Here is a 72089-nt window from a genome sequence, read left to right on the forward strand (position 1 = left end):
AACAAAAGTCACATAAAAATATGTGTTCTTTTCTGCAGTATGAGAACACGCTTTATCGCTATTTAGAAAATTAATAGGCCAACAAATAAATAGGTGGATAAAACGGGACATAAAAAACTGTATCCCATTTTATCCAACTTATAAGTGTCCCGTTTTGTCCAACTCAGACATTTTTCAAAACAAAAATGGCTCCTGCCTAAACGTAAAAGTAAAATTAGATAGACTATACATGAGAATATTCGTTAATGAGTGCTTAATTAAATGTAATAGTCACCGGAATTATATGTTTAGATAAGTAGGCAATATAATGTAGAAAACAACGCACTTAAAAGTACAAAGTACCAAAAAAATAGAGTCAAAATTCTAAACACAACAACTTTTCATCAAATAGTGGCATCCAGGTAAAACGAACTGAGAATGTTAAAATGACGACAGAAAACAAGTTTTCGTGGTTGTCCGATTGATACTATTGATAGCAGCACTAGTTGGGTCTCTAGGCTAGGTATCCCGTTTTATCTGACTATCCCGTTTTATCCAACTCTCCCCTACCTATGGGAAGAAGTCCCAACTGGAAGAAGAGCACGTGGCCACGTGGACACCCTCAACTCCGGTGGCGAGATAATATAGCAGGAGACCTGAAAGCTATGGTCGTAGAGAACTGGATAGATATTGCTCAAAACAGAGAAGAGTGGAGGCATGTTGTCGAGTCGGCTAAAACCCATGCAAGGTTGTTACGCTACGGAGTAAGTAAGACTTTACTTGTTTTCTAATCTTGGAAGCCCTGGGAAATCGACACAAAAACACCTCATATTTTAAGAAAGAAAACATCGAGGAGAATTCAAAAATGTAAAAATATACAGGGTGTCCCATTAAAAAAGAAGAAGTTCCAAGCAACTTCTTGTATAACCGGAAGTAGCAAATAGATGAAAATATTTTCATGAAACAGTTCACTCTTCAAAACCCCTTCATTCCAATTTTCATGATTCAATTATACTCCAGGGTAATAAGCTAGAACATGTTTCCTGCCTAGTCGGTAGGTAAGAAAACCTACCTGTTTCCTGCTTAGAATTCGCGTCCGTTTTTTAATTATTAACAATTTAGTGCAAATATCGCGAATTTTTCGATTTTTTGCACCCCATTCAAAAGCTAAATAGTTGACATAAAATTACAAAATTTAATTTTTTAGAACTTTTAGAACCATAATGGATTTGTAGGTTCCCCCTAGTAATCGTTTGAACTACATTTTTGAAAAATCGTAGAGGGTGCTGTGAAGGTACAACGTTTGTGCAAATTTTTTAAGAAAAAATACAAATCCCATTCTTTAAAATGGCATTAATGAGATTCCTTAATTATTATAAACAAATTAGCTGTGAATTAAAGAAAACATATGGCTAACTTTGTCCCAAATGAACCAAAGCTAAATTTTTTTATTTAGTCCTGTCGCCAGTAGGGGTACAACGGCCTCCTTAATTCAGATGGACTTACCCAAGTTTTTTATGTATTTTGACCCGTAGAACACGAATTTTTTGGGTAACAGTCGATCCGGATGTCGATAAGATTGTTATAAACAAAGAACTTGAGGAATCACATAGGCAACAGCGATTTTTCGCAAAACAATACATTTTTTTGTATTTTTTGGGTCATTCTAAGCACAAAATGTTTTTACTGTTAGAATATATTCAACTATAAATTATGGTATTTTTATTAGGGTTAAAATGGACACATGCAGTCTAAAGGTCGCCTCATATTATAATGCACGTCGCGTTTTCGTCACGTAGCGTTTCGTTTGCGAAAAATATAATTTAATGGTTTTTAAATTGAACCATTCATATTGTGCGTATAAGACACGTAACGTAGCGTATAAGACACGTTACGTCTGCGTTCGGTTCATTCGAAAGCAATATTTTTCGGATGTTGACAGATACGGGTCGTTTTCCCCTTGTTGTTTATGTAGGTATTTCTTTGAATTTGATACCGAGTATTTAGACCGGTCAGCATCGTCGCCCTCGCTAGCGAAATTATTCCGATTCGATTTTTTGCACAAATTTACTCAAAGAGAGGTTCTTATAACATATCCACAGGGTGCCAGGCGGTGCCGTGGTCGAAAAATTGTTTAAACAATCTTTTTTAAACAAATTTACAAAAATATTTTTTCATTCGAGCAATATTTTTTTTTAGATAATTTGAGTAATTCTGAGCAAAAAAGGTTTCTTGTCATTTTTCTCTAAAATTGCGAAAAATCAAGGCTTAATAACTCGATTAAAAATTATTATTATGAATTTCAATAAGTGACCAAATCAAGTTTCAAACAACTTCTTCAAGGTCCTGAAGAGATTTTTGTCATTATTTTATTACAAAGCTGTTATTTTTAACTATTAACAATTACCGCTATAGTCCAACTGTATCGTCGCCCCCGTTAGCGAAATTAGATTTTTTTGCACAAACTTACTCAAAAAGAGGTCCTTATAACACATCAACAGGGTTCCGGGCGGTGCCGTGGTCTAAAAATTGTTAAACAATTTTTGTTAAACAAATTCACAAAAATAATTTTTTATTAATAATTTAATTAAACCCAAATTAATAATAATTTGAGTTATTCTGGGCAAAAAAGGTCTCTTGTGATTTTTCTCTAAAATTGATTGTTGTCGAGTTATATGGCCATTTCCGCATTTTTGCAAGATATGTTTTTTGCTAAGAATAACCCAAATCATCTAAAAAAAATCGTTCGTAATGAAAAAATTATTTTTGTGAATTTGTTTAATAAGAATTGTTAAAACAATTTTTTGACAACGGCACCGCCCGGCACCCTGTGGATGTGTTTGTTATAAGGACTCTTTATGAGTAAGTTTGTGCAAAAACATCTAATCGAAATAGTTTCGCTAACGGGGGCGACGATACAGTTGGACTATAGCGCTAATTGTTAATAACTAAAAATAACAGCTTTGTAGTAAAATAATGACAAAAATCTCTTTGGGACCTTGAAGAAGGGGTTTGAAACTTGATTTGGTCACTTATTGAAATTCATAATAATACTTTTAATCGAGTTATTAAGCCTTGAAAATGGCCTTTTCGCATTTTTCAAATTTTTAATCACATGTAACTCGACAACAATCAATTTTAGAGAAAAATGACAAGAGACCTTTTTTGCCCAGAATGACCCAGTTTATCTAAAAAAATATTGCTCGAAATGAAAAAAATATTTTTGTGAATTTGTTTTAAAAAATGTTTAAACAATTTTTCGACCACGGTACCGCCCGGCACCCTGTGGATATGTTATAAGGACTTCTTTTTGAGTAAGTTTGTTTAAAAATATCGAATCGGAATAATTTCGCTAACCGGGGCGACGATACTGCCCGGTCTAATTTAAAAAGTAGTTTTCGAGGCAATTTGTCATGTAAACATGTATTGTGACAATAAACACATCTGCACCGCACCAAACTGAAACCAACGTAAACGTTCTATGTATGATAATGTGAATGGGCAGTCCGATTGCCGGTCTGCAAACGCTACGTGCCGAAAACGCGACGTGCATTATAATATGACGCGACCTTAAGTGGGCTGGCAGATTCCCCGAACCTTTTAGGTCGCCTCATATTATAATGCACGTCGCGTTTTCGTCACGTAGCGTTTCGTTTGCGAAAAATATAATTTAATGGTTTTTAAATTGAACCATTCATATTGTACGTATAAGACACGTAACGTAGCGTATAAGACACGTTACGTCTGCGTTCGGTTCATTCGAAAGCAATATTTTTCGGATGTTGACAGATACGGGTCGTTTTCCCCTTGTTGTTATGTAGGTATTTGTTTGAATTTGATACCGAGTATTTAGACCGGTCAGTATCGTCGCCCTCGCTAGCGAAATTATTCCGATTCGATTTTTTGCACAAATTTACTCAAAGAAAGGTTTTTATAACATATCCACAGGGTGCCAGGCGGTGCCGTGGTCGAAAAATTGTTTAAACAATCTTTTTTAAACAAATTCACAAAAATATTTTTTCATTCGAGCAATGATTTTTTTAGATAATTTGGGTAATTCTGAGCAAAAAAGGTTTCTTGTCATTTTTCTCTAAAATTGCGAAAAATCAAGGCTTAATAACTCGATTAAAAATTATTATTATGAATTTCAATAAGTGACCAAATCAAGTTTCAAACAACTTCTTCAAGGTCCTGAAGAGATTTTTGTCATTATTTTATTACAAAGCTGTTATTTTTAACTATTAACAATTACCGCTATAGTCCAACTGTATCGTCGCCCCCGTTAGCGAAATTAGATTTTTTTGCACAAACTTACTCAAAAAGAGGTCCTTATAACACATCAACAGGGTTCCGGGCGGTGCCGTGGTCTAAAAATTGTTTAAACAATTTTTGTTAAACAAATTCACAAAAATAATTTTTTATTAATAATTTAATTAAACCCAAATTAATAATAATTTGAGTTATTCTGGGCAAAAAAGGTCTCTTGTGATTTTTCTCTAAAATTGATTGTTGTCGAGTTATATGGCCATTTCCGCATTTTTGCAAGATATGTTTTTTGCTAAGAATAACCCAAATCATCTAAAAAAAATCGTTCGTAATGAAAAAATTATTTTTGTGAATTTGTTTAATAAGAATTGTTAAAACAATTTTTTGACAACGGCACCGCCCGGCACCCTGTGGATGTGTTTGTTATAAGAACTTTTTATGAGTAAGTTTGTGCAAAAACATCTAATCGAAATAGTTTCGCTAACGGGGGCGACGATACAGTTGGACTATAGCGCTAATTGTTAATAACTAAAAATAACAGCTTTGTAGTAAAATAATGACAAAAATCTCTTTGGGACCTTGAAGAAGGGGTTTGAAACTTGATTTGGTCACTTATTGAAATTCATAATAATACTTTTAATCAAGTTATTAAGCCTTGAAAATGGCCTTTTCGCATTTTTCAAATTTTTAATCACATGTAACTCGACAACAATCAATTTTAGAGAAAAATGACAAGAGACCTTTTTTGCCCAGAATGACCCAGTTTATCTAAAAAAATATTGCTCGAAATGAAAAAAATATTTTTGTGAATTTGTTTTAAAAAATGTTTAAACAATTTTTCGACCACGGTACCGCCCGGCACCCTGTGGATATGTTATAAGGACTTCTTTTTGAGTAAGTTTGTTTAAAAATATCGAATCGGAATAATTTCGCTAACCGGGGCGACGATACTGCCCGGTCTAATTTAAAAAGTAGTTTTCGAGGCAATTTGTCATGTAAACATGTGTTGTGACAATAAACACATCTGCACCGCACCAAACTGAAACCAACGTAAACGTTCTATGTATGATAATGTGAATGGGCAGTCCGATTGCCGGTCTGCAAACGCTACGTGCCGAAAACGCGACGTGCATTATAATATGACGCGACCTTAAGTGGGCTGGCAGATTCCCCGAACCTTTTAGGTCGCCTCATATTATAATGCACGTCGCGTTTTCGTCACGTAGCGTTTCGTTTGCGAAAAATATAATTTAATGGTTTTTAAATTGAACCATTCATATTGTACGTATAAGACACGTAACGTAGCGTATAAGACACGTTACGTCTGCGTTCGGTTCATTCGAAAGCAATATTTTTCGGATGTTGACAGATACGGGTCGTTTTCCCCTTGTTGTTATGTAGGTATTTGTTTGAATTTGATACCGAGTATTTAGACCGGTCAGTATCGTCGCCCTCGCTAGCGAAATTATTCCGATTCGATTTTTTGCACAAATTTACTCAAAGAAAGGTTTTTATAACATATCCACAGGGTGCCAGGCGGTGCCGTGGTCGAAAAATTGTTTAAACAATCTTTTTTAAACAAATTCACAAAAATATTTTTTCATTCGAGCAATGATTTTTTTAGATAATTTGGGTAATTCTGAGCAAAAAAGGTTTCTTGTCATTTTTCTCTAAAATTGCGAAAAATCAAGGCTTAATAACTCGATTAAAAATTATTATTATGAATTTCAATAAGTGACCAAATCAAGTTTCAAACAACTTCTTCAAGGTCCTGAAGAGATTTTTGTCATTATTTTATTACAAAGCTGTTATTTTTAACTATTAACAATTACCGCTATAGTCCAAATGTATCGTCGCCCCCGTTAGCGAAATTAGATTTTTTTGCACAAACTTACTCAAAAAGAGGTCCTTATAACACATCAACAGGGTTCCGGGCGGTGCCGTGGTCTAAAAATTGTTTAAACAATTTTTGTTAAACAAATTCACAAAAATAATTTTTTATTAATAATTTAATTAAACCCAAATTAATAATAATTTGAGTTATTCTGGGCAAAAAAGGTCTCTTGTGATTTTTCTCTAAAATTGATTGTTGTCGAGTTATATGGCCATTTCCGCATTCTTGCAAGATATGTTTTTTGCTAAGAATAACCCAAATTATCTAAAAAAAAATCGTTCGTAATGAAAAAATTATTTTTGTGAATTTGTTTAATAAGAATTGTTAAAACAATTTTTTGACAACTGAATCGCCCGGCACCCTGTGGATGTGTTTGTTATAAGGACTCTTTTTGAGTAAGTTTGTGCAAAAGCATTTAATCGAAATAGTTTCGCTAACGGGGCGACGATACAGTTGGACTATAGCGCTAATTGTTAATAACTAAAAATAACAGCTTTGTAGTAAAATAATGACAAAAATCTCTTTGGGACCTTGAAGAAGGGGTTTGAAACTTGATTTGGTCACTTATTGAAATTCATAATAATACTTTTAATCGAGTTATTAAGCCTTGAAAATGGCCTTTTCGCATTTTTCAAATTTTTAATCGCATGTAACTCGACAACAATCGATTTTAGAGAAAAATGACAAGAGACCTTTTTTGCCCAGAATGACACAGTTTATCTAAAAAAATATTGCTCGAAATTAAAAAAATATTTTTGTGAATTTGTTTAAAAAAAAATGTTTAAACAATTTTTCGACCACGGTAGCGCCCGGTACCCTGTGGATATGTTATAAGGACTTCTTTTTGAGTAAGTTTGTTTAAAAATATCGAATCGGAATAATTTCGCTAGCCGGGGCGACGATACTGCCCGGTCTAATTTAAAAAGTAGTTTTCGAGGCAATTTGTCATGTAAACATGACTCGATCATCCGGAAGAAGAGGGTTACATCTCGAAAAATGTCAATTTTTGTTTTTTTATCTCAATGTACCTAAAATGTACTGTAGTTTCAAGGGAAATAAGGGTACAAGTGAGTTTGCACGTAAACGCCACGAGATGGAAGTTGTAACTATACGGAATTTAGATAGATGGCGCTAGGATTCGCAAGAACAAGGTTCCATTTTAATTTGTTACTGACTTTGAGAGTGTGTGCTTCAAGTTTGTTCATCAAGAAGGTTACATTTTGTGCTATAACGAGAACCTGTGTACGCTGAAAATTAAAAAGAGGTGCATTTTGTGTTGTAACCATTTTTAATAAGAGTAAGTAGAAATTTTATAAGTTTTATCTAAGGATTAAGGTGACAATTCGATATGGAACAAAACATCGAATTACATTTCGCTTCAAGAGGGTTACATCTTTAAATGTAACTTTCTTAAATACACTAATTGTAAGCATTATCATTTATTTTTTTTTTATTTTAATTATATTTTGAGATGTAACCCTATTGACCAAAATATAGTTATGAAAAATGCTAGTTTATTTAAATAAGTAATTTACTTATACAAATAAAATTGTACCTATTCTTAAAAATTGCGGCAGTAAGCTTAATTAGTTTTACTTATTTATTGCAACTTATGTAGTATTCGCTGGTAAAAAAGTGGAACTATAAATTTTTACACGTTAATAGAAACATTATTAAGGTAGATTTATTTTTAGGGTGCAAAAATGAATCGTATTCACCTAATTATGAGTCTGGTAAAGGATCCTTCGTCGGATAAGTGGCGCCACGTAGCTGACCAAAATAATCTAGGTAAAAAAGTGAATTTTTAAATAATTTATATTAATTCTTACTTGTATTTTTTTACTAGTAACCACCGCTGAGCCAGAAAGTAGTACTACCAATTTATTACCAAATCAAATTGAAAGTTCAATTTCAGAAAGCGAAACCTCTTCTTTGTACTTGAAGGAAAATCATGGTAAGTTAATCAGAGTCAATCCAAGGTTAATTAATATTTCAATATTGCTTTGTATTACAGATGCAAATATTCAAAGAGAACATCTTCCGCCAGTTACTATTCCTATAGAATTGAATAGTTCCAAAAATATCCTACTGGATACTACTCTTAACGGTAAGTCAAAGTAGATTTTAAAAATTTCGCCTACTTTATATTTAGAAAATATTTACACCATTGCTGGGACTAAGCAAATAGTGACTACTGTAGACTGTTAGTATAATCTAAATAATATGTTTATATATCCATACTTTATATTTTTCTTTTTAGATTTGCAAGATAAAAATACCCTATCATCGTCAAAATTATCATCAGATTCGTCATCGGATTCATCGTCAGATTCTGAGTCATCTGCATGCCTTGATTCCAGATCCCGTTCGTCCGAAGTTTCTAGAAATGATCCTTTTTCTGAAGATGATAGCGTTAAAGATCCTAATTTTGATTCGTCACTTGATAGTAGCTCTTCGGAACATGAAGAAGACAAGCTAGAGTTACCTAAATCTAAAAAAAGAAAAGTAGAAAATCGCCAATCTGAAAACATTAAACCAACTAGAAAGAGAATTACAAACCCGGATACGTGGAAAAAAGTAGAAAACAAAAAGCTGCGAAATAGTGGCCAAGAGTATACTTATACGCGTGTAATTAAATCGGAAGATGGCAAAACCGTAAAAAGCAAGGTAACTAAGGAAAAGAGATCCATCTTGCCACCTTGTGGCTTAAAATGCAAGTTAAAATGTTCGGAAAAAATATTGCCGGGTCAGCGAGAAAAAATTTTTAACGACTATTGGAATATGCAAGATATTGAAAAGCAAAGGGAATTTATATTATCCAATACGAAAACTGTAACACCGCGTTATAAATACACGAATGCACAGAATCCGAGAAAACCGAATAACGCCTACTTTTTTTTGATTAATGATAAATCAATTCGTGTTTGCAAACTTTTTTTCATGGCTACCTTAGCAATTAACCATAAAGTCATTAGTACAGTTTTGAGAAAGCTGAATTTATGTGACAGCGGCAGGGTATTGGAAAAGGACAAAAGAGGAAGACATGGGAATCACTATAGAATTAGTGAAAATGTAAAAAATAATGTAAGGAATCACATCAACAGTATCCCACACATTGAAAGCCATTACTGTAGGGCCAACACCAGTAAGGAATTTATCGATGGAAGTAAAACGATTGCTGACTTGCACAGAGATTATACCAAACAATGTAATGAGCAAAACCTTCCCTGTGCTAACTATGTCATGTATAGTAAAATATTTAATGAAGAATTTAATTTGGCTTTACATTTACCCAAAAAAGATCAGTGTGAAGACTGTGTACAATATAGAAATTGTAATGATGAGCACAAACAGGATATGGAAGAAAAATATAACAAACATATAAAAGAGAAGGATTTAAGTAGGAAAGAAAAGGAAAAAGATAAGGACAGTGATGACAAAACTAAAGTAGTGGTATTTGATTTGCAGGCAGTGTTGCCGTGTCCAATCGGAGACGCTTCGAGTTTTTACTACGTGTCCAAACTTAACGTATTAAACTTTACTTTATACGATATAAAATGCCACGAAGGCTCATGTTTTATGTGGCATGAAGGGGAGGCTAATAGAGGTGCCAATGAAATTGGTACATCCATTTTAAACTATCTTCAAGATTTAGCCCAACACAATAAGGATGAACTTGACATTATATTTTATTCCGATAATTGTGTTGGGCAAAATAAAAACAGGTTCATAATAGCTATGTTTATCTACGCAATCTCTCACTTGAACATTAACTCTATAACGCACAAATTTTTTATACCTGGCCACTCACAAAATGAAGGGGATAGTATGCATGCTCTAATAGAGAAGGAGATTCAAAAGTTTAGAAAATCAAGTCCTATATTTTCCTCAGATCAATATGCGTGCATAATTAGGAATTCAAAAAAGAAAGGTACAGCGTATAAACTAAAGGAATTATGTCACACTGATATTTACGATCTTAAAGCTTTAACAGCGGATCTATTTGTCAACCTACCTAATAATGTAAAGCTGAATAATATCAGAATGTATAAGTTGGAAAAAAATCACCCTGGCATTTTTTTTTATAAAACCTCCTTTGAACAATCCGATTACAATGAGGTACAGATTATAAATTCAAGGAGAAAAATTGATGTTAATAAAATCGAACTCAAGAAAGCATTTTCTGTAAAACCTGGTATAACCGATGCAAAAAAAAGGGATTGTTATCGTTAATTGAAAAGAAAAATTGCGTACCCCTTTATTATACTAATTTTTACAAAAACCTGTGAACTATTTTTATGTTAATGAAAAAATCCTTTTGTTTCGAGCGTTATTCTGTTTATTTGTACGAATAGTTGTAAGTAGATTATGTGTTATAATACTAAAATAAATATTTCGTTGATCTCAAACTATGTTTTTTTGCTTTTATGGTTTAATGTCAGACGGTTCCATAATTTGTCTACGATGCAACCACAAATTATAAAAAAAGGACAGTTGTTTTATGGGAAAGACAGTTACATCTTTCAAACTCTCCCTAGCTTTTATTTTCTGGAAATGTGTATATACATCATCTTAAAGTACTTATATAATCTTAACTACAAAATGAAAATAGTAACTTGACAGTCTGTAATTTAAATAATATAAATATTTTCATTTCAAATAAAACTTAAACTGGCTCTCCTGAAAAATATTCTTTTTTGAGATGTAACCCTCTTCTTCCGGATGATCGATGTGTTGTGACAATAAACACATCTGCACCACACCAAACTGAAACCAACGTAAACGTTCTATGTATGATAATGTGAATGGGCAGTCCGATTGACGGTCTGCAAACGCTACGTGCCGAAAACGCGACGTGCATTATAATATGACGCGACCTGAACACTTACATAAAATTGCGAAAAAGTGTCGAGTTACATTATGAATGTGGAATCGATGTTAGTAGAGTTTTGAGTTTGATTTTTTAGTCTAGAAGTATACGTTGTATAAGACACATCTTAATTTCTCTGTTTGTATATTATTATAATACGGTTCGGTTATAAAATAAATAGTTTGCTTACGTTTATTTGTACCTTTTATAATCTGCTATTTCTAATATTTACAACTTTTTTCGTAGGATGCATAGTTTTCGTCATAAACGCGGTTGAACTTTCAAAAAATAAAAAAATTGCAATTTTTGAACCCGAATAACTTTTGATTGAAAAATAAAATAGCAATTCTGCCTACCGCATTTGAAAGTTCCAGTCAAATTCTATCGGTTTTGATTATTTTCATTGCTAAAAATTAATTTTTTTATTGGTAAACAAAGCTATAAACACATAGGGATCGAATGATGTTTTCAATGCATTTCTCATTTGAAATCCAACGAGTAGGCGCGCATACAGACAATTTATACGTAGATTACGTACATTAAAACGCATGCAATGGGCACGGGAAACACTATGTGTTTATGGCTTTGTTTAACAAATAAAAAATTAATTTTTAGCAATGTGAAACCGATAGAATTTGACTTGAACTTTCAAATGCAGTAAGCAGAATTACTATTTTATTTTTTAATCAAAAGTTATTCAGATATTCGGGTTCAAAAATTGCACTTTTTCGATTTTTTGAAAGTTCAACCGCGTTTATCTCGAAAACTATGCATCCTACGAAAAAATTGTAAGACCATTTTGGTGTAAGACTTTAGACGGCAATCTACCAACATAACTAACTCTTTATAAACAAAATACCTATAAAATAAATATCAATAAACAAAAGGAATTGTATACACCTATAAAATAAATATCAATAAACGTTTCATACAATGCGAAAGTAGACCTGACCTAGCATAAAATATCTATAAATAGTGCAACATGAAATTGTCTAGACCAGACCTAACAAAAACATATATTATCCTTTGAATTTTTAATAAAGCGTTTAATATCATATTTCTAAAAAGATATGGTCCATGCCGTTTTATGATGTCGTTTTTAATTACATTCATTCAAATGCTTTTCTTTTGAAGAGCAAGATAAGCATAAACCGTTTTATGTTCCGTAACTCAGACTAGCGGTTAATGGAAGTTAAAATTATAGATATCTATAGCAAAATAGGGTTATAAAGGCTTATAATATATGCGACACAAACAGAAAGACGGCTTAAAATAATAGTAACAACACTCATTTACCATGAGTTTAAGACTTATTCATCCATTGCAAATATTCCGTATAAAGAAGGGTAAACAGCATTTTGGCGCGAATATTGAAAATTTTATCTACCCAATGAAGTACAAAGAGGATTATAAATACTGCCATACTAAGCGCAAAGGGGGTATCTACATTAGACCTCAAATTGAGAAAACGACTTAAGTTCAAACCTCATTTATTTTGGTTTTTTTAGGTAAAACCTTCAAACCTTTTTTATTGAGTCTCTTATTTTTTTCTTTGGCTGAATGTATGGTTTTAATAGTAAAATTTATTATTTTACATTAATTATACCAGACACTGCCAAATTTACAACGAAACATACTAACAATGCTAAGATGTTTTAGTTGTAACTGCAATGTACTACGCCAAATAAGTGGTATCTGCGTAGTTAGATACGTTTAAAGTTCTTAAGTAAAAGCAGATACCACTAATAAAGCTTACTTTTAGTATTTACACTGGATACTACCAATGATAAAATTATATAATTTAGAGATTACTAGGATATAAGTTTATTAACTGAAACTTCCAATGATTAATAAAAGGTATTTAAAGTAGTTATGCGGAAATGTTCAAGTAAAAGACACCTATACGACCATTAATGCTTAGTAATCTATTTAATAATAGACATTTAAATTTGATCAGTTCAAAGTTCCGATGATTTTTTTAAATTTTGTTTATGTATTCCCAATATTGTTCTGAAGCTGAAGCTATTTCTGTGTGGCATTTATGTAATTTATTATTCTAAATGGGAACTAAGCCGCAATTTAACTGAAAAATTATTTTATTGACGTTTCGAAGTCCACATCGGATGTCGTTTTCAAAATACAAAATGTTACTAAATTAAACAAAAATGTTGTTGCTTAGTAAAAAAATTCTTTTACTAATTTAATTTAGTCTGACTCATTCATATCGGTAATTCAGACATATTTTATAATATATAATATTAAGTAGTATACATTTTAAAGTATAAGACTTTAAAATGATATTGCCAACATTTATGAGTTGCATTCCTGAGACGACTATATTGAAAGATAGTTCATTCGATTACATGAAATCAACTTTAACTTACGAATATTCGTCACAAAAAAGTCATAGCTTGCGAATTGTCTTTAAAAAGACAATCACAGGCAATGGTGACAGTAAAATTCTCACGTTAGTGATTACATAGTAGATCACGAGGAAAACCGGGAAAAAACCCCATGATACTATCCCGAAATTGTAAGTATTTAGTCTTAATTTCAGTTTACTCTCAAAACTAACACCAAAATTTTAATTTTATATGTATGTTAGTTTAAATTATAAATATTATTATTAATACATAGATATATAAATAGTACTAAAATATAAAATATGTACAATCCTCGATATGATTTTGAATTATAATCGTGGTATTTTCTTTCTATTGACTTCCTCTTTTAGTATAGGTAACCTCATCCTACTGCATTCTATCGAGGAATTTGCGACACAGTTGGTTTCATTTAGCATAATTAGAGCTGCTTCTTTGATTTTTCTCTTTTTACTATCTGTTTCTTTCAGGACTATACTTAAATCTTTCCACTGAACTCTATGTTCACTGTCCCATGCGTGTTGACATATTTGAGATCTATCAATTCTCTATTTTTAATATAAGACTGATATTCACTTATTCTAACGTTTAATGGTCTTGATGTTTCACCTAAGTAAAATTGTTCGCATTCACAAGGTATTTTATAAATACAATTCTTTGTTCTTTCTTGTTCATTGTTAGGTTTAGTTTTTTTAGATACAATAGATCTCAATGTGTTTGTTGTCTTGAATGTATTTGACACTACACAAGAACAAAAATTGGAACAAAAAACACGTAACATCTATTTACAATTTGTAGTTCCTACCAACATACTAGAGGCAAACTGGCAAAAGGTGGTAAATAGTTAGTACTAAGTATATTAAGTACTAAGGCAATATACGAGTATCTAACAAAAACTAAAGGTAAACAGCCGTATCTGTGAAGATACTACTTTTATATCTTAGTATATGTCGGTTACACCCAATTATGCTTAGCAAAATAGGTTAAAACTGTAGATACGTCAAACAAAATATGTGATTTATAAATAAACTATTCATATTTACGGCTAAAGAGCTTTATAAACGTATAGAGGAAGATCCAAGAATTTAGTAGACATCAAAATCTCGATATACCCAAAAATGTTAGATACCCCCTTTGTGCTAAGTACGGGAGTATACCTCATACGATACGTGTATTATACGTATACGTCATTGTATGGTATCTACCTATATATTTCTATAAAAACAAAAACTAAAACAAGCAATCGGACTTCGTAAGTCAAAGGTTTTTACCCAACGTGACTGGAAGTTGAACCGGAAGTCGATATTTGGCTCTTCGTGTAACTTTGTGTCGATTGATAAACAATTTGACTAATTTTGAATAATTTTTGCCCAACTTCCAGACATAACTTCTTCAAAATAATACTTCCGGTTGCAACTCTAAAACGGAAAGTCCGAGATAAAATTTTTCAGCTTTATTATCATATTTGAGTTATTAGCTATAAATAGGCACCTCATTTGTCATTCTATAATATGTTCTAATAACGGAGCAGTTGTGTTCACGGACAGACAGATGAACGGACAGACAGGCATGAAACTGGAAGTACCTATATATTGCTCTCGTCTTTCTAAGGGTAAGCACATAACAAGTAAGTCGCGGTGGAGGTGTAGGTCGCGGTAGATGCTACTAGTTAATTCGCGGTTGATGTCGACAGCACATAGCAAGGAGGTCACCTGCGCTGTCAGTCGAGTTAGAACCACTATCAATTGGCTGTAAATAATAAGATTCTCCTTCATGTTGCAAAAATTTACTGAATTTAATTACTTTAGAAATTCAAACATAAACTGAATACAAAAAAGGGATTATATAAAAAGTATCATCTCAGATCATTCTTGTAGGCCGCGCAGTATATATCCATGTAAAACAAACTCATTTTATTTTCAAAAGCATCAATGTAAACCTCCTGGATGGCATCGCGCTAAACCTCCATCGCGACTTACCTGCTCTGTTCGCTTACATTCATTACAATGTGTTTGTTTTACATGGATGTCGACATCGACCGCGATCGACACATACAGCTCCACCGCGACTTATTTGTTCTGTGCTTACCCTAAGGCGTGTCGAATAATACATCGTTTGTACTAATGCGGCGATTTTAAAACAGTACCTCCGGTTGCAACTCTGGAACAGGAAGTCCGATGTCAAGTTTCTCAATTTTAATACAATTTTTGAATTCGCTATCATTCGATACCGCAGTTGTCATTCTATCTGTTCTAATAACGAAGGAGTTGTATGTGTGGACGGACACACAGACCTGAAACCGGAAGTATATATTTATTTGTTTTTGCCTTGATAAGGCGCGTCGAATAATATATCGCTTGTACTATTTCGGCGAATTTAGAACAGTACTTCCGGTTGCAACTCTGGAACCGAAAGTCCGAGGTCAGATTTCTCACCTTTAATACCATCTTTTGGGGTATAAGATTTCATTTAATACCTCATTTGTTATTCTATCTGTCCTAATATCGGAGGAGTTGTGTTTCCGGACGGACAGACAGATATGTCTTGAAATTAATGTGGAAGGAAGGATTCTCTGGGGTACTTGGAAATGACAAAACGCCATGTTCTGTTCAATATTAACAACTATTTTATTTCAATATGTCACACAGGCAACTTACAATACAAATACAATATGTTTACATTGGTTATCAACCGATGGCGCTACATGTATTAAAATAGGTACTTATTTTTTGATACATCTCAACACCCCCACTTATCAAAAAATCTAAACCTTCAAACCTAAACCTAGCCTAAGTTTAGAATTTTTAACATTCTTTAACCCTTTAGTAAGGATGTCAGCCAACATTTCATCAGTACATAAATACTTTAATTCAACAACATTATTTTGAACAGCCTCTCTGATAAAATGGTGACGGCTGTCAATATGTTTTGTTTTTTCATGGAATACTGGATTCATACATAACTTCTGAGCCCCTTGATTGTCATTATACAAAACAACTGATTCCGCAGTGTTCCCTGAATTTCCGACAATTTTCTCAAATAAAATGGCTTCCTTAGTAGCCTCCCCTAAAGCTACATACTCTGCTTCAGTGCTAGGAAGAGCCAATGACTTCTGTTTAACACTCTTCCAAGAAATTGCAGCACCCGAAAGTTTAAAAGCAAAACCTGTGTAAGATATTCTATCTAACTTATTTGAGGCCCAATCAGCATCAACAAACCCTGTTCTAAATCTAAATCATCCCTTTTATATGTCAAACAAATATCTTTAGTCCCCTTTATAAGTACCTCAATATCTTTTTAGCACATTTCCAATGATACTTATTATGACTTTTATTAAATTGACATAGAAAACTTACACTATATGCAATGTCTGGCCTTGTCAAAACTGTTAAAAACTTAATCTACCAATTAACTTTTGATATAAAGGATTTTCAATTTTTTCTTTGCAACTACTTTCTCCAAAATCAAAACTATCTATCGGTGAGTTCACAACATTGCACTGGTCCATATTAAACTTTCTTAATAAGTTTGCAATATAAGCACTCTGGTCTAATCTAATAGTATCTTTATCCCTATGAATTTTCATACCAAGACACACTTTTAACTGACGTAAGTCTAAGTCTTTAATTTTAAATTTTGAACATAATTCTGCCTTTAATAAATCAGTTTGGGCCCTATTATTACTAAAAATAATAAAATCATCCACATATAGAGCCACTACAACTAAACTCTTATCAATTTTCTTAATACAGACACATGATTCATAATCTGATTTATTAAATGCTAGGCCAATCAAAAATTTCATTCACTTTTTGATACCAGGCTCGAGAAGACTGCTTTAATCCATAAATGGCCTTTTTTAAATGACAAACTTTATTTTCATTGCCCTTAAAAATATAACCTTCTGGTTGACGCATGAATACTGTTTCTTGCAAGTCACCATTTAAAAAAGCTGTCTTCACATCCAAGTGAATAACATCTAAATCTAACTTTACAAATAAGGCTAATAACAATCGTTAACTTGAATACCTTATTACAGGAGAAAACGTCTCCTCATAATCCACACCTTCACGTTGAGTGTACCCGTTAGCCACTAAGCGAGCCCGATAACACACCCGATCATCACAATCAACTTTGGTTTTAAAAACCCACTTACACTCAACTAAAGTTCCACTTTTTGGAGTATCGACCAACTCACATGTATCACTTTCTGCAAAAGACTGCATCTCTTTATCCATGGCCCTCTTCCATCTGTTCGAATCTGGTCTGGATAGAGCTACTGACACACTGGATGGAATATCTTCTACATCTACTTCTTACTGTGTATAACATTCAAATGTAACATAGTCCTTGAAGACCTTGCGGGCTTCTTCGTTCTATCGTATCGTCTTGAGATACTTGGTGTTTCTGGTGTGATCACTTTATCTGGAACATACTCTGGGTCATTTGAGTCATCTCTGAGGTCATCATCCAAAATATTATGGTTTTCTTCCTCATCTCAGAGTCTATCTGGAAATTTACCTTGGTCTGGATCCCCTACTTGAGGTAATACCTCTGTCAACGCAATCTCATTGCTTGGTGATTCTAAAAAATCAAAGTTTTTAAGCAGCTTTGGTTTTTCATTAATGACCACATCTCTACTGGTAATTACACTCTTCTTAATGGGATCATAGAGCCTATAGCCCTTCACATTTTGACCATAACCAACCAAGAACATATTCTTTACCTTTTTGTCAAACTTCTGTCTTTTTTCTTTGGGTACGTGCACCATTGTCTCACTACCAAAGATTCGAACATGACTCACATCTAGCTTTTTATTATAGAATAGTTCATATGGTGTTCTACCCGTAAGACCTCTGACCACAGACCTATTTCTTAAGTAAGCAGCCGTATTGATGGCTTCAGCCCAAAACTGTTTAGGAAAATCTGCATCGAACAACAAGCACTCATCGTCTTCTCCACCAGCTTACGGTTCATTCTCTCCGAAGTACCATTCTGCTCTGGGGTGTAACGATTTGTTCTTTGATGTGTTATACCATTCTTACTTAAAAAAATTCAAAGTCAGCATTACAAAATTCTCCTCCGTTGTCAGACCTAAAACATTTGATTTTGTGCCCTTTTTGGTTCTCAACTAGCAATTTAAATTCCTTAAACCTATCTAGAGCTTCAGTTTTGTGTTTAAAAAAATAAACAAAAATCATCTTACTTAGGTCATCTTCAAGAACCAAAAAATATCTGGATCCTCCGATGGACATCACCTCCATGGGACCACACAAATCACCATTCACAACTTCAACCGAGTCTGCTTTCCCTCACAGCACACCTGACACAGATTATGCAAACTTGTCCGCCCTTTATAGTCCAAGCCTGCAACTGTTCCGTCCCTCATTATACCCAAGTCTCTAAAGTTGATATGACCGAAACGCTTATGCCACAAATCACAACCATCTTGAGCATACATAGAGAACGCCACTGGCTGAGACTTGACAAAATTAAGTCTATAAACTTGATTTATTAAATCAGCTGTAGCAACACTTATTGTACCTTTACTATTAAAAATCTCACAACCTTTTTGGTTAAAAACAACCTTGTTACCATTTAAAATCAACTGGCTAACTGACAGTAAATTGGTTGTAATATTTGGTACACAATGAACGTTTTTAACTACAATGTCAAAGTTTTTGTTGCTACTTACTGTAGTTAACTCTACTTCTTCGGTACACAACACAGACATCTTTTCATTGTTGGCTACTAAAATTTCTTTGAGCTCCATATCCTGGGATGCATTCTTTATCCAGTCATTTCTTGACGTTAGATGCACACTTGCTCCAGAGTCAATGTACCAATCACTATTATTAAATTTAGCATTTAAAAAGACCGCACTAAAGTCACTTTTATCTTCCGGTTTTCTCTGCTGTTTTCGAAAATTTTCAAACTCCCGTTTCGAAATTAAGCACTTGTTTTTGTAATGACCGACCTGTTGACATTCATAGCAAATCACATGTTCTTTGTTTTTGTTATGATTGTCATTTCTGTCATTGTTTTTGGAACTACCACCGCCCTCTTTGGGATGTTTTCGGAACTTGCCTTGACTTTGACTTACAAAAGCACTACCAGTAGATTTTTCACTATGTGCGTTCCTACCGTTACAATCTTTCTGCATATCGATTAACTTGGACTTTATTGAATCTGCTGTTATTTTAATGCCGCTGTGTTCCAAAGCCATTGTCATTGCAGTGAATCTATTCGGAAATCCCGCGAGTAACAACGAACCGACCAATTCATTCGTAATTTCGAATCCACTCCGAGTTCATTTCTGCGCTGTTTCAATCATCTGCCCTATATACTGTTCCATACTATCACAATTATTAAGTCGTATATTTATGAGAGTCCTAAGTAAATCAATCTTTCGCGTAAAAGTTTCCTCACCATACAGTTTTTTTAGTGCTGTCCACACATCCAACGCTGTTTTTTCCTCGCGAATATGTACATAAATGGATGGATCGACGCACAAACAAAGTATTGCTCTCGCTTTGGTGGTCTGGAACAGACCACCAAAGTAGGTACTTATTTCCTATCCTTTTTAAGATAAGCTCTTTACATAATGTATTGCCATCTTTTAAATTCCTTCTTGTGAGCGTTTCTGGATCGTTTATTGTGTTTTGTTGTTTCTTTTCTTCAATTTTGCGAAATTCCTAACGACAATATGTTATAATTTTTTTATTTAAACCTCTGTTAGCAGGTTTTTTCTTCCTAAACTGCATTTTCATTAGAGCAGTTGTTTTCAGCTATGACGCCATATACAATTTGGCATATGATTTGAGGCGCTCAGAGCAACAGTGGTTTAAGCCACAAATTAAGCATTTTTAGATTGAAGTTGGATTTATAGTTTGACGTAGCGTAGACGTAACGGAGACGTAAGAAACGGACTGGAGACGTAAGAAAATAATATGTCAATTTATAATTCAACGTAGCGGAATTTTTGCGCTTGCGCATGAGTAGAAACAATGACTTAATTCAATAACACACAGCCTATAAATTATACGAACCGTAAACAAACTTTGTGTTTATTTATTTATACTATTATTTATAAAATATTTATCTGTTTTGCGTGCTACAATGGATTAGGCAATAAACGAAGGTATGCTCCTTGCTGCCGTGGAATTTCCAACTATGTTGTTTCATTTCCTGGTCTTTAAAATGTTCATTGGATTTAATTATTATCGTATGTGTGTGGATATAAAAGATAACCCCGAATTAACAGGCTAATAAACAACTTATATTTATCTTTAACTTAACACCCATTCTATTTAACAAATAATTATCAAAATTCGAATATGTTGACAAACCACTTTTTACAAAAGGGTGAGGGGGCGGGTCCACTTTGAGTGACAGAACAAAATTCTGCCTCATGATTGGCCCGACGGAAGAAACGCACTGTAAAAGATGAAAGTTGGTCATCTCTTCCGTTCAGTTACGTTTCTCTTACGTTCCGTCAGGCGCTTGCGTTCATTTATAAACACGCTGTTGTACACAAAATTCGCTGTTGATCTTTTCCAGTGCGTCTCCGTTGCGTGTACGTCTACGCTACGTCAAACTATAAATCCAACTTAATATATCAATAAGAGCAGTAACATTAAATCTTTGGATTAACAAGGTTTTACAAAACCTACCTCTATATTTGGCTAAATGGAAATACGAATGCAAATATTGCATTTATCTCAAAACTCCGTTTTTGGGGTTAGGCCACTGTTGCTCTGAGCGCCTCATTTGATAATTTCTTTTTTGATGTTATGTTGTGATCTGAGTGTAATTTAAATAGCTGTTGCCGTGGGTTGGATTTCTGAATACCGGTTGCATATCCGGTATCATCTTTTGTGATATTTATATCCTGTATCAATTAAAATAAAATGAGTCATCAAATCAGATATGACAACTTCAACCTACATAAAAAAGTCAAAGAACTAGCCGGAATAGGAAATAGAAGAACCTCAAATATATTGCTCGACAAAAATGGAAATATAATGCAGACAGAACGAAAACTACGACGATGGAAATAGTACATCGAGGAACTATTTCATGACCAGATAGAAGCTAGTACATCCGTAGATAGCCAAAAAGGAGATGTGGGCCCCCAGAGATAACCAAATTAGAGGTTAGTCAGGCAATAGACTCCATGAAAACTAATAAATCAGCTGGTCCAGATGAATTACCTAGCGAGCTGATAAAGTTGGTCAACGAGAAAAACCTGGACATAATAGTAGAACTGTTCAACGCTATCTATAGTACGGGAATCATCCCTAAAGAAATGTTGACATCAGCATTTGTGTGTTTGCCAAAGAATGCAGTGACTACCGAACCATATAAGCTTAATGTCACATACCTTGAAAATTCTGCTGAAAATTATCCACGCTAGAATACACTGTAAACTGGAGCTGGATATTAGTGACACTCATGGGTTCCGCAATAGTATGGGTACATACCAGAGAGGCATTATTCTCCTTCAACGTGCTGACGCTGACACAGAGATGTTTGGATGTTAACTGTACTCTTTACGTCTGTTTTATAGACTACAATAAAGCGTTTGATAAAGTAAAACATGATCGACTCATGAAAATTCTGAAAACTAAAAACCTAGATGAAAGAGATTTACGACTAATAACACACCTCTATTACAATCAGCGAGCAATAGTAAGAATTGAAAAAGAAACATCTGAAGAAATGGACATAAAGAGAGGAGTCAGGCAAGGCTGCATACTATCACCTCTATTAATTAACGTTTTTTCTGAAGAGGTAATGCGAGAAACTCTGGAAGATGAAACAGTCGGCATAAGAGTAAATGGAGTCTTAGTTAACATCAGATATGCAGATGATACAGTAATAATAGCCGATAGTTTACAAGACCTGCAAAGGCTCATGAGTAAAATAGTAAGGTGTAGTAGGGAGTACATACTCTCTCTCAATATCAAAAAGACGAAGTTTATGAAAATTAGTAAAAACAACCATAATAATAACGAAATATTGATAGTAGAGGGCCAGCAGATCAAAAGAGTAAAAAAGTACACTTACCTAGGAACACTTATAACAGAAAATAATGACTACACTGCAGAAATCGAAAAAGCACGTTCTAATTTTATGAAAATGAAAAAGGTCCTATGTAGCAAAGATTTAACATTAGCTCTTAAAGTACGCCTAACAAAATGTTACGCATACAGTGTACTATTACTATACTACGGAGTGGAATCATGGACGTGAGACAATGTAGAGACAATGACACGACTTAACGCCTGACTTAAGTACTGAGAAGAATAGGTAAAGAGAAGGAAGTTGAACTTTCACTTAAAGAAAGAAAACTACAGCATCTCGGACATGTAACGCGGGGCGAGAAGTATGGCATCCTGCGACTCATAATGTAAGGAAAGATAGATGGCAGAAGAAGCGTCGGAAGAAGACGAATTTCATGGCTGAATAACCTGAGAGAATGGTTTGGATGCAGCTCAAAACAACTATTTAGAGCTACTGCCTCAAAACTTAAAATAGCTATGATGATTGCCAGCACCTGAAGAAGAAGAGTCATCAAATTAAAAAATACTTTATTATCTTATCTGTACAATAAATAAATAAAACTCATTTATATCTTCAAAAAAAGTCTGCTGCCGTTTTCCTTTTAAGAATCCTCTTGGGAACTTCAATTTTCAACAAATCGTCGGTAGAAACTTCTGCAGCCTTTTTATTTTTTATGTTAACCAATGGAGTAGATGCTCTTCTTGGCGATGGGGTTGGAGTCTTCCGACATTTCGCCATTGGACTAGGTGAATATACAGACCTTAAGTCTGAACTGACTCCAAGTTTAAGCCGCGATGTTGCTAGTTTCCTTGCAGCGGGAGACATCGTTGCTAACCTGTCGATGGCTGATGTATGCGGTCTCGGAGATGGTCTGAAATTTTTTAGAAAATTGTAAGAAAGTGTTGAACGATAATTCTTTTTATTTTTGAAATGGAAAAAGGGGTTTGTATTTTGTAGATTAATTTCAAATAAAAACTATACGCACCCGCAGTACGGTAGATCAATCAGACATAGGGCCGGTTTTTCAGTGCTGGTTAACCTATTTATTTTTTTGGTCACCGAAATATTCATGGTTAATCAGTTTTTCAGTACTAGGTTAGAGCTTAAACTCGTTTAAGTTAACCACGATTTTAACCGATCCTCGTTAGATGGTTTAACTCCGAATTTTGCGGTTACGCTTGCGCATTGGTGCAGTGAATGCATCATGTTTATTTTTTTGAGTACCTGCCTGACAGAAGGGATTAGTTGGGTTATGTTATTTTCTTTCATCGCGGTAAGTATTCTAATACCTCCCTATTATTATAAGGAAATTATTATTATTGAAATTATAAATTATTATCGTTATTATATAGGAAGGAATTATAAGGAAATATATTTAAATATAACTGTAACAGGTACCTATGTTTACACTTACTGTAACAGGATTTAATGCATGATTCCTAGTAATATTTTCAAAAGATTATTTTATATTTGTCTACACAGCAAAATACTTAATTATTTACCAAAGAGTCCGACTTCTTATTTCCTGGTTAATCTGTTCAAATAGTGATAAGATCGTGGTCTTTGACAAACAAAATCGGAAGAAAAGTCTAAATCGTCCCAGTAATTCTAATTCTCTTCTGTTATGAAACCGAGGTAGACGTTATGAACTAAACAAAGATTCCCAACTTGATATTGCATTGCATTAATCATTTTTTAAATTTGGTTATGAAGTCTTTTATTTATTTTTCTGTCAAATTGATCATTATTTCTCGAATTGCACATGCGCACGTACAGTTACTGCTGCCAACAGAAGAAAAAAAGTGGTTAGCTAACCGAGATTTTTTTAACTTGATTTAAAGCACTGAAAAACGCTATGAGGGTTAAAATACTGGTTATACTGGTTAGAATTTAAACTACGTTAGCTAACCAAAATTTTAATCGCTCACTGAAAAACTGGGCCTAAGGGTCGATTTCTCATACCTGAGTTATAGTCCAATTAATGAAGCTTAAAATAGAACAAAACCTCGCAATTTTTACAGAATGGATCGATTTGCTTGAAAATTTGAGAAAAAGTAGTGAATAGTTCAAGGATCAAAATCTATATGATGCCAAAAGGCGCTTTTACCATGGGGGTGGTTGCCACCCCATCTCGTGGGTGGAAATTTTTTATTATATTTTAATCGCAAAACTTGGTAAAAACGTTCATTCTAAGCAAAAAACGTTCTATACATTTTTTTGATAAAATTGACAGTTTTCGATTTATTCGCTATCGAAAGTGTTAGTTTTATATCGAAAAAATCAATGTTTTTATTAAGTTTTTTGGTAATAACTCAAAAAGTTTTCGTTTTATCAAAACAACTTTACTTAAAAAAAATGTACCGTTTGAAAAAAGAAACAAAACCATTTTTTAAATTTTCTTTAAGACCAATACTAATCGAGCTATACTTTATTATATGTTGGCTCTTCTTCGCCAAATGCTAAATATTGTAGATTCAAAGTAAAAAGACGCGAAAACTATCCATTTTTCGAAAACAACTTGTCCAAACTAATTTAAAGTACTTAAAAATATCTATCTCCAGAAATAAAACAAAAGTCTCTAGCTCAAAAATTAAGTGACTTAATAATGAAAAGAATGTCAGTCCCTATTTTTTTCAGCGAAAAGTTATCGCAAGCAACCCCCTAATCACCACCCTAATTAAAATTAGTCATTGACCTTATTTGGTCTTTTTTATTTATGTATTTTGAATAGGTTCTAGAAGTTTGACCGGCTTAGAATGATTAGTTTTTAAAAAAATGGAGTTAAAAGCGAATAACGAATTTTTGTAGTTTGGAAAAAATGGCCTTTTCTTCAGAATAGCATGTGGATGATGATATCAGTAATTTATATGTATGTTATGGATAGATAAAAGTGGTTTGATAGCTGAACATGAAAAAACGAATTATTGTGGCTTGTACCATCTCTTTAGCCATCAAACCACTTTTATCTATCCATTACATATAAATTTTCATCTACATACAACCCACCACCATATTTCTACATATGACCTATTCTCACCCTACCTATTCAATCTGTCATTACCAACATATAACACTCATCTATAGTAAAACCAAATCAAAAGTCTAATTTTCTTTCTGGGTCCCGTTCAGGTTCCTTTCTGATTAATTTGCTCACAGATATTTCATACCTCCCAGCCCCTACTTTCATCGTCTTATGACGGTTTTGGTTTTTGGACCCTTAGGGATCCGGGCAGCCTGCGAGGTCTCTGGGAATTAGTGCCTAAGTTTGAGCTTGTGCTTTCTTAATGACACATCCCTCTAGATTATTTAAGACATTTTTACACCTCAGCCACCCCCATTGTGATTTCTTTTTAAACTTACACAAATTCTAACAACTACTAATAAGTTGAACTATTCGATAACCTTAAATCAACACAAAATTGCTTTTTTAAATCTTAGGTCTCTTGACAACAAGATTTGATTACTGACTCTAGTCCTCGAATACAAACATTTGTGTAATGTGGTTTGCCTAACCACCTCCACTGACAGTATACGTGAATACATTTTTAACTACAACATCTAGTTTACTGAATTTTAAATGATTATTTTTCACAATGTTGTTACATTATTTCTAATTTTAACAAGCTGTACACCATAGTCTTTAAATTTGACAGGTTAATTTTTCAACTTCCTGTGGAACTGTAATTTCTGTCTTGTCATCGTTCGGAGGCCTCTATCCATTTCATTGTCACTTGCTGCCATAGCTTCACCATGTGAACAAGTCAAAGCACAGCTCAGATGTTACCTGGAGCATATTAGTAAAATATCTTTAACATCCATGCCTAAGTTAGCATTTTCAACTGATGCTTCCTTGACGGATTAATTGTACAGGACTTTGACCCACATATTTTTGTTAAATTATATCTAGGTGTTTAGCATGTAAATTTAACGTGAGTATAACCTACAACTTCTCTTAACCGTAGTCAAAATTTCAAAATCTTTGCATTATTTTACCAGGTTATATTCATTTTGGGTAAGCACTGATGATGACTGCTAAAACAGTCGAAAACTAGTTATGTGATTGTGATGTAGCCCTTTTTAGAGATTTTAAATATATACCTTTTATAAAGGATTTTACTGTTTTTTGTATTACATGGTATACAGCCAACTACAGGAAAACTTTTTCCTTGTGGATTTTTCATTATTTGTAGTCAGGACTCTAAAATTGGTTGTCCGGAAAGCGGAGACTGCCGGCCGGCCAGCCTCCCTTGCTCAATCTCCGGGCAGCGTGTGCTTAAGCGATAATGCAGTGTTTAAGGTGACCGGGTCTCCTTAAACGATGCTGGGAGAACTAATTTTAGGATCCTGATTACAGATAATTAAAACGCTAAAAGTGCGAATTTTCTCATGAATTTTGGTATGTGTGGTCAGAATAATATTTGGAACAACCTATTCAAATAAATTTTTCCGATATCTCTAACACGAAGCAAAATAGCAAAGCAAACAAAACAGTGTAGCATGTGTAAAAAATTTATGGGGAGGCTAAGCCTTCCTTGCCTCCTCTGACTAGCTGCCACTGACGTAAAGTGTAAAAACGAATGGACTCTAAATAGAAAAAAAAAGAATGGGATAACCACATAAGTAGAATGGGAGCGACACGTGTGGTCACAATAGGAAGATATAAATCACCAATCGGTAGAAGAAGTATCCGCCAACCGCGCAAAAGATGGATGACAACCTTCCATAAAGGTATCAAACCGCCAATGAACAGGCAGTATTGCTTATAAAGAGGAAGAAGACATAAAAATATGCCCCTAAAATAAACTTACGTAGCAAATTGCCTTCTTTGTGCATCAATATTTTTCCTCTTCTCTATATTCTTCTTCTCTCCTACCTTTTCCGCTAAAGCCAATGCTATTTGCTCTCGCCTGGGAGGTTCCGATATCTTGAAGGTCGGTCCTTGACTCCTAATAAAGAAAAAAAAAACAGTTAATTCCATAAACATAAAAATAGACAATTTTGCCAACATCCAATTTTAGAGTTTCAACGTAATATGGAAGGAATGCTTGAAATATAGCGATATTAAAAGGAGTAGATACAAATAGACATTCAAGAGAAGCTCAACAGATACAGGAAACCCAGATCAAGAAGAGTAGGTATTTTCTTTGCTAACTAAACAATGTTTTATGAAAAGGCTGAGACATCGAAGGATGTATAAATGGCAAGGCGCTTACAGGGTGATTAAAAAGCCCGAAGTAAATTATGTTTGGGTTATATTGGTTTGAGATGAGATGGGGGAGATGCGGCACTGTAACGAGCATTCTAGTATAAAGCATAGTATGCATATGCGATTCTCACAAAAGATTTATTGTAAAGGATAATTTGGTACTTAAATATTTTATATGGAAGAAGCTACTAAAGTTTGATGTATAAGAATGCCATTCATTCACCCAGCAACTTTACTAAAGCAGTTTCTGGAAAACCCGTTACAAAATAGTTTATTATAAAATAATACCTAGTATATTTGTAATACGTTACACATAAAAACAACTAACTTTTATTCTAAAATTTTACCAAATATTACTTTTGATGTCTGGATTCCACTTATTCATTATTTTCATTTTTCTCTCTAAAATTCATTGACTTTGTAAATTTCACAACGGTATAAATGTGTACAACTATTCATTGATATGTAATGGATTTTGTAGGAAACAAGAAATATAAAAAAACACGAAAACTTTCATATTCGAAACAAAAAACTTGTCTATTTATTTTTATCACTTTCGTAACATACTAACATTTACCTTTTTGCATTTGACAAAAAAAGGCATTTGACGAGGTAATGTATGAAAAATTAGTCCAAATTCTAAAGACAACAAACACAGACAAACGGGACTTAAGAATTATAACAAACCTTTACTGGAATCAAAGAGCAAAAATTGTAATAGATAACGAACCATGCTCAGAAATTATAATCGAGAGAGGAGTTAGGCAAGGATGTATTTTGTCTCCATTACTATTCAAAGTATACAGGGTGTTTGGTAGGTCGATGGAAATTTTTTAAGGGATAATAGGGGACGCCATTTGCAACATTTTTTGCTAATAATGTATCGCTCAAACTGTTAAGGTTTTATTTTAAAAAATATTTATCTAAGCGAGATACTTCCCTGACATACAAAATGCCTTACGTATTACTTGCTCAGATTGCAAAAACCCTTCGTTGTTAATGCAACTCCAAACACAATTCGGATGTCAAAACAGTAAAACGCACCTTTCATACGCATACAATAACCATGTTTATAAACCAAAATAAACCACTTCATAGCAGGTAGATTGTTTTTTGTTTGTTATGCGTTCGGAGAATGACGATAGCTGATGGAAATTTTATGCGAAGAGTTAGTGTTGTAGGTTTACATTTTTATTCCATTCGTAAAACAAGGAGGTAGTACGCCTAGATAATTTTTAAACGTGAAATAGACGGTTGTCGAATATTGACAAATTTAACTTTATTTCCGAAACCTTAACAGTTTGAGCGATACATTATTAGCAAAAAATGTTGCAAATGGCGTCCCCTATTATCCCTTAAAAAATTTCAATCGACCTACCAAATACCCTGTATAGCGAATCCATTTTTGAAGAAACATTACTATATGAAAGTGAAGGAATAATATTAAACGGAGGAACTATTAACAAAATAAGATATGTAGATAGCACTGTGATTATAGCAAGCTTTGCTAAACAACTCCAAAACAAAAAGCCTAAAACTATATATGATAATAACTAAGAAAACAAATATACAAACAAGCATACATTTGGGAGATGAACCGTTAAAAAGGGTTAATAAATATAAATACCGAGGAACCAGGATTTCAGAAATTGATGATCAATCAACACACAACTAGGGCCATGATAGAAATAGCAAGAAATGCCTTTGTAAAAATGAAAACAATTCTCTGCAATAAAGACCTTAGATTAGAACCGAGAGTAAGAATTCTGAGATGTTACCTGTTCTCGATACTACATTCAGCCCTATTCTGTAACTTTTAACAAATCGAATAGAAATGACCAAGTCGAATCGTAATTACCCGAAATTGGAATGTTTGATATCTATCGCGTCATTTTTGTGTTTGGATTGGCATTCTGTAACTCACATCGTAATCAGGTTAAATCGAAATCGGTAACTTCGATTTCACGCTTTCAGGAGGTGGTGGCAACCCCGCATTGACAAGCGAAATGAGTGTTCTGTGACCTGTTTGTTACTGGATCTAAAATTGAAATATGACACCGTTGCCATATCCTCAATTTTTTCATACTTTACATAAAGTTACATTTAAAAAATAGTTAAGAAAAACCAAAAAGAAAAGTTTTGAAAAGTAACTTAAAAGATGATAAATGGTTTTAAATCAAAGTTAATTAAAATTGTTATAAAAAAGAAGATACATTGATATAATATAAAAAAGATAAATGAAGATAAGATGTATACATACAAAGATAATTTAAATTGATGTTATTAATTATTATTAATAAATTATTTAAAATCGATATTACTAGCAAAATGCAATCCTTAAGATTTGACCCCAGTTGAAATAACTGCTAAATAACTTTTCCCAAAAATGGCCTCTTTTCTATAATTTGTTCAGACTATGAGCGTTGATTGATAAATATACAAGTATATTGGTATATATATTTATCAATCAACGCATAAGAAATATATCGTATGCTATTCTTGTACATTACACCATTGATTGAAATTGTACAAGAAATAAACGAAAAAAGTATGGCAACACTGTGACTGACAAACATTCAGATGACAATAAATAGCAGATAAATTAAGGTTAGGTTTGGAAAACATGTCTAAATTAAATATATAATTATTTAAACGAATAACGGCACATACTAAAAATTAAGCAGCTACAAAAAGGTACAAATACTATATAGACCAGTAAGGATCTGTTTTTAGGTGGATGTGAGAGGTGGCATTCAGATTTTTGCGGATAAAGTTAGGTGATAACTTCGTTAATAATAATTGATTTATGCTCCTACTCAAATATGCCCGGAACATTAACCTTTCAGTGCTAACGTGAAGTATTTTGACATAAGTGCTAACGTCCGTCTCTGAGACCGTATGTTTTTACATGCCCTAGTACTGTAAATTTTACTAATTTTTAAAATTTAATTACTTCAAGGGTTTTATTAAATACTTTTTTATTTAAAATAAATGCAGTTTTATTTAAAAATTATATTTATAAACATTTATTTGGACAAAAATAATTCCTTAACAAAAACAAGCAACTATTCTAAAAAGTGAGAAAAAAACCCTAAAATCTTAATTTAAACAAAAAATTTGCCGAGTTATTTTTAAACTAAAGATGAAATTATCCACTTATAATAACCATACTTAAGCAATTCTAATAATACGAAGTAACTTTACACTTAAAAAAAGTCAATCTTTTTCTGAGCATTCTACACATATACCCTTTATGTGTTCTAAGCACATAAATTTATTACATGAGTAACAACTGTACTTTGTTTTTCGACTTTTCGTAGTTCATTTCTATTTCTAAAAAGTAAAAAAAATAATATTTTATTCACTAAAAATACAACGCTAAAAGTTACAATCCTTACCTTTAGCACAGCCGCAAAAGCTAACATCCGTCTCTGAGACCGAAATCTTGTGTAACGAACGAACTATGCATCTACGTTCAACAATATTTTAATACTATCAACGGTTAGGTAAAATATGAAGCTATTGAATGACCTAGCCCGAATATCGAAATAGATCGTTAATTATCGGTATGAATAGGTTAGCTCCGTCTATGAGACCATGCGTTAGCACTGAAAGGTTAATAAAAAAAATAAAATATTTAAAAATTTTATTTTTTTTTCTACTTTTTTTGCTTATAACTTAAAAACTATTCATTTTAGAACAAAGTCCTATAGGAATAAAACAAAGATAATTAAATTTTCTATCAGATGCGATTGGTTAAAAATGTCTTAATTTATCATCTTTGCTTCAAAATAGCAATAAATATAAAATAAGGGGGCAAAACAAACCTGTCTTTATTCAATGATTTTCCGTCACTTAGGTTACACTTGGAACCTTCCTAATTCGCTTAGAAAATTTTTGTAATGTGTTAAAACCGTACACCAAATTTCATTAAAATTGACTTACTAGATTTTGCATAATAATTTTGCAATCTAAACTTTTTTTAAAAAATTAAAATTTTTTAAAATCTTGCACAACAAAAACTAGAACATACAAAGATTTGTCAATTTTTTTACATATAAAGAAGTACTCCACCTATCTAATGCACTTTACAGAGTTGAAATCGGATTATTTAAGCAGCCTCAGCAATGTTTTAAAGTTATAAACAATTTTTTGGCTTATAAACAAATTAGTGCTGTGGCCAGGAGGGGGTGCTACGGGTTCCTTTATTTAGATGGACTTACCCAAGTTTTTTTATGTATTTTGACCCGTAGAACAGAATTTTTTGGGTAACAGTTGATCCGGATATCGATAAGATTTTTATAAACAAAGAACTTGAGGAATTACATAAAATCGATTTTTCGCAAAATAAAACATTTTTTTGTATATCTTGTATATCTTCTAAGCAAAAAATGTTCTTACAAGTTTTTTCGTAGGATGCATAGTTTTCGAGATAAACGCGGTGAAACTTTCAAAAAATCGAGAAATTGCAATTTTTGAACGCGAATAATGTTTGATTAAAAAATAAAATAGCAATTCTGCTGACAGCATTTGAAAGTTTAAGTCAAATTGTACCGGTTTTAATTATTTGCATTGCTAAAAATTAATTTTTTTATTATTAAACAAAGCTATTTGTTTATAGGCCAAAAAATTGTTTATAAATTTAAAACATTGCTGGGGCCCCTTAAATAATCCGATTTTAATTCTGTAAAGTGTATTAGATAGGTAGAGCACCTCTTTATATGTAAAAAAAAAATTAGCCAACTTCTAAATGGTCTACTTTTTGTTCAGAAAGAATTTAAAAAATTTGAACTTTATAAAAACATTTAGATTGCAAATTTATTATGCAAAATTTATTAGGTCGATTTTAATGAAATTTGGTACACGATTTAAGTATGTTACAAATAATTTCCTAAGCGAATTACTAAGGTTCTAAGTGCCACCAAAGTGGTTAAAAAATATTGAATAACAACAGGCTTATTTTGCCCCCTTATTTTGTATTTATTGCTATATTGCAGAAAAGTTAATATGTACCTTAAGACATTTTTTACCAGTCGTATATCATACAAAATTCAATTATCTTTATTGTATTTCTGTACGACTTTGTTCCAAAACGAATCGTTTTAAAGTTATAAGCAAAGAAAGCAGAAAAAAATCGATGTTTTTCGAATTTTTAAATATTTTAATTTTTTTATTAATGTTCCGGGCATATTTGAGAAGGAGCATAAGTCAATGATTATTACTGAAGGTGTCACCTAACTTATCTGCAAAAATCCGAATGCCACCTCTCACATCCAAAAATAGACGTTTTTACGCAGATCCTTACTGGTCTAATAAATAATTATAAATACGTAGTAATCAATTATTATCAATTATTTTTAGTAGATTTAAAATATAAACGTCAAAACAAAACAAAATGCGCTTGCGTCAAGCACAATTCCGATATCGAAATCTCGACAGGGTAAATGCTGTCGAAGTGATTTCTATTCACTATTACGATTGTAGAGATTCCGAAGTAGTTATGGAATACCGATTTGGACTATTTCTATTGACCACTTCTATTCGATTTTACATACTTCCATCATCGAAATGAGTTACAGAATAGGCATGATTATGGACTGGAATGCTCGACATTGAAGCAAGAACACATAAATAAGCTACAGTCACTTGAAATGTGGTATTACAGAAGGGTGTTTAAATAGCATGGACACATAAGAAAACTAACATGGAAGTATTGCGAGAAATGGGCAAAGAATACATGGGCATAATAAAAATAAGAAGTTACAGCATCTGGGACATTAATGAGGGACAGCGATAGAAAAGCTAAGATTCTTAATACACTCAAAGATAAGAGGAGGAAGGAGTATAGGAAGGATATGGTTGAAGAATTTAAGGGACTTGTTTAAATGCAGTTCAATAGATCTCTTCAGAGCCGCAGCAGATAGAGTAAACATAGTGATGATGATATCCAGTCTCCGATTGGGAGACGGCACTTAAAGAAGAAGAAGAATATTTACTTTGGTAATGGCGTATCACTCCCATCAAGTCTAAACGGCGTTCCTTCTATTTCACCCCAGGTCATCAAAGGGGTTCCCAACAAACTTGGTGAAGGAGATGGACTTCTTACAAAACTATATCCTCCTACTTTAGGTGTGTCTGTCTTGAGAAGTTCTTTACCATCAACACCAATTTTTCCATCAAGGACCTACAAAATAAAATAGTTTCAATATTCATACATACAATAATTTAGCAACTTATGGAACATAAATTTAGTGAAAAACATTCTCTAAAATTCTAACCCTATCCCTTGATGACAGAATTAATTAAAATATATTTTAAACAACTTTGTTTAAAATATTGTCCCAATTTCAAATTAATAATATTTGGAACTTAGTAGGAGTAGGGGATTAGAGTGGTAGAATCAGCGAAGAAAACGGACTGTCCCCAAACACAAAAAAGACAAAATCTATGGCAATTACAAAAGCCCAAGAGCGCTAAGAAAGCATAACAAAATGTACTGTAACATATTTTTGTCTCACCCTGTAGACATAAGAATATCGCTTCCTATGCCAAGTAAATTCAAGGAATTTATTTCTGTTCCGAAAAAAAGAAAACGTGAGAATAATTATTCAGAATGGAATTGTAGTTTATCTGTTTTGTTAAAAGAAATACGTTATGGGTAATAGCTAAATTAGGTTTCCTGTGTTTAAATTCTCGCCCGTTCAGTTGTGATGTAAAAAAGGGTTACATTGTATTATAATGATCGACTGGCTCCACGAATCTTGGAGTTTAGATACACATACGTGCTAATATCAGTATCAGAGAGCGCAGGTGTTAATTGTGGACTCAGCAATATCTGTCTTGAAAATTGTTAGAACTGAGAGAGGTTTGCTGACTTTGCAAACTGATTTTTGATGGTTCCCTACTAAGTAGGTTGGGCTTAGATTATGTTTTGTTTTTCCCTATTGGTCGATAATAAGTGTAGGTAGTTTAGTTATTTTTTTTATTAGTCAATGATGAAAGAAGGAATTCAAGTTTGAGCTTTCAAAGAGAGAGGTTTGTTGAAGCCTCGGCAGAAGCCGCTTTGGCGGTTTTCTAAGAAAGTTAAGTTCAAATATCAAGTTCTGACGTAGTTCTTAATCAAGTTTTTAAGTTCATGAAAATGTAGAGTATTAGAAGCAGTACCAATGTAGTGTTAGAAACTGTTCTCCTTTCGTGACTTGCTAGTCACAAGCCAAATGCCGCTGTTAGGCAAAGAGCCAGTTTATTTTAGTGTATGCCACACTACCTAAGTTTCTTTTTGTAAGCAGTTATGGATTAAGTGCTAAAGATAATCCTAAATATCTCAAAAGTCATTTAAAAGTCAATATGAACAGAATCATTAGGAAGTTTATTTAGTTTTGCTGAAACTTTTCATGGAAACAACCTTTTTTTTGTACTTTGTATGTAAATTCAGTGAAAAGTAGTGCTTTGGACATTCACAACGTGAAGAATAAGGACAGGACTATATAACAAGGCATTGTTTGTAAACTTTTTTATCGTTTTTGTAAACAGGATCTTTAATATTGTACATCTACAAAAGATCCATCATTTGTCTTTTTTATTTTTTTGTAATTCTAAGAAAAACATGTTTTTTACATTTTCTTCGTAAAACTAATATTTTTCGAGTTATTCGTGGTTGAAAGTAACAGTTTCTCGACGGAAAAATCGACTTTTTTAGAGGGTTTTTTGAGAATAACCCGAAAAATATGCATTTAATCAAAAAAACTGTGGATATCAAAATTGTATCTTTTAGTAACATAAACGAAACTGTTTTTTCATAATATCTTTACGACCAATACAAACTGAGATACGGCATGTTATATTAGCTTTTTTCGTCAAATGAATAATTTGAAATAATCAAAGCCAAATAATGGGAAAACTATGCATTTTCCAGGAAAACTTAGATGATTTTTTTAAGCATACAATAAGATCTTAAAAAAAAAAAATAAAAAGTTTCTAGCATAAGAATTGAGCAGCTTATGAACAAAAAAAAGTCGGCACCTGTCTTTCTCTACGAAAAAACAGTGAAAACAACCCCCTAACTACCCTTGTAATTAAAAATTGGTCTTCGCCTTTCTGTAATTCCTTTTATATTTATACTATCAATACACTCAAGAAGTTTGACCTATTTAAAAAGCCTAATTTTAGAAAAATTGGAGTTTAAAGAAAAATTGATTTTTTGCAATTTCGCATTTTTTATGCCGAAATTTCGTATTTCGTATCTCCGAAAATACTGGAGATACGAAAAAAATTATTGACTACTAAATTGTAGCTTTTTTAATAACTAAAATATCCTTATGCATATATTTTCATTACAGTGAAGAGTTAGTGAGATATAGCTGTTTAAAACATCTATTTACGAGCAAACATCCCCTTAAACCCATTTCAATTAAAAATTAAGGAATCTTACGGAATTTAATTTACACAGTCTTATAACTCTTCAAAAATCCTACAAAATCATTATCGAAAAACTTTTTATCGCCAAAAATGAAGGAGCTATGTTTATAAAACTAATTTTTTCTAATTTATAATTTAAAAAATTCGAATAGTCCCCTTATAGAGCATTTTTAATGTATATAATACCACAGAGCCGGTTCGTATACTAGATGATGACTAAAAAACTATTTATATGTGTATTTTTACATATTTGTAAATTCGTATTTTTGTGTAAATAAATGTTTTAGAATTCTTTAATTCTACTTTTTTTTTTCTGTATAAATTATATCCTAAAGCATAAAACAATCATTATTATTTAACCAGTCAAAACCAAATTTTACCTATATTAAAGTTTACAATATTTTTATATAATTTTTCAAAATAAGAGGTAGTTTACACCCCTAAAAATAATCAACGCCCTTGAGCATGATATAGAATATAAAGTACAGGGTAAGATGATCCTGACCCCAAATTTTTATGTAAATTGATGCAAGCCGAAATTATTCTTTTAGGATAAGCAAACTTTTTATATATAGCTCCAACAAGGGTGGATTTAAGGGTTGAAATATTATGATATTATATCTTAAAGCATAAAACAATCATTATGTAACTAATAAGAAGCAAATGTTGACAATATTAAAGTTTAAAATGTTATTTTATAATTTTTTACAATTAGGGGTGGTTTTCACCCTTAAAAAAACCAAAAGCGTACAACGGCTCAATATAGAAAATGAACTAGAGGGTGAAATGAGCCTAATCCCAAATTTTTGTACAAATCGATGCTGGACGAAAAAATTGCGAGGCTTTGCCATTTTTTCAGCTTCATTTCCTCGACTAATAATATGATCGCAAATGATAATATTATTAGGATACTTTTCTTTGTATTTGTTTACCAAAATTATTGCTGATTCCTTAAGTTGTCTATTTAAACATTCTTTCCACTTTGTATTCCATAACATAAATATCGATATAATTTGTATAAATTGAGAAATTCAATAGCCATATAGAAAATCTAAATTTTTTACTTATAACTACTTAAACACGTTCCATTCGGGTGGCATACATGTGAGCCACATGATGCCTTTCATGTATGCCTAACGGTGCGCATGTATGCCATTGATTGTATACATTTTAAATATGTATTTTTTTGTCAGTCATGAGTATAAGTATTAGGATCAGACATCCGCATTAAGTACCACAATGCAAAAAAAAACTACATATAAGTTGAGACAGGTCTTAGTTGTATGAGTGTGATATCAAAGTTTCACCACAGTGATACAAACAGCTCTACCTTCTGATACTGCTCCAGCGATGCTGAGACAGCCAAATACACTGAGATTTGTGTCGAGATACTGATACTTGCGATAGGTATCAATACCAATCCCAACCTTAATGAAGCCCTTACAACAAAAAAGGCTATTATATGTATACAAATGAATGCTTACATACCTTAGCTTGACTTTTTGCTAACTCATTAATAGTTTCTGCACTTTGGACTTCATTAAAAGGATTAATGGCTAATCTGGTATTGGAATGAACTATTTCTTGCCTTCTTTTATTAACTTCTATAATTTCTTCTTCACTTAAATCCACACCATCAGGTACATACATAATATAATTTCTGTTCTTGTAGCCCCACATATCCAAACCAAACTTTTTCTCTGGTATTGCAGCTTGTTCCTCTATGGATGGTAAAGCTAATATTTTTTTCTGGTGCTCTTCACTCTTGTCCTCTTCATTAAATAAATATGAATACTTTTCTCTGCGTTTCTGTTCAGATTCTTGGAGAAGCTCTTCAAAACTTTCATTATCTTGAGAAGTATGAGAATTTAAGTATTGATCCAGGCTCAGTTTATTTTCAATTGGTTTTTCTATGTTGTCTGTGTTTTTTGTACTTGATTGGTTTTCATGCTGGGATCCATGAATATTAGCAGGAGTTTCAAATGTGGCTGGACTAGGTACTGTAAAATATGGATTCAAAGATTAATATTGTACTATAAATGTCACAAAAAAAGAATAATAACTCATCTCTACTTTAACCAAACAGTAAAAGTCAGAATAGGTAAAGAACTTTTGGCAGAAGTAGAGATAAAAAGAGGCGTAAGGCAAGGTTGCATACTTTCCCCCTTATTGTTCAATCTATATCCAGAAGAAATAATTAAAAAATCACTCGAAGATGTTACAATTGGAATAAAAGTCCCATCAGACCCATCAACAATATCAGATATGTCGATGATACTATACTATAGTTTGTTTTTTAACCAAGAGGAGTAAACTAAAAATACTGATTTACACCCAAGAAAGTCACTAGAAATATCACCAAATACATCTTCTTTTTTGGTTGATCATATCAGCCTTTGACGGTAATCCATAAGTATTATATTATACCAATATGTCGCCAAAGAGTTCTAAAAACAACTGTTTTTTATATAAAAACGGACGAAAAATCTAAAAATTAAAAGAATAACGCAGAAAATACAAAAAATCGCCGATATATCTCAACTCACCTACGAAATGCCAGAAGTGTCAATATTTTATAAATGTCATTAGTGTCAAAATTGTCAACAGTGGAGGAAACTTGCCTGAGGTTGGACCAATTACAAACAAGCATTACGGCGCAGTAAATTTGAATCACTCCTCTTGGTTTAGAAACAGACCATAATTGCAGAGAATATATGTACAAGACTGAACACTTAATGCTAATAAAACAAAGTTTATGACAATTTCCAAATCACAACAAGACATTTTAAAAAAATTACACTTCTATAAAAACGAACTTTTTATAATAAAACGTTTTTATTATTTATAGGACTCAATATAAAATTATTTTGTTGTTTTAATTTCTATGTCATAAAAGAATTTTGTAATCGACTTTAAACTCATATAAATCAAAGAAAACTCCGATCCACTACCTTATAAAATTAAAGCTCAGAGCACGCATATTTAACGTAAAAAAGGTCACAGTATAAAATCCACAGAATATAACACTGCGCTAATATCTAAAACTGCTAGAGCTAATTACATGAAAATCTTAGACGAAGTGTTACCAAACGTCTATGAAAATTTAAATATTGGGACCATGCAAGTTCGGAAAAGCGACACCTGGTTTTACAGCTTAGCAACTTTTTTCGCCCTTTTAATTGTATTGGCCAATTGCATTAGTCCCGGTTGCTGGATAATTGTCAAGGCCATAGCCCAAAAAAGTTATAAGAAGAAAAATTAAGACTGAGGTTATGCTATTAAAGGGTAAACAATTGTATGTACCTAGTAAATAAAATTAATTATTAATGCAGTACTGCAAGCAAAATACAATTAATTAAATTTAATTTTATATAATATTTGCATATCATATCAATATTGACAAGCAATATTGATATATGTAGCAACATACCATTTTTCTTCTTCAATGACAGTAGGTATGAAATATACGTCAATTTGACAATTTCAATTGGCAATATGAATTATTTCAGAAATTTTCAAGATTTCTCCGATATTTGCGCACGATCGTTTCTCGTATCCCCTCTAAGTACATGCACACCGCGAATAGAAGAGCATTGGACTAAATGCAAAAAAGCCATGCACACAGCGGCTGACACTGTATTAAAACCTATCAAGACCAGAAAAAACGTGGATTGGTTCGACGAAGAGTGTAGACATATTAACCAACAAAAAAATGAAGCATATAAGAGACTCCAGCAGTGCAGAACGAGATAAACTCTCGAAGATTATGAAAATCTTGAAAATCTGAAAATCTATCTGAAAGAACAATACGAACACTCTCTAAACGAAAGTGTTCACTACCATAAAGGGAAAGATTCACGAAAATTCTACCAACAGATAAACAGATGCATAAAAGAATCAAACCCAGAATAATAGCCTGTAAAGATAGGGACGGCTCTATAATTAGTAACAAAGAGCAGATACTAAACACATGGACCAAACTTTTCAAAGAACTTCTTAGTGGCAATCATGAGAATGTCAAGATGGAGGATCCCGTGCTTCAAATGAATGAAGATTGATCGGTAGCCACCCCACACCGAAGAAGAAATTAGAGAAGCCATCTTAACACTGAAAATTAGACTAGTATAAAAAAGTACTTTTTATAATACCACGGTTGTTTAAAATTGCATAATATAATAATTAACTTATAAAGTATGAATTTTAAGTATATTAACTTTTAATTATGTATTAAAAAAAAGGTAGTAGTCTAAGAGCTGGGAGCGGATTTTGTGCGTGATAAGTAATATGGAAAACTATACGGGGATATGTTGAATAGTTGTGTACATGACTTTCACCAAAGGCCGGAAACCAGAGTTGGGGCCGAGGGTAGTTATAAGGGGTGAAAGTCGCGGAATTTATTATTTTTTTTATGACGCTCATGATCGAGCTAGCGCACCAAAATTTGGGAATAAGTAGGTCATGACGTACCTAAGTAAAATCTCTAGGGGCTTAACGCTGCGTGGCCGACAAAGGGGTGGGGGTAGGGGTGAATATAAAAAATATAAGGGGTTTTTTGCGACGTTCGTGATTGAGTTATTGCACCAAAATTTGGGTATAAGTAGACCATGACATAAATAATTAAAATCCCCGGAGCCGGAAACCAGAGTGGGGAAGGAAGGTAGTTATAAGGGGTCAAAGTTCCGTTTTTTATTATTTTTTTTGTGACGCTCATGATCGAGATAGCGCGCCAAAATTTGGGAATAAGTAGGTCATGACGTAACTAAGTAAAATCTCCAGGAGTGGAACGCTGCGTGGCCGACAAAGGGGTGGGACAGGGGTAAATATAAAAAAATGTAAGGGGTTTTTTGCGACGTTCGTGATTGAGATAGTGCACCAAAATTTGGGAATAAGTAGACCATGACATAAGTAAGTAATATCCCCAGAGGCGGAAACCAGATTGGCGGACGAGGGTAAGTTATAAGGGGTAAAAGTCGCGGTTTTTATAATTTTTTTTTGTGGCGCTCATGATGGAGATATTGCACCAAAATTTGGAAGTAAGTAGATTATGACGTAACTAAGTAAAATCTTCAGGGGCGGAACACTGCTTGGGGTACAAAGGGGTGGTAGGCAGGGGTGAGTATAAAAATATATGGGTTTTTTTTGCCATTCGTGATCGAGATAGTGCACCAAAATTTGGGAATAAGTAGATCATGACATTACTAAGTAAAATCTCCAGAGGCGGAGACGTAAATGTTGTACCGGGTCACAAAAAAAATAATACACACTGCGACTTTGACCCCTCAAAACTACCCTCATCCCCAAGTCTGGTTTCCGGCTCTGGGGATTTTACTTAGCTAAGTCATGGTCTACTTATTCCCAAATTTTGGTGCACTATCTCAATCTAGCACGTCGCAAAAATCCCTTATATTTTTTATATTCACACCTACCCCCACCCCTTTATCGGCCACGCAGCGTTCCACCCTGGAGATTGTATTTAGTTACCTCATGACCTACTTATTCCCAAATTTTGGTGCACTATCTCGATCATGAGCGTCACAAAAAAATAATAAAAACGGCGATTTTGACCCCTTATAACTACCCTCACGCCCAGCTCTGGTTTCCGGCTCTGAGAATTTTATTTAGTTATGTCATGGTCTACTTATTCCCAAATTTTGGTACACTCTCTCAATCACAAATATCCCAAAAAAACCCTTATATTTTTTGTATTCACCCCTGTCCCATCCCTTTGTCGGCCACGCAGCGTGCCACCCCTGGAGATTTTACTTAGTTACGTCATGACCTACTTATTCCCAAATTTTGGTGCACCCTCTCGATCATGAGCGTCACAAAAAAAATAATAAAAACGGCGACTTTGACCCCTTATAACTACCCTCATCCCCAACTCTGGTTTCCGGCTCTGGGGATTTTACTTAGTAGTGTCATGATCTACTTATTCGCAAATTTTGGTCCACTATCTCAATCACGAACGTCGCAAAAAACCCCTTATATTTTTTATATTCACCCCTACCCCCACCCCTTTGTCGGCCACGCAGCGTTAAGCCCCTAGAGATTTTACTTAGGTACGTCATGACCTACTTATTCCCAAATTTTGGTGCGCTAGCTCGATCATGAGCGTCATAAAAAAAATAATAAAATCCGCAACTTTGACCCCTTATAACTACCCTCGGCCCCAACTCTGGTTTCCGGCCGTTGGTGAAAGTCATGTACACAACTAATTCAACATATCCCCGTATAGTTTTTCCATATTACTTATCACGCACAAAATCCGCTCCTATCTCTCCGACTATAGCGACAGGTAGGTCTCGAACCCAGGACCTCTTGATCTCCGGCCTAACGTTCTACCACTGAGCTATCAGGTCTCAATGTATCTTTCGTTAAAGTGGTATTTAAATGTCATAGCATTAGTCACATTTTTAAAATATGTAGTTTTGAAATTTAAATAAAATTCATTTATCCATACAATAGCAGGTATGTAATGGTTTTTCAACCAATTATGGGATATATCAGATTTTTATTAACATCCTAAGTGCTCTTAACTTTGTTGCAAACACACGCTAAACACAGTTACTCGAAATAACATAGTGTAGTTTATCTCCGAGGTCAAGATTATTTTCCAAAAATTACACTAGTATAAAAAAATACTTATACCACGGTTGTTTACAATGGCTAATTAACTTATAAAATATGAATTTTAAGTATATTAAGTTTTAATTATATATTAAAAAAAGGCAAGCGACATGTAGGATTTGAACTCAGGACATGTAGATCTCCGGTCTAACGTTCTACCACTGAGCTATCGGCTCTCAATGTCTTGACTTATGTTAAAATGGAATTCAAATGTCATAGTTAATATAAAATGTCATAAAAAAATCACATTTTTAAAATAGTTTGAAATTAAAAAAAAATCCATTTATCCATACAACAGCAGTTAAATATTGCATTGTTAGCTAGTTCTAAGCTATTCTGAAAATTTCAGGTACCTAGGTAGCCTATAACTATTTTTAAAATGGATTACAAAATTTGCGGAGTCCGTGACACCAACCAAGTATATAAAAACGTTTTAATAAGATGGGTGCCCATGGAAAAAGTTAAAAAATACAGATATCTTGATGAAAATAACGAGTATACTTACAGAAGAAATAAAAATGAGAATCGGAAAAACTAGAGCAACATTTAACAAGATGAAAAAAGTATTAAGGCGGGTTGACATTACTAGTGAATAACGAACGTGGCTCACGCTTACGTATTTTACCCTTGCTATTGTTAGATATTTTATTATCTATTTTCAAACTCGAGCAGTACATTTATATCTATGAATTTCATAAATACAAATGTATGGCTCGAGTTTGAAAATAGATAATAAAATATCCAACAATAGCACGGGCAAAATACGTAAGCGTGAGCCACTTTCGTTATTCACTAGTAATGTCAACCCGCCTTATTGCAGTAGAGACCTTAGTTTACAACTCAAAATAAGAATATTACGTTCATATGTGTTTTCGGTGCTGCTGTATGGGGAGGAGGCCTGGACCTTAAAGAAAGAAATAAGCGATCAACTTGAAGCATTCGAGATGTGGACCTACTGAAGAATATTAAAAATAAGTTGGGTAGACGGAATAACAAATGTTGAGGTCCTCAGAAAGATGATAAAGGAAAAGGAAATCATGAATACGATTAAGATAAGAAAGTTACAATATCTCGGTCACGTTATGAGAGGGGATAAATATGTGTTGCTACAAACCATAATGCAAGGAAAATACAGGGAAAACGAAGTATTGGAAGAAGATGCACCTCCTGGCTCAACAATCTGGGAAAGTGGTATAATTGCAGTTCCATCGACTTGTTCAGAGCTGCAATCTCAAAAGTGAAAATAGCTGTGATGATTACCAACCTCCTTAGAGAAGACGGTACCTAAAGAAGAAGATAAATGTCACATACTACTGATTAAGGAAGCAGGTATCAAGATCTTTGCAGATCAAACCAACCAACAACGTGAGTATTATAAAAGAGTACAAAATGAACTACAGAATCTGATCGATTCAGGTGACCATAGCAAAACTATTAAATACATTAACAATAGACCCACGATTGTCAACAAAAATAATATAAATAATCAAAAAAATTAAAAATTGCACCTTATATAGGGTTACTTTTATCATCACCAAACAGTTGTTTAAAAATATTGCAACTAAATGCTCAATCTTTGACAAATAAGTTACTCAAACTTGAAGTCTTAACATTGCAAGAAACACCTGATATAATTTGTCTATCAGAACATTGGTGCACTGAAAAAAACATCCAATTTATGACCCTGAATGGATACAACATCGCCTCTTCTTTTTGTCGAAAATTCCATATCCATGGAGGATCCATCATCTACATCAAAGCTGATATTACTAAATTCAAAACATTAGATGTCTCCAACTTTAGTGAAGAAATGATGTGTGAGTGCTGTGCGATTTCTCTGTTTATAGCCAATAGGAAAATTTGTGTTAGTACTGTTTATCTCCATCAGGAGAAGTTCAGAGTTTTCTGTATAAATTACATAATATATTGGAGCTATGCAGTAAGTCACATCATGATATTTATATTTGTGGGGATCTAAACATCGATTATTTTGTCATGTCTAATAATAAGCAATCTTTTAACGAGTTTTTAGTAAGTTATAATCTGAGAGTCACGTCTGAGGTTCCTACAAGAGTTTTCGTAGATAAAGTGGGTAAAACATCATCTACTAAATTGGACTACATATTGACAAATATCGAACCACATCTTTATAAGTCAAATGTTTTCGAGGGGCACTTCAGTGACCATAAAGCATTTTCACTTAGTGTAAATTTGCAAGCCAATAAAGTATCGAAAAAAGATAAAGAACCCATCAGTTACAGGGATATGTCAGATGAAAATATGATGATGTTTAAAGCAGGGATTTCTTCTACAGCTTTTGATGAAGTTTATTCCCAATTGAATGCTGAATATGCCACAAATTCATTTGTTGGCATTTTAGATTACAATCTAAATTTATATTGTCCAATAAAAACACGGTATAAAACACTCAAAACGAATAAGGCTACATGGGTAACAAATGAGGTAAGACATGCTAGTGAAAAGCTAAAAAATATACACTGGATAGCAAAAAATATAGGGAGTCTCGAGTCTCAAGATACCTATAAACAGGCAAAAAAAAAGAATATAATTCTCTATTAATAAATACTAAAAAAAACTTTCATAGTGACTTAATTAATCAATCTTACAATATACCTAAAACAATTTGGAATTTAGTAAACAGGGAAACTTGTAGGCAAAAGAACAGGTCTGATATTATTCTACATTATGATAATAAAATTATTACCAAGTCTTGTGATATTGCTAATTCGTTTGCCTCATATTTTGCTACAATTACAGAATACAATCTTCAAACTCATTTTGGCACATCGTTGCCTTCTTCTTGTACTACCTCAAAAATGTGTAACCAAACATTTTTCTTTTTACCCGTAACTCCAATTGAAATAAAAAATACAATCGATCAATTAAAAAATAAGCCTATTACTGGTATTGATAATATATCTGTAAAAATAATAAAACTGATTAGTGAGCATATATCGAATCCTTTAACCCATTTAGTTAATCTCTCAATAACAACCAGCTAATTTCCATCCATATTTAAAATGGCAAAAGTTATTCCAATCTTCAAAAAGAATGACCCTCATGATATTTCAAATTATAGACCAGTATCTGTCCTTAGCATAATTTCCAAAGTAATAGAGAAGGTTGTATACAACAGAATGTTAAATTTTATAGAAGAATTCAATTTATTAACTCCAAACCAACACGGATTTAGACCAAAAAAGTCGACACTCACGGCCGCATGCAACTTGTTTGAGCGTATTTATGATGAATTAGATAGTAGAAATCACGTGGCAGGACTATTTTTTGATATATCACGAGCCTTTGACTGCTTAGACATAACATTTATTCGCAATAAATTATATAACGCTGGTTTGAGAGGGATATTTCTAGAATGGGTAATAAATTTCTTAAGTGACAGGAAGAGTGTTGTGAAAATTAAAGAATCAAGCTCAGAACCATACACGACAAACAAAGGAGTACCACAGCGATCCGTGCTGGGACCATTATTATTCCTAATTTTTATTAACGATCTACCAGATCACATAAGGGCACTTATAATATCAATGTTTGACGATACCTCATTAATAGTCTCTGCACGTACACTCTAGGAATTAAAAATGACAATGAAGACTGTTGTTGACTGATTTAGATGCTGGTGTAATACCAACAGACTAATATTAAACATTGACAAGACAGAAATTATTTATTTTCATTCATACAACTCATCTACCAATGACTATAACTTAACCATCCATGCTAGAAACAATATGTTATCTTCCACTCACTCTACAAAGTTTTTGGGTGTGTTCATTGATTGTAATCTGAAATGGTCAGAGCAAGTGAATTCAGTGAACATGAAATTGAATAAAGCTTTTTATGCTATATCTAGAATTAAAAACACACTACCCATATCGGCATTAATAAACGTTTATTATAGCCTTGCTTACAGCCACATGTGCTATAATGTAATTTTATGGGGGAACTCAGTAGATAGTGCCAAAGTGTTCATTCTTTCTACTGCCTATATATCTATAAATGTTTACTCTATGTAAAAGAGGAAATAAATACATTTCCAGTAAATGCAGACAATCACTATTACAATACAAGAAGTGCTGAATCTTTACGAGTTCCTAAACACAGAACATCCAAATTTCAAAATAGCTTCAGATATATGGGTCTGACCTTATATAACCATTTGCCAAAATCTGTGAAAGAAATACCACTCTCCACTAAATTTAAAAAAAATGTTAAAGATTTACTCATAAAAAAAGCATATTATTCGATAAATGAATATCTGGAGGACAAACTGCAGTAGCTTCATATTTTACTTGTAAGAATGTTATTTTATATATTTTATGTTTTGTCAATTTTGTTACACTGTGAATATTGTATTATACACATTGATGTTTTTTTTTATACTGAATTCTGTATTGACGTATCCTATACATTTATTTTGAATGTCTTAAAGGATCAATAAAGTATGACTATGACATAAATTAAATGAAGTGTCCGGAGCAGTAAGCTTAACCTTCCGTGAGTGGCACATGAACTCACACTCTACAGCGAAAAGTTTTTAAAATTTATTTCAATTTTCCCCATCCAACCCAACGGCAGTGCTCTGTATTCTTTGACCATGTCTTGACTGTGTTTAGTGTATCATATTACCCACACAAGTGCATTCGTTTGGTTTTGGTAGCAGATAAACAGTCCCTCTACAGCAGTGGTGAGCAATCTTTTTTAATGGGGTGCCACAAAGTTTAAGAAATTCTATAGGAGGGCCAGAATTACAGAAAACATGCATTTTGTGTTAAAGCTATACAGGGTGTCCCAGACTAATTTATCCAGGCTATATCTCTTAAATGAATAGAGATCTTCGAATGAGACAAAAACAGGTCTATTCCATTTGTAACACTCTTTAATATGGTGTAGAAAAAATCATCCCTTAGTTACAACCCCTAACTTTAATTTTTTTAATAACACCCTGTACATTTTTTTATAGTTTTGGATGTGGTCTTCTATCATCTATTTAACAGATTTTTTCAAATAAAAGCGGTTTGTAAATAATCAATAAAATATTTCAGAATAAAATCAGTTTATTCTTTATTTTTGTTAATTATGGTATAGTTAATAAAAATTAAAGTTATGGATTGTAACTAAGGGATGAATATTTAGGGGATGATTTTTTCTACGCCATAGTAAAGTGTATTACAAATGGAATATATCAGTTTTTGTCCTACTCATTACCGGCGCTAGGGTATAAGGCGCTCGCCTGCAAACCTAGCATAAGCGCCCTTCGGTTTCTTTTAAATTAGTATTTTGTATAGTACCTACCAGCAGAAAAATGCTCATTTTGGCGCCCCCAAACAGGGGCGCCCGCCTGCAGTGCATCCCTTGCAGGCCCGTTATCGCCGGCCCTGGTCCTACTCGAAAATCTCTATTCGTTTAAGAGATATAGCCTGGATAATTTAGTCTGGGACACATAACAAAAATAAAAAATAAACTGATATTTTCTTGATTATTTACAAATCGATTTTATTTTTAAAAAATCTGTTAAATAAACGATAGAAGACCACATCCAAAACTATAAAAAATATACAGGGTGCTATTAAAAAAATTAAAGTTAGCGGTTGTAGCTAAGGAGAAGAATAAGGGATGAATATTTAGGAGATGATTTTTTCTACTCCATATTAAAGTGTAGTACAAATGGAATAAATCAGTTTTTGTCCTGTTCGAAAATCTCTATTCGTTTAAGAGATATAGCCTGGATAAATTGGTCTGGAACACCCTGTATGTATACTATCCATATCGATGGACCCTGGGCGGGCCAGATTAAATACTTTCGCGGGCCGGAGTTGGCCCGCGAGCCGTACTTTGCCCATCACTGCTCTACAGTAACAATTACGACATAATAATTTCACAGATACACATATTGAACGATTTGGTGTATTTTCTTTGTATTTCATAAAATGTAAAAGATAGTATTCTGAAAATTGTTTTCATTGACTAATAATATAATTATCTTAATATGGCATCATATGAAAAAGAACAAGAACAATTACGGTGGCTAATGTCAGACTGTCTCTTCTTCTTTTGGTGCCTATTAGTTTCGAATATTGGCGATCATTCTGGCTATAATTATTTTATTAACTGATGCTTTAAATGGATTAGATGTTGTTGTGGAGAACCATTTCCTCTGGTTTCTTAACCATGATATTCTTTTTCTCCCTATACCTAGCTTTCTGAATACTTTGTCTTGAAGGATTATTTTCAGTAATCTGTATTTAGTGCTGTTACTCCTTATGTGTTCGAGATATTCTAACTTTCTCTTATTAATTGTAAACATCAGACAGTCTCAGTGAAGATGAAAATCATGAAGAGGTAGTGAATGACAATGACAGCTAAGAGACGCAAGATATAGGTTCTGATTCTGAGAATGACATTGAAGATGAGGACATAGAAGCTAGTCCTTCACGTGCCTGACTTGGTTGGATAAGGTGAAAAAAGTAAGTGGGCAAAATACCTTCTCTTTACATCACGAAAAAGGAGAGTAAACTTGATAACTCGTACGCCAGCTGCTAAAGAGGTCGTTAAGAATTTGGAGACACCATTTGATATTAAGTACTGGAGTTACTGTTTTCAACAAATGTGCAGAATGTTATTCTGTTATGGTGTAAAGCAAGATCTAACTTATATTTTTTATTTCGTTTTGTATATCTACATTTTTCTATTTTTAGTAAAATAAATATAAAAATAATTTACAATGCTTTTCACATTCAAAAAAGGTATAAGGTCTAATAGTACCCTGCCACAATTGGTGCAACGAAAACGAGTGCCAGCCACGGAGGTTAAAAAAAATCTACAGCGAAACAAAAATAATGAACTGGGCACAACGGTCATAAAGACAATGAAAAGCAGATGGAATGGCCAAACAAGGCTCATCAATGCCATTTGTTGGAGCAGAATCCTTCTGCGGCATTGCAAAGGCAGTAACAAGAATGGCTACAAGAAAGTGGGTAGCTCACAAATATTTGGAATGGTGGAGGAATTCACCAGAACAAAGACAGGCGAAGAAGTTCATTACACAACATTTGCCAAAATTTACGGCACACCTAATGAGAAAAGATAGGAAAACAATCAAAGCCATAGTAGCTCTGCTAACAGGGCACTGTAAGCTGAATAGGCACTGCAAGGGGATGGGATTGTCAGATGATGACCTATGCAGATTCTTACAAGAGCCAAGCTTCAAACCTTGGCTCTTTTCAAGCCAAGCTTCAAACCTTGGCTCTTTTCAAGCCAAGCTTGAAAAAGTACAAAATAAATTCATTAGGTACTTAAGTTTTAAATTACACAAACCTTTAAGTGACCATTCCTACTCAGAAATTAGAAATACATTAAACCTTCCTAGGCTATCTTCCAGATGGATGTATGCTGATGTTTTGTTTCTTATAAACTACTGAATTCAAAAATGAATTGCAATGATCTATTGTCTCTAATTCGTCGCCTTAATACTATAACTTGATAACTCGAAATTAGTAGTTTTGAGATAAACGAGTTTAAAGATTTTAAAGATATTTGTGCTGCTACCATGATGTTGGTGAATACGGAATTCACTCTGCGGCTCTAAAATACTGTTCCTTAACTTTTTGGCAACTGATCTATTTAGGAATATGGTGTAAATTTGTTTTCCAATATGGAAAAAAACATGAAAAATTAAAGTTATCAACTTTTAGCACTACCATAATGTTAACATTTGGTAATGTCGCATGTTGTGCTAAGTCTTATATAAGTGAACTTTTTAACACAACTAATATTTTAAACATTATTTTGTTGAAAATTAGCCCTCTGCCATGGGGGTTGCCAGATCTGCTAACAATTCTCGAATTCTTGCCTTAAAATGAACCGAATAAACAGATAGCAATTATGTGGTAAGTTCAATGGTTTCAGAGAAACACGTGCTAAAACTAGATAACTCGAGTTATCTAGTTATAGCATTCAGTGTATGTCGTATTCACGATTATTTCGATTAAATAATAGCTTGATAACTTATCTTGTCAAGTTTTAGCACTGAATATTAGTGGCATTTGAGTTTTATCAACTTTCGTCAATCATAAATAAATACTTAACCCGTTTGAAGTGAGCTATCAAGTTTTTACACAATATGGAGGCAAATGAAATACATCTTGTGAACTAGTTATCTCAAAAACGTCAATTTTGGAGTTATCAAGTTATAGTACTAAGGCGACGAATTGACTTTAATGTTCCCTCTAGAGTTACTATAACATCTCAAAATTTTGCAATTAAATTTCATCGCTGCAACTTTGGTAGGCATTCTCCGCTGAGTAGAATAATTTTAAATGGAAATAGAATAGACTTTGATTTGTTGTTGTGCGCTTCGGAAAATGTTTGTAGACAGTGTTTAAAAAAAATTGTAATCTTATGTGATTTATATTTGTTATTTACTTTATATTATTTTAATATTTGTTTTTTCTATATAGCTGCATCAGCAATTTTTGTCATACATATTTACTATATCTTTATATTTATTGTATCACTATATGTGTATACAGGGTGTCCCCGAAAATAGGGCGTTCGTTAAAGGTACAGGTAGAAGGCACAATGTAAGCAAAAAAGTCTTATAACATTTTTTTCTAAATTGATCCGTTTGACCACAAAACGAAAATACATTTTGATATGCAAATTAAAGTCTGGCAACAATGCACTCAAAAATCTAAAAATTAAAAAAGTAGGTTGGTAGGTCAGTTGCATCTGGTAGGTAAAATAATGTAAATATCAACCAAACCCATATCTATTATTTTGCAGGTAGGTGCCTACCATGTCAACAACCCCAAAAATCACACTTCAAAGTAAATAAACAAGGGGTTATTAAATTAAATTTCCACAGTTGCAGCAAGTTCTTCTAGGCTACGTTGCCATTACATTCAAATTTATGACAATAAAAATTCACATAAATGGAAAACAATGTAATTTTTTTTTTGGAAACTGTTAACTTTAGAAAAAAATGTTATAGGACTTTTTGTTCTAAATTGTGTATTATATCCATACCTTAAAGGAACACACTATTTTTGGGGACACCCTGTATATTAAATTGGGTGGTATCCTGTTAATAAATAAATAAATAAATAAAAAGAAACATTTTATGTCAGTGTGACAGTCTGGCAAATGTGAGGTTCTCTGCATTAGGAGAAGAAAATCTACCAGCAAATAGCTACATAGAAGGTTCAGTCTCGAAACTATTAGACTTTTTAAAAAGCGTCAGGCTAGAGAATGTTATCTAGGACTAGAAAACCACAATAGGCCCGAAAAGGTTGCAGTGGAATAGGCCAGAAGGCCACCTCTTTAAATCAATCTATCTATCTATCTAACTTAATGAGCCAGCACCAGACAAATATAACAAAACAAAACCATGCCATAGAAAATGTTAAACATTATGTAGATCTGGGCCTTAACTGGGAAAACCTAATAAAAATACTGAAATTAAAAGAACACAACTAGCATGAGCCGTTTTCGGTGAACTAGCATATGTAGATACAGTAGAGCATCGATAATCCAAACTAATTGGTACAGGGGTAGTTCGGATTATCAAATTGTTCGGATTATCGAACATATGTTCAAAATAATACAAAGCTCATAAACATAGTACATATTTAGGTGTATACGTTTTAGTTACAAGAAATAAAACACCTGCATAATAAACAGATATATTGTATGTATTTCTGCATAAACAAAACAAAAATCGGTGGTCATATTTTGCCCATATTGTCAAATTAAATCCAAAAACTTGGTCTTCGATCATATTTTTAATTTTATAATTTTTTTGGCGTTCGGATTATCGACGCTCTACTCTATGTACAAGTATTCTCATACAACTTAATTATATTCCTGTTAAAGGTTATAGTGTACTTTCATTTCATAAACAGACTGTGGTGGCCAGGCCACTTAGAGAGAATGAATGAGGTGGAACCATCAAAACACATTTATAACCAGAGACCAGATGGAGTTAGGGAGAAGAGGCAGGCCCAGAGCACGATTTAAGGACCAGGTAAGATGACTTGCAAGCGTTAGGAGTGCAAAATTGGAAAAACAATGCACAGAATAGGAAGTATTAATGGAAGCTGATTCTGGAACAGGCCAAGACCCACCATGGGTTGTAGAGCCAATGATGATGATGATGTACTTTCATTACATAAAAACAAAAATCTATGTATAATTCCAAAAATAAAATGAACTTACTTCTTTCTGGTGGATGTTGACTGCCACTATATTTTGCATATAATTCCTTTAATTTCAATGTGTCATTCGTCTCCAATGCTTGTAAATAGGCATTCTGTGCTTTTAGTTTTTCTAGGTCTGGGAAGAAATCCCTCTGAATAATTTTACCTATTTCTTCCACATAGTTATCTTCCTCCAGAATTTTTTTCTTTGTTCTCTTTTTAATAATCCCGAATGGTTTTTTAAAAACGAGGTCTTTGTGAAGGTTTTCCATGGTTTCTATTGCCTTTCTTCCAGGTGAATTTTCAGGAGTATTACTCATTTTACACAAAATATTTGCAATAAATCTATTTACAATTACAAATTTATTATGTTACGTTTTAGGTTGAGGTTAGTCGTTAGTGACAGTGACCAGTGACACGTGACATAAATGACATTCTTCTTCTTTTTTCATATGTATATACTTTAGCTACCAGGGATCCAGGGATGAGTGCATAGAGTTCTTCTTCTTCTTTTTTGTTTTTGGTTTCGCTGCAAGGCGATTACCAGCACGATTTATAAGCGATCTTGACGTAGTCTGGCTCTAAGCCATACCAAAATCGCTGACTATGTTCTTGTAAGGAAGCTTTTGATGAGGTGTGATGATTATAATTAAATGAGATTAATTGGGTCAGGTTCAGTGTGATTAAAAATTAAAACATAAATTAAATGACAAATAGCAACATAATATAACACGGATACATATAAACAGTTGAGCCTTGCAATTTGTAAGCTTATTTTGTTAATTGCTAGAAAACGCATTGCAGTTTATAAGCTTATTTGGTTAATTGCAAGAAAACGCATAATTACATTGACTGATTCTTCCGTTAAAGAACTTAGAATATTTAGAGAGATATCGCAAATGCAAACGATAATATCGTGTCAAGACGTAAATAACGTATAACGTTCTATTTCAGCACAGGCAACAAGAGAGTTATCGCAAATGTTCTGGGGCGGGGCTTAACGTTATTATGACAACCGACGTTTGGTATTACAATGTAACCTAGAAATTAATTTTGAGGAATACTGTAATTGTTTGTTTTTGAAAAATGAATTTGGATATTGAGCTGGTTGACATGCATTTTAATTTTAATGATTTAACCAACAATAAATATAAATAGTTAGTATAAAAATAATATAAAATATCTGAATAAATAATATCCTAACCACAAAAAGTAGTCTATTGTAGACAAAATAAAAATGCACGTATTTCTCAACATAAGATGATTCACAGTATTTAGTTTATAAAATTTGTATTCTATACATTATTTTTATGTTTCATCCCAAATGTCAAATTAGCGTTAACGTTATTACCGTCCCTTATTTCAACCTAAATAGCGGGACACGCTATCCGGTATTAGCGTAACATTCATTCTGCGCTTGCGTACATGTCAAAATAGCGTATTCCGCTATTAGCGTGCGATAAAAATGCATTTGCGATATCTCTCTATTGTATATAGAGAGCGGTGTTTTGAAGTTCATGGAAATAAATTTTGTATATATATCACAATTAGGAATCACATTAATCGGGCATTCAAAAAAGATGTGGTTTAGATCCTCGAGACGACCACATTCACAAAAAGGATTATCTTTTATATTCATTTTATACAGATGTTGTTTTGTTAAACAATGGCCTGTGCGCATTCTAATGATGGTGGTAGTGTGTCTTCTATTTCTATATGGAAAATTTGAATACCAAGGTTTTGTAGGAAAGAAGTCTTGAATTGTTTTGTATTGCGAAGTCTTCTTCTGGACTAAAGATTTCCATTTTTCTTGGTACTCTTTTGTAATTTTTCCTTTGATGATTGATAGGGCATCCTGGGAATTCAGTTGTACTTCCATGGGTACATTCAGGCCTCTTCCTATTTTTGCCAGTATGTCAGCCTGGGTGTTACCAAATATATTAGAGTGTCCAGGTATCCAGGAAAGGAGAATTTTGGTACCATTCTCATTGGCTGAAGATATAAGTTTCTTTGTTTTTAGGGCCCTTATATCTGCTGAAGCAGATATGTTACATGTTTTAATATTGGTTATTGCATTGAGCGAATCAGAAAATATTATAGCTTTCTTTAGATGTTTTGTAGTTGCGACTTCCACCGCTTGATGTATTGCTATACTCTCTGCTTTGCTTATGCTTAGAGCTCCAGGAAGTCTTGAGGAGAAATTATAATCAATACTCGGGATGCATATCCCAAAACCTACCCTTTCTTTGTTTTTTGAGGCATCAGTATATATAAAGGTATGGTCTTTCCCATATTGTTCAGTAGTCATAAGGAATTTTTCTTTAATCATCGGGTCATATTTTTTGATATTACAATTTAGAATTGGAAGTGGATTCATTAGTGTATCATAGTCTAATTCATAGCATGGAAAATTTGGGCTTTTGTATATTTTTTTAAAATATGGAAAAAAATATTCTAATGCCGAAACCAAGTATGGTACATTATGCCTTGTGTAAAAATTAGGTTTGTTTATAAGTCTTTTACGTATTTCAATTAGGAGTAATATTATGGGATGATTCTCAATAATGATGATTTTACTTAAAAATTTAGAGGCTAACAATAATCTTCTATGTTCTAGGTCCATTTGGGCAGACTCTGCCAAGATTGCCAAATTTGGTGTAGACTTCATGCACCCCAAACATATCTTAAGTCCCTCAAAAAATACTGCATTGAGTTTGTTGTTGCATTTTTGTGATATTGGGTTGAATAGGAAGGAACCATAATCGAGGTGAGATCTGATCAAGGCATTAAAAACCATTAGGAGTGTTCGTGGGTCAGCTCCCCACCAGACTCTACATATTGCACGTAGGATGTTAATATTTTTCTTTGCCTTGAGTATAATATTGTCAACATGTAAGTCCCATGATAGATGCTTATGAAAAATTATGCCTAGAAATTTCACTTCATTTTTTAGAGGAATGGCTGTGTTGTTGATTTTGATTTCTGTTAGATTATCTCTTCGCCTACCCTTTGTGAACCATACAGCTTCACATTTGTCTTTGGATAAGGACAAGTCATGTTCTGCAAGCCAGTGTAATGTGTTTTCCAATTCTTTGTTTATTTTACTTACCATGCTTTGGATATCATATCCCTTAATATACAAAACCAAGTCGTCTGCATATCCACATATTTTAACTTCATTATTGCTAATACAAAACAATTCTGCTATATAAATATTAAACAAAATGGTACTTAAGGGAGAACCTTGAGGTAGCCCCTTAGTTGCCATGAAAGGTCCCAAAAAGTCACCATCATTAGATCTTGAATATAAAAGTCTGTTCTGTAAAATTTTGAACACAATATTATTTATTGCAGATGGAATATTTCGAAGTTTTAGTTTGCTATAAAGTTTGTATATATTGACATTATCATATGCTGCTTTGATATCAAGAAAGATGGCCAAAACCGATTGGGAGGATTCAAAGGCTTCCACAATTGTGGAATGAAGGAGTGTCAAGTTGTCAGCAGTGCCTCTTCCTTTTCTAAAACCTGTCTGATGGTTGGTGAATGAACAGTTATGTTCTAAGGACCAATCTAGGCGATTCTTGATTAATATTTCTAATGTTTTAAGCACACATGAGGATAAAACTATTGGTCTGAAACTACTGGCCAAGAGTGGATTTTTGTGTGGCTTTAAGATATTTATAACATTATTGTTTTTCCAATCTTCAGGCAGGTTGTCACCATTTAGACAATTATTGTAGATATTCAACAGAAAATGTTTAGCTTGTAGTGGTAGATGTTTTATCATAAGGTAAGGAATGTCGTCCATACCTGGTGCCGAATTTTTTTTATTATTTACAGCATTGTTAAGTTCCCAGATTGTAAAAGGGGAAACTTGCTCGTTTATATCGTCAAGCTCAAAATTTGGATCAATAAAAACTGCAGACATGTTCTGTAGAATTTCTGTTTTAATGTTATCTGCGGGGTTATGAAATGTCTGGCCGTAATTTTTGTTATTTGAGAATTTTTTAACTTTGCTCCAGACATAGGTAGTGTTATATTCCTTATTTAATGATTCACAGAAGTTTATGAATTTATTTCTTTTTTTAATTCTGAGGTTATAACAGTCCGTTAACTTTAATTATCTTTATAGTTATTTTATTTAAATTTTAATAACGGTTTGTCATTAAATTATACTTAAAAATAATAAGATCTAACTAAAATAAATCTTTGACTGACGTCATACTTAACTATTAGTTGGCACAAGTACTTCAGTTGGTATTAGACACCATTCGCTGTCATGTGAGTTTCGTTCTGTGAGGCTCCTCGTCTAACGACGGGAAATAATTGACACTTCGCCACAGTACACCCCCCATAGTAATGCAAGTACCGTGTTAACATCTGGGGAGAGAGTTTCGGCGCCATCTGTCGATTGCGCCCAATATGTGCCCAACCGGCGGGAAATTCAAAAAATTTCTTCTTCTTATTTAACTGCCTTGTCCGTTGCGAACATTGGCTATTAAGGTTAATCAAAAATAATTTAGGCGGCAAATTCAAAAATTATGTTCTGAATTTTAGTTTAGAGCGCCCCCTGGTGAATGGGATGGTATATAGCCAACTGAGTGGGGTAGTATGGGCGCCAAATTCAAAAATTAGGATCTGAATTTTCGGCAGTAAATTCAAAAAGTGTGTTTTGAATGTGAATGAAAAATATAGTCGTAAAATAACAAATAAAAACTTATTCTATGCCAAAAAATATATTCTCTTACCAAGAATATACTATACACTTATGCATTATTATATTGCATAAGTGTACACTATATTTTTGGTCAGAGAAAATATATTTTTGGCATACAATAAGTTTTAATTTGTTATTTTATGACTCTATTTATTTTCCATTCACATTTAAAACATACTTTTTGAATTTACAGCCGAAAACATCTACATGTATGTATTATATAAATGTATCAGAAAGAGACTCATACGTTTTGGTACAAGATAAGTGTTTATTTATTATTTTATGGCTATATCTATTTTCCATTACGTTAAAACACTTTTGTCCATTTGAAAACAAAAAAAATAAAACATTCTTAAAAACTTATTTATTTCTGTAAATTACTTTATAAAATTATTTGAGCAATCAAAATTTGTATGGAATTACAGAAGTATAATATAGATATATTTTATAAGTGATTGCTACCATTCTGGTCTTCACCTATATCCTTGTGCAGGGATCCACGTTACACTCCATGGAAATAGGTCCCATTCTGAGCTTAGGCATCTATTCACCCTGACCTACAAAATGATAAATGGAATTACTCACGAGCAAGCAAGCAAAAAAAGTAAACCCACCTGTAGAGACTTGCATGCCCATATGGCCATTCAAGCATACAATTCATTGGGGTGAGAAGGATTGGTCCGAGTAAATCAGGGACCACTCATTCGAGCTCCAATGCTCTCCAGGCTTTCCTCCACCCCTTCCATAGCACGCTGATGCGCTATGGAAGGCTACTTTCATCAAAATGATTGCTAGATGAGAGTTCCGGCATAAAGAACCCTCATATGAAATATTTACCGAATAATGCTGAACCGTGTGAGGCACTTTAGTCCAGCTACGTCTTAACTGACGTATCATCGATTTGTTACTTGCCCGGGCGCCGAGTCCACGCTCTAGGCTTAGCCCAATTTGGTGACTAGGCGCAAATTACCCTAATGTGTGTGTGTGTGTGTGTGTGTGTGTGTGTGTGTGTGTGTGTGTGTGTGTGTGTGTGTGTGTGTGTGTGTGTGTGTGTATGTGTATGTATGTGTGTGTATGTGTGTGTATGTGTGTGTGTGTGTTTTTTTTTTTTTTTTTTTTTTATAGAGGTAGGAAATACATTTACGTATCATCAGGACTAGGTGACCAGCCTGGTATGTCGGACTCGTGAGTTACAATACCGACTAAAACCCGTCCCCTTTCTTCTGCCTCTGTTTCCCCCGCGGACCTACCGTGAGGTATTACTGCGCGGGGGGAGGGTCTAGATTTTTTTTTTATTAATCTTTCTTCATGGTGTCAAAGTTTTCTTCTAATCGTCTCTATTTTCTGCTCGTGTTCTTTCAATTCGACGAAGTTCCTGGAGCACTTGCATCGCAAAGGTGCTTATGGCATCCCAAGCTGCTGTCGATAAAAGCATCGTTCCTACTAAAGTCTCTGGTCTTATTTGTTGGTTGATGATAATTTCGCAGCAAGTTGAAACGAGGACACACGAAGAACACGTGTTCCACGTCTTCACTTATTCCGAGACAGGATGGGCACTCTGGAGAGTCGTCATGTTTAAAGCGGTATAAGTATGCTCGAAAGCAGCCATGCCCTGAGAGCATCTGCGTCAAATAGTAATTGACCTCACCATGTTTGCGATTCAGCCAGAGATTTAGCTGTGGTATAAGACGATGTGTCCATCTGCCTTTTGTTGTGGAATCCCACTGTATTTGCCATCGTCTAATGCTGTTTTGGCGTTCTGTTCTTCTATGTTCACCTCTCTCATCTCTCTCATCTCTTTGTCGATAAAGGGTCTTCCTTTCTTCAGCTAATATTCCAATGGGTAACATTCCGGCTATGACGTGTATTGCATCATCTGATACTGTGCGGAATGCGCTGGCAACTCTCAATGCGCTTAAGCGATACACTGATGCAATCTTCCTCCGTGATTTTTGAGTTCCGAGGGCGTCAGCCCAAATGGATATTCCATAGGTTAATACTGATGTTATTACTGACGACAGTAACATTCTTCTGTTTTGTTTTGGGCCACCTATATTCGGCATTAGCCGTGACAAGGTTGTTCTGACTACTGACGCTTTAGCACTCACATGTTCTACCTGCTGCTTGAAACTTAGTTTGGTATCAATCATCACACCCAAGTAACGAATGAATGGTTGTGATGTAATTTCATGTTCTCCCATAGTCAGCGTAACAGTTTCTATCTGTTTCCTACTAGTAATAAGTACTGCCTCAGTTTTGTGCTTAGCTAATTTTAAATTAACTGTATTCATCCACTGGCAGATTCTCTCGAATATGATGTCAAACGTGAGATTTATTTCTTCAAGGTACTTTGTGACAATTACCACAGCCACGTCATCGGCATATGCCACGAGCTTAGCACCTCTTGGTAATTCTACCTTTAATAGTCCATCATACATAATATTCCACAAGAGAGGTCCTAGTACAGAACCTTGTGGTACTCCTCCAGTGATTTTGTATTCTTTCGGACCAGACTTTGTGTCATACTTTAAAAGTCCTAGTACAGAACCTTGTGGTACTCCTCCAGTGATTTTGTATTCTTTCGGACCAGACTTTGTGTCATACTTTAAAAGTCGATCAGTGAAGTAGCTCGTCACTATTCTCGTTAAATATGCCGGTACATTCATTTCGATAAGACCTCGCATAATGCAATCCCAGTTGGCGGAGTTAAAAGCATTTTTGATATCCAATGTGGCTACCAAACAATACTTCTTCGTGCCATTTTTCCATCTGGTCCCTGCAATCGCCTGTTTAGCTGTGTTAATGTTATGAGCTTTATTATTGATTTATTTAGTTATATAAGGGATTACCCCCATTACAGAAACAAATATATGCTAACATACAGTATAAAATCAATCTCTATAATTTCTTATAAACTAGAGTAAAATTAAAGTCTTAATTACACATTAAACAAAATATAAACAATTATATGTGACACAAATGAATTATTAAAATAAACAAAAAAGTACCTAGATCTGTCAAGCTCTTTTAATCTGATTCTTAAAATTATAATAAACAAAATATACAGAAATATGCAAAAAAATACAAAAAAAATATGCTAATATACAGTATTGAAGAAAAACTGAGAATAATAGAAAGAAACATTATGAGCAGAATACATGGTCCAATTAAGACAGATCAAGGAGAAATACGAATTTTGATGAATCACGAAATAAGAAATTTAATGGAAGGAGATGACATTGTGGGATTCAGTCAAGCACAAAGACTAAAATGGTTTGGCCACATCCAAAGAAGAGGAGCGGATGAATTAATTAGGCAGATAACAAATTGGACGCCAGTAATAAACAGACCTATAGGAAGACCGAAAATAAGATGGGAAGATCAACTGCGAGAGGATATATCCAATATGGAAATTACAAGCTGGACACCAAGTGGTTGATGCTAAAAGATGAGAAAGAAGGTCTATTCAGGGAAAGAATAGTAGACAAGATGGCCAGTAGTATTAGAGAGACTGCTACTGAAATACTTGGGAAAACGTCAGGAAAACATTTTCGAGGATAAAGAGACTTGGTGGTGGTCAAACGAAGTACAAGGAAAAATAAAAAAGAAGGGAAAATTATATAAAAAGTGACAAGAAACCAGATCCGACACAGATTTTCAAAACGATATGATCGCGAAACGAAAATAATAAAATACTAGTTCACGAAAAGGATGTCAAAAAGAGATGGAGGATGTACTTTGACAGCTTATTAAATGAAGAATTTGACAGACAGCCTGTGGAGTCAGTAACAGTAATGGTCAACACAATATCAAACGAGGAAGTGGCTAAAGCGCTTCAAAAAATAAAGAAAGGAAAAGCAGTAGGACCAGATGATATTCCTGGGGAAGTATGGAGAGCATTGGGAGAGACAGGAACAAGGTGGCTAGCAGGTTTATTTAATAGAATTATGGAAGTTGGACAAATGCCAGATGAATGGAGAAGCAGTATACTAGTACCTGTCTACAAAAAACAAGGGCGATATACAACAATGTACAAACTCCAGGGCTATAAAACTGCTTAGCCACACCATGAAAATATGGGAAAGAGTAATTGATAGACGGATACGTGAAGAGACTGAAATATCCTAGAATCAATTTGGCTTTATGCAGGGTAGATCAACAACAAATGCAATTTTTATTATAAGGCAGTTGATGGAAAAATACAAGAGTAAAGAAACAAACGCTCATATAGTATTCATTGATCTTGAGAAAACATATGATAGAGTTCCTCGAGAGATTCTGTGGTGGGCACTCAACAAGAAAGAAGTCCCTGGCGAATATGTAAAGATTGTGAGAGATATGTATGAGGGAGTAACGACTAGTGTTAGAACAGGTGTGGGAGAGACATAAATTTCATGTGAAAGTATGATTGCACCAACGCTCGGTGCTTAGTCCGTAATTTTTCTCATTAGTTTTGGACCAGATAACAGCGAAACTACAGGGTAACATTCCATGGTGCTTAATGTATGCTGATGATGCCTTGTTAGTAGGAAATAGTGAAAGAGACAAATATACAAAATATACAAAAAAAATATGCTAACATACATTATAAAATCAATCTCTATAATTTCTTATAAACTAGAGTACAATTAAAGTCTTAATTACACATTAAACAAAATATTAACAATTATATGTGACACAAATGAATTATTAAAATAAACAAAAAAGTATCTACATAATTACCTATACGAAATTATAATGTCTTCAAATTATTCATCTATATAGTAAAATATATAATGCATAATAAAAGTGTACTAACTATGTAACTATCTACAACAGAGAGTGAGATAAGGAGGCACCATTTCTCCCAAACTATTCCCCTTACTCCAGAAAATATTTTTAAGAAATTAGAATGGGACAAATGTGTAAACATCAACGTATCATAATTAAACCATTTGAAAACATAGTTTTATTAGAACATATTCAAGAACTAACTGAAATGTTACAACAATTAAATGTAGTTTCGAGAGCTGTAAGCTTAAAAATGAACTACAATAAAACAAAAATAAAGAGCCAGAATCAGACGAACATAACAATACAAAATCATAGCACAGAAAATGTTGAACATTATGTATACAAGGGCCATGTCATCAAACTGGGAAAACCAAATCCGGATGCTGAAATTAAAATAACACAACAGACATGGGCCACTTTTGGTAAACCAGCATATATCTTGAAAAGCACCTCCATTTCTATAAACATACATAGCACATGCATACTACCAGTTTGTACATACAAATTGGAGTGGATCATGGATATCATGGAACAAATTTAAAAAATGAAATGATGTTGGGCCGGTCACACAGTCAATTTCACAGTCACAGGTATGATGATAGCTGGTGGGTACAGAAAATTCTAGAATGGAGACCAAGGAGGATGAAATAAGCATGGGAAGACTCAAGAGATGGGTAGATGACATAAGAGCAGTGGCAGGCAAACAGTGGATCAGAATGGCGCAAGATAGAAAAGGATGGAAGCAATTGTGAGAAGCAAAATGGTTGGGAAAGTAGAAAATATCTATCGTGCTATGCATTAAGAGTATAAGTCAAAAATGGCAATTTTTCACTTCAGCCCTTCAAAGTTTTTATTAACATTGCTGAAATAACTATACAACTAAATAAACATCAAAATGGTGATGAAATATGATTCATAACTGTAGTAATTAACTATTTTACTTTCTATTTTGATAATAATTGATTATAAAATTCAAAATAGTACATAGCACGTTAGATATGTAAAACAATAAAAATAATGCTTGAGATTCATATGAGTCCAGTAAATGAAAAACACACAAAATGTTATTTGCTAAAAACAAAATGGAAATATTAAAATGTAAATGGAAATTGTCTACAAACAAAAACAGATGACTTTTTGTAAAAATGTATCAAGTATGATAAGCATAAAGTTTTAATGAAGGAGCTTCTCAAAATTCATTGAAGAGAACAATGACATACAATTTTGTCTAGTTTTACATTGGAACTGATAAATCTGTATTTCTGGACCTTGCAGGTAAACTACACTCTGTCATTTCAAGCAACTGTGAAGTAGAGCACTTTGAATGTCATAAAAATCTGATATATCCCATAATTATTGTTCGAAAGACAATGTGACCATATTTTAATGATATTATATAACCAATTTGTATATTCCAACTAATAAAATAAATAGATTAATTAAAGGAACTTATTCAAAACAACACCATGTGGACATAGCGTAGATTACCTCTGAGGTCCAGATTTATGATCGGTCCTTAAAAAATTGTTTTCTCCTTTTTTCATATTTTCTATAAGCAACCAATTTTATAGGATCTGTCTTAGTATATTCTGACTTACTTTTTATACCATTAATAAATTTCTGGTCTTTGCCATTTAGAATTGTATTTACACTTTTACACCACATATATACAGAAAGTCTAACAATAAATTTACACAGATTTGAACCAACATTTGAATGTATTTTACAATTGAATACTGAAAATGTTAAAAGTTTATCTTTATTAAGTTGTTCACACAATATAGAGTGTAAAGGTTGCATATGACAGACCCTTGGAATTAGGTAAAACAATTTTGCAAGGGCCTCAGATACATAATGAGTCAACAAATTCCCAGGCACTGTTAAATTTGACATATTATATTGCCTGGCTTCAATAAATTCTGTATCTCCTTTCTTGTCTCTAAATAACATATTGTATTTACATTGCTCACATGAAACCTTCTTCAATACTTTTTTTGCTACATATCCTGCAACATAAGTTACAGTACACCTTCCCACCCGAGTTTTCTTAACATTTGAAACTGACATAGGAAGTGAATAATTAAGGTCAGGTACTAAAGGTGTACAACCTGGTAATACCTCACCAGTTAAAAAAAAACGTAAGGTGTCTAGTGCTCCCTCACTAACATCTTTTTCACAATTGCTTTCAGGTGAATGGAAAGACATAAAATTATTTATAACCAAAGCTTTGAAGGTGGTTATAGCATCTGACACACTTACTGAATTATCTGTAGCTCTATAACTTCTAATTAACCCGAAAAAATTTTCTAAAGCATCTTGCTGAAATGCTCTTAACAGTAAGTAATTATTATTAGTTTTTAATAATTTGTTCTTTAAATATAAAAATCCACGAATGGTAAAATTCAAATTTTTTAATGATGGTACAGAAACAAATTTCTGTTTCTTTCTATCAAAGAATTTCATTTTGTTTAAAACAGTTAAAGATCGTTTCCAAAATTGATCATGGTTTGATGTTAAGGTAACACCACCTTTCAAAGGTTTGCTTACAGGAGCAGTTTTCTGATTGGAATTCAAAGAATCAAAAAGTTCATCTAAAAATAAAATTATACGACCTGTATCTGCCACTTCACTACACAGATTCACTTCAGCTTTCCACTCTACAAGTTTCACCATTAAACTTCCAACTTGGTGACTGAAGACTTGCATGCAGTTCTTCACTTTCATCTTTTTGATTTTGTTCCTCAACACATGTTCGTCTGTTAATTTTGGGCAAATTCTTAAGGGCTCCGATGCATCCAGCTGGTAGAATTGCTCTATGTGGTCCCATTTAGCAATACCCTTCTTTCCATGAAGCTCGAAATGTAGATCCTTGTTTAATAAGTTGTTCCTCAAGCCTTTAAATAGGTGTGGGGTATCATAGAGAGGAACAATTTCTTTGCCATTAACAAGAAATCCAAAATATTGATAGTCTTGTCCTATTCTTAAATATTCCGTCCGGGATTCCTGAATTAATAAGTTGACTGCTGCTGCATTTGGTCCTCCTTGGTCGCATACTGTGGCTACAACAGTTAATCCAATATTTTGCAGTTGTTTAATTACGTCGATTATCAAGTTTTTTAATTTTCTACTTTTTGTAGCTCCATCACTAAATGTATAACAGATTGGCTGCTTCCATTGTTTGTAAATACCTTTAATCATAAACACATTTATATAGTTGGCAAAATTTGGGCACCTTTCAGTACCATAATCTTCTAACCCCTCTATCTTATCTTCTTTTTGGTTGTATTGTAGACGTGTTGACAAAAACATTTCATCGAACATTAATACACAGTGCCGGTCCCTTGGCGTCATTTTGTGGACACTCTTTTGTAACATCTCAAACATGATCTCATTAATTCCAGGATTTAATTTAATCTTATTCAATAAATTTGTCAACGTTCTTTTAGATGGCAAAGAAAAAATTTTTGACAGCAGTTTGTACCCTTTTCCACTTCCTTTAAATAGTGTTAGAGCCAGGACCTTCTCATCTATGGTAAATTTTCTTCCCTTCAGTTTTTGTTGTTGGGTACGAATTTGAGACAAAATAAATGTATATGTTAATGGATTAACCTGCTCAGCCAATTTTCTAAATGGTACTGTTTCTGATAAACGTTTAGCAGCCTGTAATTTTTCTTGGTAACTTGATAATCTATATGCCAACTTATGAATTCTATTACTTGATGCAACAATTTTTGTATACATTTTCCTTTTCTTTGGTGTTAAGTACTGCTTCCTTGAAATTTGTATACTTTTTAAAATGCCTCTCCTTGCCTTCCTGCCTTGCTGTTTGCCTATAACAATGCAATAATATTACAATTAAAAACATTTTTAAACTACAGTAAAACCTGTGTTAACGGCCACCTGCCAAAAGCGGCCAGTGTAAAAATTCCCCTTACCAATTATATGTAGACTACAAAAACTGGCAATACCGGACACCTTTATGTATCGGCCAATAGTTCTTTCATTTTTAGTGGCCGTTACTGACAGGTTTCACTGTATTTCAAACATTTTTGCAAAACATTACAAAACATACAAATATTTGCAAACATACAAAACATGATTAGAGAGTTATCAAGTAACTCTAGGAGAATACGGTAACGTTATTTTAGCAATGGAGCATGCGCAGTATGAATATTGAATAACGGAACTGATTTTAACGTTAACGGGCTGCAGCGATATGAAAATGGTTATTCATTTTTAATTATAATGTACTTCTTCATCATGAGTAATTATGTATTGTCTTTTAAATGTGTATTTATTTTTGTAATTAGTATCAACTTGAAATGATAATATACATTTATCGTTTAAGGTATGACTATGTTTTGACTCTAAAATAAATGTTTTAAAAATCGAATCCTGCCTCTTTCGGTTAGTAACTACCCATGGATATCACAAATTGTGCTTACTGATAGGTTTGTTCGTAGAATGATCAGCAACTCTTGCCAACCATCAGACACATGTGCATTCGTAGTCTATGAATGCTAACTATTAACTGCACAACGCTAACTGTTAACTGCTCATGCATCTTATGGTTGGCAGCAGTTGCTAATCGTTTGTGTCGTACTATGAACAAACCTATTAGGTCTGGATCCCGTGTACCAAAAAAATTGATTAATAGCAAGCTGAAAATTTGTTAATAGCTTAACGGTGTCCAGTTGGACAAACTTTGATGTATTGTGGCACTGGAACAGGGGTAGTTTTAATTGTGAAACAGTTTGGAAACTCAGATTTGGAACATCAGATTACGAAAACATCCCATATATTTTGTCGGACAGAACATCCAATTGATCTGTTACCCTTTCATTAAATTCTCATGCAAAAATCAGACTGCTATTACTAACCAACATGATTCCTGTAGTTTGACATGGTCTTCGTGTTCTACTCATTAAAATGCCCAGTTGGCGATTTTTTCACCAGTCTGGTTTTTGCATGAGAGTTTAATGAATTGTAACAAATCAATTGGAAGTTTTATCTGACAAATTACATAAACATTTTCGTAGTTTGACGTTCCAAATTTTTAACCTGTTCCACAGTTAAAACTTCTAGTGTTCCCATACATCAAAGTTTGTCGGACTAGACACTGTTAAGCTATTAATAAATTTACAGCTTGCTATTAATCAACTTTTTTTGGTACGCGGGATCCAGGTCTATATGGAATAAATAAATAACAAAACAAATTCCCTGTCAAAACTGCATTTATTTTGAATAGAATGAAAAACAAAATAATATTGTTTTAACAAAATAGGGGATAAATGTTAAAATTTAGTATTAATAAAGTTTGTCACATTGGCCTAAAATTAATGTCACTAGTTACGTTAGTGTCACATATAAATAATTGTAATAATATTAATAAAAACCATAATTCCTAGCATGAGTGCGTCCTGTTTTTTGATAATTTAGTTAAGCAAGGAAACGTAAATGAGTTTCTAATAGGGCTTTTCATCGATTGTCATTTGTTTCGAGCTTCTGTTAGATGTTGTATAATCGTGTATAATATTACTATAAACGGATTATACGACACATGACAGAAGCCCACAACAAATGACTGTGAATAAAAATCCCTACAAGGGAACACGAAAAAAATTAACATTATCCGATCAGCTCGACTTCCACAGTTCACTACTATACAAGTTACAGGCATGTTTTCAGCACTTAAAATCACCAAAAACGAAAAGTTTATAAAATAATCAATCTAATGAATGTCTTTAAATACTATATTAAGCTCAAAATCACGACAAAAAACAAATTAAAATTAACATTATTCTGATCAGTTGGACTTCCACAATTCACTACTATAACAATTCACAGGCATGTTGTCAGCACTCAAAATCACCAAAAACGTAAAGTTTATAAAATAATTAATCTACTGAATGTCTAAATACTATATTAGCTCAAAATCAGGACAAAAAACAAATTAAAATTAACATTATCCCGATCAGTTGGACCTCCACAGTTCACTACTATACAAGTCACAGGCACGTTGTCAGCACTCAAAATCACCAAAAACGTAAAGTTTATAAAATAATTAATCTAATGAATGTCTTTAAATACTATACTACCTCAAAATCACGACAAAAAACAAATAAGAAAAATCAATAATTACATTGAGTTTAGGTTAAGAACAGTTTTGTGTGCCAACCAATGAACTGTCAATACGGAACAATATATACAATTTAAATTCCCGCCATATTTTTTCAATGTTCAACACGTTTGCAAAGTTCAACTTAAATATCTTATGTTTGCAAAAATGGCAACCGCTTTCCAAACATGTTTGACGTTAGCAAGTCGTTCAGAACCATAAAGCGCAAACTGATTGCCAACGTTTGCATCTGGTGAACGCGCCCATATGTATCTTGGGTAAAACAAACCAAAAATAGAAAAAAAAATTAAACAAATTTAATTATATTGCTGTCAAATACAACATTTAGTGACTGACAGCTACCAACTTTTAACGTGAACGTCAAGCACAAATTCTACCACTTGATAACTCTAAAATTACATATACGTTAAAACTTATACCGTATAAAAATAGCGTTTACGTGTCAAAATAACGGATGGATAGAATTTTACTTGATAACTCTCTATTAACCCTAAACCTTATGTAGGTTCCATGTATGCGTAAGGGTGGGTAAAAAATGTCCACCTAAAAAATAGCTACAGTAAAAACTATGTTACCAGCCACCTGCCAAAATCGACCACCTGTACTAACGACCAGTTTAAAAATTCCCCAAACCGTTATATGTAGACTACAAAAACTGGTAATACCAGCCACCTTGCTATAACAGCCAATAGTTCTTTCATTTTTAGTGGCCGTTACTGACAGGTTTTACTGTAATACTGAGAATTGTTACAAATGGATTAAACTTAAGAATCTTATGCTTAGTAGACACAGCATTTCCTAAAATATTAATATAAACGATATAAGTACAAACCTTCAACAAAATTACAATGTAAATCAAAATTAAAATACTAGTAAAAATCAGTAATTCAGATCTGTCGATTTTCTCCACATTCTTCCTCTCAGCCTTCTCATTAGTGTGGCAGATAATTGTGTCGATTATGTAAGTGTAAGTCAATAATTATGTGGATTATGTTCCTGCCAACGAGAAATTATACAGAAACCTTTAGTAATAAGTTTTACCAACCCAGGGTGGACATTTTGTGCCCACCCATATTTAACTAAAAATATTACTTTTATTTTCAAAAATATTGGTAGAACCCAATTTACATTCCATATAGGGCAGACTTTTTAACAATAAATAATTTTTGAAAAATTTTGGAACACCTAATAAATATGTTACAAGGGAATGTACATTAAGTGGACTTTTTATCCACCCTTGGGCATTTAAGGGTTAGACCCACCCTTGGGTATTTACTATTAGAATAATTAATTACTTACCACCAGCATTTCTGTCTTGCTCCATATTGTCAGATAAGTCTTGCTGGGAAGTAGAAGGCCTGGCATTTCTGTCTTGCTCCATATTATCAGATAGGTCTTGCTGGTAAGTAGGAGACTTGGCATAATCTAGATAAATAAGAATATTATTACAATTAAGAATTTAGTTAAGGCACATTTTTATATATTACCATGATCAATAAACCTCTTTTTGGCTGGAGTTTCCTCAATATCTGTTTCCATTATGTCTTGCTGGGAAGTAGAAGGTCTGGCATTTCTGTCTTGCTCCATATTATTAGATAAATCTTGCTGGGAAGTAGAAGGCCTAGCATTTCTGTCTTGGTCCATATTATCAGATAGGTCTTGCTGGGAAGTAGGAGACTTGGCATAATCTAGATAAATAAGAATATTATTACAATTAAGAATTTAGTTAAGGCACATTTTTATATATTACCATGATCAATAAACCTCTTTTTGGCTGGAGTTTCCTCAATATCTCTTTCCATTATGTCTTGCTGGGAAGTAGAAGGTCTGGCATTTCTGTCTTGCTCCATATTACTAGATAAATCTTGCTGGGAAGTAGAAGGCCTGGCATTTCTGTCTTGCTCCATATTTCTGTCTTGCTGGGAAGTAGAAGGCCTGACATAACCTAAATAATTTTCTTCATCCTGATAATCTGAGGTACATTTCTTACTTTGTGGCGGTAAAAATAAGCGCGGGATGGCCCCTTTGATAATTCCTCTCCTTCCAGATTTCACGTCTGGTACCCTATCTTCTTCTTTAAAATGCCTAGAACAAATACAAAAATTCTTGTAAACACGTAGTGGTGTATACTTACTTAATCGATTCGTTTTGATTAGTTTCAACCATTCCAAAAACATGTCCATCGCATCATGTGGATTTGGAAAACGAAATCGTTTGCTTGTTGAATCGGTGCAACCAGGAACGCAACATTTTTTAAGTCTTGTTGTATGTTGTTCCATTTCAATAATGGTAAAACTCTGTCTTAGCTCAATTTTTAAAAAAACAAAACAAGACAAAATCAACACAAAGCAATTTGTAATGGCGTACATGCGTACATATTACAATAGAAATTGTGATAGCAAATCAACAAATCCCGCCAGCAAATGTGTCATGCGCAACGAAGTCATGTCATGCGTCATGTCATTCTACTGTCATGTCATGACTACTAGCACCGCTAAGCGGACGCGCCCACAAGCAGAACATTGTGATCGCTATTCCTATCCTACTTACATTACTATGTTGGTTTTTACTGTGACACTTCGCTTGGTACGCTAGAACGGAAAAGTGGCGGATGACTGATTGAAAAGGACGGAAATTTTAATACAATAGTTTCAAGCTTTTATAAGTGATATTTAGTGGCAAATTATTGGTGGTGCTTTGGAGAAGCTAGGAGACTAAGTTTTGGGAGATCCCGGAGGAATTGGAAGTCATGTCATCCGGTAAATTTTTTTTTACTCTTAAAAAGGTTGAGAAAAAGGAACGAATATGGCCGCTATCATGTCATATTAAATTCCTATTGAATTTATTTCTGTAAATGTATGAATCGGAGTTGTTCTTTGAATTTAGTATCTTTAATTATATCCATAGTTCGAAAATATACACTCAGATGAAGATTATCTTGTCACATATCCTGTAAATTATATCATTTGATTTGTGTGGTTATGTCAACCTCATAATATTGAATTCAAATTTTACAGATTACATTCATTATTCTCTATTCTATTAGATTGTGTGTATTCTAGCCACCTTAAATTCGTTCCAAAAGCCAGTATTTTTCTTAAAATTTACAACACATTACATTATCCCATACCATTTTTAATAATAAAAAAATACCCTTTATAGACATATTTTTCAGATAAAAATCATATTCTGTATTAAATATTGAATTTAAAGTTAAATCCCAAATTAATGTGTGTAATGTGAATCAAGGTCAAATCCATCATTGTTTTTGCTAATGATCTTTTTGTTGTTCATTCTGAAAAAAAAGATATCTCATTTCTTTTCCTTTGGCTCTTTGACCTTTCCTTAGATTCTGACATTGAAACTAAAACGGGACATGTTTGTTTTTAGCCACTTGGGGGAAATCTTAAACTGTAACCAGTCCGTCAGCTCCCCTCACAACTGGGAGCAACCGTTCTACGCCAAGCCAGGTCATTTGGAGACCAGCCTGGAGAACCTCCCACATACCTACTTTG

The 72089-nt window shown here is 33.4% G+C and overlaps 2 protein-coding genes across 3 annotated transcripts; both read right to left on the reverse strand.

Moving 5' to 3' along the window:
- Positions 1-22966: 22966 nt before the first annotated feature.
- On the reverse strand, positions 22967-53352 carry LOC114327749 (splicing factor ESS-2 homolog). The gene is made up of 5 exons (XM_028276455.2): positions 52962-53352; positions 37569-38080; positions 33659-33846; positions 27265-27402; positions 22967-23327 (listed from the first exon to the last, which is right to left on the reverse strand). The coding sequence occupies exons 1-5, from the start codon at positions 53260-53262 to the stop codon at positions 23030-23032; spliced, it is 1437 nt and encodes a 478-aa protein (XP_028132256.2). The 5' UTR covers positions 53263-53352; the 3' UTR covers positions 22967-23029.
- A 7319-nt stretch (positions 53353-60671) lies between these two features.
- On the reverse strand, positions 60672-70998 carry LOC126882807 (uncharacterized). 2 transcript variants are annotated; one of them, XM_050647885.1, is made up of 4 exons: positions 70325-70993; positions 70062-70262; positions 69874-69999; positions 60672-66265 (listed from the first exon to the last, which is right to left on the reverse strand). In XM_050647885.1, exons 1-4 carry the CDS (start codon positions 70941-70943, stop codon positions 63939-63941), a joined length of 3273 nt encoding a protein of 1090 aa, XP_050503842.1. In that variant the 5' UTR covers positions 70944-70993; the 3' UTR covers positions 60672-63938. The 2 variants fall into 2 exon arrangements, with proteins under 2 accessions (XP_050503842.1, XP_050503843.1); XM_050647886.1 differs by lacking the exon at positions 70062-70262 and having other exon boundaries at positions 70325-70998.
- Positions 70999-72089: the final 1091 nt, after the last annotated feature.

The sequence above is a fragment of the Diabrotica virgifera genome, chromosome 3, assembly GCF_917563875.1.
Source record: "Diabrotica virgifera virgifera chromosome 3, PGI_DIABVI_V3a".
NCBI lineage: Eukaryota > Metazoa > Arthropoda > Insecta > Coleoptera > Chrysomelidae > Diabrotica > Diabrotica virgifera.

Coding starts and splice junctions, on each gene's coding strand:
- LOC114327749 (XM_028276455.2), bottom strand. CDS start 53,262: ATGAGTAATACTCCTGAAAATTCACCTGGAAGAAAGGCAATAGAAACC. Junction 27,403..33,658: donor AGTGATACGCCATTACCAAA/GTAAATATTCTT, acceptor TTTCTTTATTAG/GAGTCAAGGACCGACCTTCA. Junction 23,328..27,264: donor CAAAGAAGGCAATTTGCTAC/GTAAGTTTATTT, acceptor AAAAAATTTCAG/ACCATCTCCGAGACCGCATA.
- LOC126882807 (XM_050647885.1), bottom strand. CDS start 70,943: ATGTACGCCATTACAAATTGCTTTGTGTTGATTTTGTCTTGTTTTGTT. Junction 70,263..70,324: donor AAAGAGGTTTATTGATCATG/GTAATATATAAA, acceptor TTATTTATCTAG/ATTATGCCAAGTCTCCTACT. Junction 70,000..70,061: donor AAAGAGGTTTATTGATCATG/GTAATATATAAA, acceptor TTATTTATCTAG/ATTATGCCAAGTCTCCTACT.